Source organism: Diabrotica virgifera, chromosome 9, assembly GCF_917563875.1.
Source record: "Diabrotica virgifera virgifera chromosome 9, PGI_DIABVI_V3a".
NCBI classification, from domain to species: domain Eukaryota; kingdom Metazoa; phylum Arthropoda; class Insecta; order Coleoptera; family Chrysomelidae; genus Diabrotica; species Diabrotica virgifera.
The window spans coordinates 116,031,977-116,097,603 of NC_065451.1; the positions used below are offsets into that span (position 1 = coordinate 116,031,977).

The following is a 65,627-nucleotide window of genomic DNA, read 5'->3' on the forward strand; positions in this document are numbered from 1 at the left end:
GCCTGGTTTCGAGATTTTTCCTTTAGCAAATCATATATCGTTCCTTACAGATTTCTAAACTTTCTTCGAAGTGTTGATCAGCTGTCTCCAAATCCTTTTTGTTCTTTGTTTTATTCTTCTTGTTTTTTTTCTTGATCCAAATATTTGGTGAGAAATACGTTCCCAATGCACGCGATTGCTTTCCGGACGTGTGTATTGTAGTTTGCTTTACTTGCTACGTCTGTAATAGAATAGTCTATTATTCAACTATATATGTTTATTTGCATTTATTTACGTATAAGTCATTGATAAGCTAGGATCTAGAAATTGGCGCTTTGAACATTTCCTGCAATAACGAGAGTCCATTGTAGAAGCAATATGTTATCTTACTATTACAATCATGATTTCGAGTGTTCTGTTTGACGAAACATGATTACCTCTGCTATTATTTTTATTTGTAGTTATGTGTAGTTGAAATATTTACGGCATTGCCCTTAGCGGTAGTTCTTGTTATCCTCAATAATCTCCCCTTTTCCAAAATTTGCAAAACGGATTGTACTTCGTTTACTTTTATTTCCGTTAGATTTGGGAAATGAATTCCTCTAGTTTTATCCCATCTAATCTCCACTATAGCTTGGTTTCGAGATTTGCCGTTTAGCAAATCATATACTGTTCCTTTCAGATTTCTAAACTTTCTTCGAAGTGTTGATCAGCTGTCTCCAAATCCTTTTTGTTCTTTTTTTGATTCTTCTTGGTTTTTTTTTGTTGATCCAAATATTTGGTAAGAAATACGTGCACAATGCACGCGATTGCTTTCTTGACGTGTGTATGGTAGTTTGCTTTACTTGCTACGTTTGTAATAGAATAGACTATTATTCAATGAGCACGTAATGATGGCTATTACTCACGATGATAAAGTTTGCTAAACGAACCGTCGGCTCGTTTAAGAAGACCGTTTCGGAAGCTGTCGTAAGAAGTAGTTTTATATTTGGTAAATAGCAAGTTTGAGAAATATTTATTCAAATTTTTATTCATAAAATGTATCAAAAGTTCCTGCTTTATGAAGACAACATTATCTATTTATGCTGACCCTGGCTATTTATTATTATTGATTGTGTACCCAGTAAAGGCATTGTTCAACTAACTTTTCTAAAGAAATGTTTGGTTGGAGCGAATTTACCTTTTTTCTATAGAATGTTTCCTTTACTGATAATTTGTTAAATTTTGTGCACAATTCAAGATAGAGTATGTACATCTTTTTGATATTTAGTGTAACGGTTCACGTTACGAAATTAGATCTTTAAATATTTTTATAATTATTTTCTTTTGATAGCTTAATTAATTTCTCTAATTTTCTCGTAAATATCTACTTACGTGACGTCGCAGTTCGGCGTCTACGGAAAACATAAGTACTTGTCGAATCGTTCCGTGACATTTAATTCATGTTCTGTGGTCGTTTGAGGTTCTCCTGTTTGAAGGAGATAGGAATGATCGACACTTGGCTTGTGGCTGTGAGGTGGGTAGTTGGTACCAAAAAATGGCGGTTGATTTCCAGCATAATTATTTTATTCAACATCAAGCAATTTTAAAGTGAAAAGTTACCAATGGTTGTCTGGAGTGAGGAGACATGTGTGTAACACAACTCCTCTTGGAATCTGAATAAAAATCACCGGTAATAAAATCTTTTTTTATAGTAATTTTTTTTGTTAACCATAAGATGTTTTGTTATGAATATTTGAAATATTAGTTTCATTGTTAAATTTCCTTAGTGAACCCATTAAGTGAAGGATGTAGATTATTTCGATCTTTATTGAATATTCAATAAGGGAAATTATAGGTATATTAACGGGGTTTTTGGTTTTACATAACCAAACATTTTTGAAATCCTCAAATTAATATTGGAAATAATTATCATTACTTCTCTGTACGTTTTAAACTGATTGAGCATCCAATATATCTATAAATTGTCAAGTAACTATCTTTGCCTGGTTCCATATAATTTCATTAAGGTATATAATATGTGTGTAGATGGCTATTATTATATGAATATCATATTCTCTCAGATAAATCATATTCTATGTTCCAATTTCCCAATTTCAAATTCAATGTCAATATTTGTTCATGTCTTCACACCCAAAATAGTTCAAGGTTACCTGAGATTAGGTTTTGTTCCATTTAAAGGGTCACTTTTTCAGTATCATTTCTTCTTAAAAAAAGTTTTCTCATTTATTTCTTCTCTTTACTTTTTGCTCATGTTTATATGGGAAATAAAACTGGGAATGTTTTTTTAGCCATTTGGGAGAAACAATCCTGTGAAGTCGTAGCCCCTTTGACCACCTAGGGAAACCATTACAGCCACAGTCAAGTCATCATGAGAGTATGTCATTTGGGAAACACACTTTGGGACACCAACATTTAAGTTTGTGTGCTTTGAGTAACTATTGGTTTTTATATTTCGGACTCTCGGTTTAATGCAGTATGTTAATTAATTTTTTTTTCGGATTTAGCTTACCTCTGTTTTTTGATATGACATATTTGTATACTAATGTATTAGGTTCCCAAACTTATTTACGGTAATTTATTGTGCACAGGAATTAGCCTAAAAAAATGAGGTTTTATACTTTTTTATTGGTTTAATATGTATCGTGTAATATTACTTGCTTGTTTCCCAAATATTTTATTATTTATTCGCTTTACTTCATTTGTTCGGTTAATTCGTCGTTTCGGTATTTATCTTAACTTCCTTTCTATAACTTTTATTCATTAATTTTGCTTAATTCATTATTGTATTTTCTCTTCGCCAGGCTTATGCCTATTTATTTATATTATTTTCATCTTTGTCGGTTTCAATTTAGTGGTAAGTAGCAAGCGTACTATAACCATTTGGTAGAAATCTCATGTGAGTTGTGCCCTATGTATAAGTAAGAGGTATATCTTTTTGTACATACATATAACAGGACTCTTGTTATATGATTCATGTTAGAGTCACATTATATACATCGTTTCTCAGAGATTGTCAAAAATCTAGTAGTTATCTTTAATAAATGTTTATTTATTTTGCATATCATTTCTTCTTATTCCTTTATATTTACATTTATTTATATATTTAATATTTGACAGCAGTGTAAGATACCTGGGAGAATTATAGATCATTTTCTTGGCGCCCATGATTTGTTAGTTTTATTTAATTGGTTCTTCCTTAGCACTTAATCATCTTTATACATTTTCAGTACATTATTTTTATCTTACAATTTACCTTTTCTAGTCATCATCATTACCTACTTTGAGCTACTGTTCTTCGACAGGCATGCAAACGAGCCGTATCCATCCTTGAGTGTCAAGTTGTTCTTTTGCATCTCTTGCTAGCCAACTCTATTCAGTTTGCCTCTGTCGCTTCATACTTCTACTTCTATCTCTTTTAATTCCCATTTCCTCAATTTCATCATCATTATCATTATTCCACCTACATAATACTACTGCACAAGTAGTATTTCATTACTTCAGCTTATTCTTAGTATTTTCCTACATTAGATCAGTGGCTAGATCTGAATAATGGGTCTTATATCTCGAAAACATTTTGATGTGTGATATGACGTCATCACGTCCCTCTTTATTTATTTTGTTTCATCGTGGATGTTTCCCAAGTTGATCGGCTTGCAGAAATCTTTCCTTGGACAGTTTATTACACACTCTATTTAATCTGCGATTAGTTATTCCTAACAGTTTCAAAAAGAACGTCTTACAGACTAAAGTCCATCAGAAGAATGTGGGTGACGAGTTAATTGTGATAGGGTGTCTCAGCTTTTCCTCTCTTGGGAGGCACCTTCTAAATGCAGGAATAAATGTTATGTGTTTGTAGGTCATGTAAGTAAGTTATATATCTGAAGTTCATAAAACTTCGTAAAAATACTTATTGTATCATTTTTTGATATTTTCTGCAAACGTGCTCCCAACATTCCATTTCCCTTTTTTTTTGAGAGTCTTACCTTTTTTCATTTTATATTTTTTCCCACTTGTTCTTGCTTTCTTTGCCTTGATTTTGCTCTATTCCGTTCTTTTTGTATATGCCTTTTTCGTGTTCTCTTGGGCGTAATTAAAAATCTGTTATTTTGTGCACCTTATACAATATAAAAACTTTACCATGATGCGGAGCTGACGTCACCTCAAAGCCACTATTTGATACCAGTATGTTAGGATTGGCATTATAGCCACCTTCCTCGGGAGAGAGTCCAAAGTTGGTTGAAAATATTCACTGTTCTCATCAGTTGCATATTGATCCGAATCTCCTGCAAAACATAAAAACATTTGTATGGGTTAATGTTTGTAAATGAACTGAAAATTTATTGTAATAAATAAGTAAAATACATGCAAAATAAATTGGTACTGTCTTACTTTGAACACATCTACATTTATCACTACTATTGGTTTCACTCATTAGTTGACAAAATAAAATTTACACGAAAACCGGTATTGGCAATATAAAACTAAACAGAAGTAGGGTAAGGTGAGGCACGTTGTATCGAAAAATACTATTTTTAATGTTGTTCTGAAGCTATTTCATTGTATCATTTTTACAATCAACTATTTTTAATGGGAAATAAGCCACAATTTTACAAAAAAAATGATTTTATTAACTTTTCGAAGCCCAAATCGGGTTTCATTGTCAAAATATGATTGAGTAGTATTTTGTATTTTGACAACGAAACCAGATTTGGGCTTCGAATCGTTAATAAAATCATTTTTTTGGTAAAATTGTGGCTTATTTCCCATTAAAAATAGTTGATACTATTTTTAGACTAAAAACATGTATTACAAGTTATAATATTTTTTAGAAAGATTGTATATTACTGATTTGAAATCAAGAAAGAAGTAAGATCCTGATTTTTGATTTTTTAATCGAATATTTTGATTCAGTGTGTCCCATTCGTGGGGTAGTATGAAACAAAGCAATAGGCACTGTGAATCATTAGGAATTTTGTTATAACAAAGTGAATGAAGTGATTACAAAATAAAGATATGGGAGAATGTTCCACAGTGGATCATTTGTTTTAAATGTTCAATATTTTCCCAACAAAGTAAATCAAATTCTTGGTTGTAAACTGTACCAAAACGAACTTATTTTTAGTTGGCGATTTGGTTAATGCCTCAGTAAGATCTGGGATTGAGTCTTCAGGTGTACAATCGCTTTCACTTGATGATTCCTGCCATTCATGTTTTTCCTCATCATCATCTGTGATTTTTCTTGTCACCTTTTTAATAGCTGATTGGTTTACTTTTTTTCTACTCACTTCCATTTTAGCTAGTTCTTCCTTTTCAGGCGTTTCAGTCACAATAATTGTTTTTCATTGCCTTTTAGATTTCTGAATCTTTTTCTGTTGTGCCTTTGGAAATCCTCGAAAGAAAGAAATCCTGTGGAGAAACAAAATATTTGGTTTTATTTTCTGCTGACGTTTCATCAGTTCCCTCGACACCTTGTTGTTTTTATGTTTCTTGCTCAGTCTACTGAATAACTGTTGATCCAGAATTGTTGCTACACAAAATTTTTACAAACACCACTCAAACAGTCATGCAAAATTTCTTTACGAAATATTTATTTACAGAGTTATCTTGAAAATTAATACGAGCAAAAAATTTTACTTGTCGTGAATCTACTAGCAGGTTTAACATGAAGTGTCGTTTATTTTTTTGGGTTTTTAGAATTTAAAGCAAATTCGATCCGAGAAACCTAATAGCAGATGATTAAAAAGAGGAAGCGTTTGGCTACCGGGGGTATAAAGTCACATTATTAAAGATTAAAAAAAGGCTTTAGTTCAGCTTTAGTTTTAATTTTAAATTAGTGAAGTTAATAATTCATCATGTAACAAAATAATATTTAGCTAAGTGATAATCTATATTTATAAATAATGAATTATTAACTATGTTAACATATAATCAAAATATTGCACATTATATTCAAGACACAGTCGTTTACGGCTGATAAAGGACTGATGAACCTCTTCTAGCATTAGAGATACTACGTTGGCAAAGGCATTTTGTAAATGAATTTTCATATTATCCCGTGTTGTGGGTTCATAGTTCTATACTATATCCTTGATGTATCCCCAAAAAAGAATAGTCCAGTGGAGTTCGTCCTGGAGATTTTGGGGGCTGTTTTACAGTACCACCTTATCTGATCCACCTACCGCTGTAGTTATTATTTAGCACATTATAACATTGTTTGTTAAATGCGGTGATGCATGTAAATATCTCGTCTAATTCTCAAGGACACATTCCGTTACAAGCCAGTCATCTCGTTGGTTAAAAACCTATCGTACTCATTGCCAGTAACCGCTCGGTCGAAGAAGTAAGGTCCCATAAAGTACGAACCAACAATGCCTCTCCGAACGTTCACGACCAGCTCTTCTGGGATGTGATTCGAAATAGGTGAAGATTTCCATCGGAGTAATAATGACAATTATGTATATTAACGTACCCATTGCGATAGAATGTCGTTTCATCAGAAAATAAAATATTTAAAAAAATAAAATTTTGTTTTTATTTATAATTCTTCGGACTGTCGTTGCAGTATTATTACTCTGTATTATTGCTCAATTGGCGGATACTAATTTGTGGATTCTCTAGTGCATGTACCATAACCCGAAATTCATTTTCATTCTCTAAAACCCTTTTTGGTATTATTAGTTTCAAATACTGCACATTGCCTGACGAAACAAATCGGAGCTTTTCGAAGACTTTCTTTGTAGGATGTCTTCTGTGCGGATATCTTTCGCTATACACTTTGGAAACTAGTAATATTATGTGTTTAAGGGTTTCGCTAAAAAAGGAATGTCTTATCCACCTGTTCTTCAGTTAAAAAATTCATATTTAAAATTTAAAAATCTGTTACAAAAATTGTAAATTTCGCGCCGGCTCGCTTCAAATCCGCGCACAAGAAAAAAATGTTGCCGTAATTTGTATTAAATTTTGACAGAAAACAATTTAATATTACCTTATTCAGTGCATTCATAAAGTGTGGAAACGGTCTATTATCTCATGACTTAATTATTTTCAGAGTTAAAGCCCTGACAGGTCAATTTAATTAAAAAAATATTTTTTGGCCACCCTGTATAAGTATTGATGTTAGTGTTTATATTACTGAATAGAGAATTAAATCGTCTTTCAAATGAGCTACCACACGGCCCCTATTCCCATTTAAAACATCATCGATGACGTCACTATTGTGGGCTATAGGTCAAAAATCAAAATTTAAAAATAAAAATCCACGTGTCAGAGTTTTATCTCTGAAAATAATTAAGTCATCAGATAATAGACTGTTTCCACACTTTATGAATGCACTGTATAATATACAGTTTATTTACCTCTGGATTTCTTTTTCTTAATAAACTTTTATACGTGAAATCACATTTCTGAATAATATTACAAATATACATGAAACTTAAAATTAAATTTTTATTTTTTCATTATTATATATTTATATTTTTCAAAAAAAAACCTTTTAAACAAATAGTGGTCTAAGGCGACAATAGATTACATTATGTTACATTATAATACAATACAAAAACAACTTAATCTTAAACTTAACTAATAACTGCTATGCAGTTATATTATGTACAAATTTGACCCATTCCTTCTTATTTCTAGTCAGCGTCCTTGCTTCTATCCACGTTGTTCCCCTTTTCTCGATTATTTTGCCTAGTGTTCTATCCCATGTTTGTCGTGGTCTACCTTTCTTCTTTCTTCTGTGCGTTCTTGCCTGACAAATTTCTTTCACCGGTTTTTCTGATCCTCTGATCCATTCTCTAAAGATTATTATATAAATATACAAATAAACATATACATTGTTGCAGCCAAAGGAAAATTTAAAAAGTTCATTTTCCATGTATTTTTCTTTTTTTAATGCATGTTCAAATTTTCTTCGTCCCCATGAAAAATAACATAATAATAGAGTTTATTTGTAGCAAATAATTGTATATAATAAATAAATCCAGTTTCTCACAGAAGTTGTGTGTCACATGGACTACAACTTGTACGTGAGTGTTAGATTTTGATTGTATTAAAAAGTGCTAATTTATTTTAAAGTTTACAAAAAGGAATCAAACATAGTTAGTCTTTCATCGTCATTTTCACTCTCATTTTAAAGTACATTCAATTCAGTTCATTCTGTGAATTGATAATTTTAGCAACTATGTTCAATTATCGCACATTTTAGTTTAAGCAGTTCCAAAGGAACATTTACAAGATATTCTTGCAAAAATCTTCTGGAGGTATCATCGATTCCTTACAATAAGACTGCGACTGTCCCAAGTAAAAACACTGTAAGCGCCAATTCGAAAAATGTCCACCAGAGTAGAAAACGTAAATGACTTAACTTTTCAAATTTCTGTTTTGTTTGAAATAACAGTGAACACACATTAATTTAGCAAAAAATACTCTTGTTTTTTAGTAAATATTTTTATGTCTGCATTTTATTTCCTGACCTTATTGAACAAATACAGTGTTTCTATTTGGGAAACCTGAAAATATAGCATAAAATATCCCACTTTTTAAAGACATTAAGTACTACAAATGATACTTTATTTAAGTTCCTTTAACAAATATATAACAAATTGCAACAATTTAATGGTCAATGTCTGAGTCATGTAATTGCTGCTTATGAAAAAGCTTGTCCACTAATGTCTCAGAGACTGACCAAGTACGCCAAAACGACCTTTGACACCGTTTTCGTAGATCAAAGAAATATTTTTCTCTATTATTTCTGTATACATATACAAATTATATTAAATTCTCTATATAAACAAATTATATTATGCATTTTTTAATAAAAAATTTGTGTTTATTGTTATAACTTTGTTATACAGGGTGTCCCGAAAAGATTTGTCATAAATTATACCACTGATTCTGGGATCAAAAATATGTTGATTAAACCTTACTTACCTTAGTACAAATGTGCACATAAATAAGTTATACCTAGCCCTTTGAAGTTACAAAATGAAAATCAATTTTTTTCAGAAAATCAAAATGAAAATAGACGTGTGGCATTCTTATGGCAGGAACATCTTAACAAAAAATTATAGTGAAATTTGTGCACCCCATAAAAATTTTTGGGGATTTTGTTCCCTTAAACCCCCCTAAACTTTTGTGTATGTTCATATTAAATTATTGTTTAAAGTATTATTAGTTAAACACAGTGTTTTTAAAACTTTTTGCCTCCTAGTACTTTCTCGAAAAGGCAGTTTTTATCGAGATATTTTGAATATTTGTCAAATCCACCACCTATTTGTATATGGTAAGTACGATTATAGAGACCTGGTAATAATATGAAAAATATATAATTTACATTTTTATAATATGAAAATATACTAAGAGGCAAAAAAGTTTTTAAAACACTGTGTTTAACTAATGGTAGCGCAATAAATGTTTAATTGGAACGTACACAACCTTTGGGGGGTTTAAAGGAACGAACAATTTTTATCTAAACATATAAAAAAGAAGCCGCATCTCGATAAAAACTGGTTTATCAAAAAAAGACTAAGAGGCAAAAAAGTTTTAAAAATACTGTGTCTAACTATTGGTATCACAATAATAATTTAATTGGAACGTACACAAAAGTTTGGGAGGGGTTTAAGGGAACAAAACCCCATAAAATTTTTATGGGGTGCACAAATTTCACTATAGTTTTTCGTTAAGATGCTCCTGCCATAAGAATGACACATGCCTATTTTCAATAAAAAAATCTCTAATAGTTTTCGAAATATTGGAAAAAATTCATTTTCATTTTGTAACTTTAAAGGGCTATAACTTTTTTATGTGCACATTTGTACTAAGGTAATCGGTAGGTTTAATCAACATATTTTTGAACCCAGAATCTATGTATAATTTATGACCAATCTTTTCGGGACACCCTATATATATTTATAATATATATTAGATTAAGCTCTAGTTTTACAGCTTGTAGTTTTTTATTTATTTGGGCTATTATAAAGTTATCTTACTCAAAATTCAGCAGAGTTACAAGTGAAAAATAGACTAAATTCTGTAATTTTGCAATGTTTTGGCACTCATTTTGCAGCATCTGTGGTCTAATTATTGGTCAAGGTTTACCAATCATCATTTTGTAGGTTTTTTTAAAAGAACAAAATGCATTTTGTAAATATAATGTTTATAATAAATTTAATTTCATGTTCTGTGGTCGTTTGAGGTCGTTTGAGGTTCTCCTGTTTGAAGGAGATAGGAATGATCGACACTTGGCTTGTGGCTGTGAGGTGGGTAGTTGGTACCATAAAATGGCGGTTGATTTCCAGCATAATTATTTTATTCAACATCAAGCAATTTTAAAGTGAAAAGTTACCAATGGTTGTCTGGAGTGAGGAGACATGTGGGTAACACAACTCCTCTTGGAATCTGAATAAAAATCACCGGTAATAAAATCTTTTTTTATAGTAATTTTTGTTGTTAACCATAAGATGTTTTGTTATGAATATTTGAAATATTAGTTTCATTGTTAAATTTCCTTAGTGAACCCATTAAGTGAAGGATGTAGATTATTTCGATCTTTATTGAATATTCAATAAGGGAAATTATAGGTATATTAACGGGGTTTTTGGTTTTACATAACCAACCATTTTTGAAATCCTCAAATTAATATTGGAAATAATTATCATTACTTCTCTGTACGTTTTAAACTGATTGAGCATCCAATATATCTATAAATTGTCAAGTAACTATCTTTGCCTGGTTCCATATAATTTCATTAAGGTATATAATATGTGTGTAGATGGCTATTATTATATGAATATCATATTCTCTCAGATAAATCATATTCTATGTTCCAATTTCCCAATTTCAAATTCAATGTCAATATTTGTTCATGTCTTCACACCCAAAATAGTTCAAGGTTACCTGAGATTAGGTTTTGTTCCATTTAAAGGGTCACTTTTTCAGTATCATTTCTTCTTAAAAAAAGTTTTCTCATTTATTTCTTCTCTTTACTTTTTGCTCATGTTTATATGGGAAATAAAACTGGGAATGTTTTTTTAGCCATTTGGGAGAAACAATCCTGTGAAGTCGTAGCCCCTTTGACCACCTAGGGAAACCATTACAGCCACAGTCAAGTCATCATGAGAGTATGTCATTTGGGAAACACACTTTGGGACACCAACATTTAAGTTTGTGTGCTTTGAGTAACTATTGGTTTTTATATTTCGGACTCTCGGTTTAATGCAGTATGTTAATTAATTTTTTTTTCGGATTTAGCTTACCTCTGTTTTTTGATATGACATATTTGTATACTAATGTATTAGGTTCCCAAACTTATTTACGGTAATTTATTGTGCACAGGAATTAGCCTAAAAAAATGAGGTTTTATACTTTTTTATTGGTTTAATATGTATCGTGTAATATTACTTGCTTGTTTCCCAAATATTTTATTATTTATTCGCTTTACTTCATTTGTTCGGTTAATTCGTCGTTTCGGTATTTATCTTAACTTCCTTTCTATAACTTTTATTCATTAATTTTGCTTAATTCATTATTGTATTTTCTCTTCGCCAGGCTTATGCCTATTTATTTATATTATTTTCATCTTTGTCGGTTTCAATTTAGTGGTAAGTAGCAAGCGTACTATAACCATTTGGTAGAAATCTCATGTGAGTTGTGCCCTATGTATAAGTAAGAGGTATATCTTTTTGTACATACATATAACAGGACTCTTGTTATATGATTCATGTTAGAGTCACATTATATACATCGTTTCTCAGAGATTGTCAAAAATCTAGTAGTTATCTTTAATAAATGTTTATTTATTTTGCATATCATTTCTTCTTATTCCTTTATATTTACATTTATTTATATATTTAATATTTGACAGCAGTGTAAGATACCTGGGAGAATTATAGATCATTTTCTTGGCGCCCATGATTTGTTAGTTTTATTTAATTGGTTCTTCCTTAGCACTTAATCATCTTTATACATTTTCAGTACATTATTTTTATCTTACAATTTACCTTTTCTAGTCATCATCATTACCTACTTTGAGCTACTGTTCTTCGACAGGCATGCAAACGAGCCGTATCCATCCTTGAGTGTCAAGTTGTTCTTTTGCATCTCTTGCTAGCCAACTCTATTCAGTTTGCCTCTGTCGCTTCATACTTCTACTTCTATCTCTTTTAATTCCCATTTCCTCAATTTCATCATCATTATCATTATTCCACCTACATAATACTACTGCACAAGTAGTATTTCATTACTTCAGCTTATTCTTAGTATTTTCCTACATTAGATCAGTGGCTAGATCTGAATAATGGGTCTTATATCTCGAAAACATTTTGATGTGTGATATGACGTCATCACGTCCCTCTTTATTTATTTTGTTTCATCGTGGATGTTTCCCAAGTTGATCGGCTTGCAGAAATCTTTCCTTGGACAGTTTATTACACACTCTATTTAATCTGCGATTAGTTATTCCTAACAGTTTCAAAAAGAACGTCTTACAGACTAAAGTCCATCAGAAGAATGTGGGTGACGAGTTAATTGTGATAGGGTGTCTCAGCTTTTCCTCTCTTGGGAGGCACCTTCTAAATGCAGGAATAAATGTTATGTGTTTGTAGGACATGTAAGTAAGTTATATATCTGAAGTTCATAAAACTTCGTAAAAATACTTATTGTATCATTTTTTGATATTTTCTGCAAACGTGCTCCCAACATTCCATTTCCCTTTTTTTTTGAGAGTCTTACCTTTTTTCATTTTATATTTTTTCCCACTTGTTCTTGCTTTCTTTGCCTTGATTTTGCTCTATTCCGTTCTTTTTGTATATGCCTTTTTCGTGTTCTCTTGGGCGTAATTAAAAATCTGTTATTTTGTGCACCTTATACAATATAAAAACTTTACCATGATGCGGAGCTGACGTCACCTCAAAGCCACTATTTGATACCAGTATGTTAGGATTGGCATTATAGCCACCTTCCTCGGGAGAGAGTCCAAAGTTGGTTGAAAATATTCACTGTTCTCATCAGTTGCATATTGATCCGAATCTCCTGCAAAACATAAAAACATTTGTATGGGTTAATGTTTGTAAATGAACTGAAAATTTATTGTAATAAATAAGTAAAATACATGCAAAATAAATTGGTACTGTCTTACTTTGAACACATCTACATTTATCACTACTATTGGTTTCACTCATTAGTTGACAAAATAAAATTTACACGAAAACCGGTATTGGCAATATAAAACTAAACAGAAGTAGGGTAAGGTGAGGCACGTTGTATCGAAAAATACTATTTTTAATGTTGTTCTGAAGCTATTTCATTGTATCATTTTTACAATCAACTATTTTTAATGGGAAATAAGCCACAATTTTACAAAAAAAAAAAATGATTTTATTAACTTTTCGAAGCCCAAATCGGGTTTCATTGTCAAAATATGATTGAGTAGTATTTTGTATTTTGACAACGAAACCAGATTGGGCTTCGAATCGTTAATAAAATCATTTTTTTGGTAAAATTGTGGCTTATTTCCCATTAAAAATAGTTGATACTATTTTTAGACTAAAAACATGTATTACAAGTTATAATATTTTTTAGAAAGATTGTATATTACTGATTTGAAATCAAGAAAGAAGTAAGATCCTGATTTTTGATTTTTTAATCGAATATTTTGATTCAGTGTGTCCCATTCGTGGGGTAGTATGAAACAAAGCAATAGGCACTGTGAATCATTAGGAATTTTGTTATAACAAAGTGAATGAAGTGATTACAAAATAAAGATATGGGAGAATGTTCCACAGTGGATCATTTGTTTTAAATGTTCAATATTTTCCCAACAAAGTAAATCAAATTCTTGGTTGTAAACTGTACCAAAACGAACTTATTTTTAGTTGGCGATTTGGTTAATGCCTCAGTAAGATCTGGGATTGAGTCTTCAGGTGTACAATCGCTTTCACTTGATGATTCCTGCCATTCATGTTTTTCCTCATCATCATCTGTGATTTTTCTTGTCACCTTTTTAATAGCTGATTGGTTTACTTTTTTTCTACTCACTTCCATTTTAGCTAGTTCTTCATTTTCAGGCGTGTCAGTCACAATAATTGTTTTTCATTGCCTTTTAGATTTCTGAATCTTTTTCTGTTGTGCCTTTGGAAATCCTCGAAAGAAATCCTGTGGAGAAACAAAATATTTGGTTTTATTTTCTGCTGACGTTTCATCAGTTCCCTCGACACCTTGTTGTTTTTATGTTTCTTGCTCAGTCTACTGAATAACTGTTGATCCAGAATTGTTGCTACACAAAATTTTTACAAACACCACTCAAACAGTCATGCAAAATTTCTTTACGAAATATTTATTTACAGAGTTATCTTGAAAATTAATACGAGCAAAAAATTTTACTTGTCGTGAATCTACTAGCAGGTTTAACATGAAGTGTCGTTTATTTTTTTGGGTTTTTAGAATTTAAAGCAAATTCGATCCGAGAAACCTAATAGCAGATGATTAAAAAGAGGAAGCGTTTGGCTACCGGGGGTATAAAGTCAAATTATTCTTCTTCTTCAGGTGCCATCTCCGCTACGGAGGTTGGCAATCATCATAGCTATTTTAATTTTTGAGGCAGTAGCTCTAAATAGTTGTTTCGAGCTGCATCCAAACCACTCTCTCAGGTTCTTCAACCATGAAATTCGTCTTCTTCCGATGCTTCTTCTGCCATCTATCTTTCCCTGCATTATGAGTCGTAGGATGCCATACTTCTCGCCCCGCATCACATGTCCGAGATACTGTAGCTTCTTTTCTTTAATTGTAAGTTCAACTTCCTTTCTTTACCTATTCTTCTCAGTACTTCATTGTTTGTAACTCTATCTACCCAGGAAACCCTCATAATTTTTCTATAGGTCCACATTTCAAAGGCGTTAAGTCGTCTCATTGTCTCTACATTTAACGTCCATGATTCCACTCCATAGTATAGAACACTGTAGACGTAACATTTTGTTAGGCGTACTTTAAGAGCTAATGTTAAATCTTTACTACATAGGACCTTTTCATTTTTATAAAATTAGAACGTGCTTTTTCGATTCTGACTTTTATTTCTGCAGTGTAGTCGTTATTTTCTGTTATAAGTGTTCCTAGGTAAGTGTACTTTTTTACTCTTTCGATCTGCTGGCCCTCTACTATCAAGATTTCGTTAGTATTATGGTTGTTTTTACTAATTTTCATAAACTTCGTCTTTTTGATATTGAGAGAGAGTCCGTACTCCCTACTACACCTTACTATTTTACTCATGAGTCTTTGCAGGTGTTGTAAACTATCGGCTATTATTACTGTATCATCTGCATATCTGATGTTGTTAACTAAGACTCCATTTACTCTTATGCCGACTGTTTCATCTTCCAGAGTTTCTCGCATTACCTCTTCAGAATAAGCGTTAAATAATAGAGGTGATAGTATGCAGCCTTGCCTGACTCCTCTCTTTATTTCCATTTCTTTAGATGTTTCTTTTTCAATTCTTACTATTGCTCGCTGATTGTAATAGAGGTGTGTTATTAGTCTTAAATCTCTTTCATCTAGATTTTTATTTTTTAGGATTTCCATGAGTTGATCATGTTTTACTTTATCAAACGCCTTATTGTAGTCTATAAAACAGACGTAAAGAGGATGGTTAACATCCAAACATCTCTGTGTCAGCACGTTGAAGGAGAATAATGCCTCTCTGGTACCCATGCCATTGCGGAACCCATATTGAGTGTCACTAATATCCAGCTCCAGTTTAGAGTGTATTCTGGCGTGGATAATTTTCAATAGAATTTTCAAGGTATGTGACATTAAGCTTATGGTTCGGTAGTCACTGCATTCTTTTGCATTCACCTTCTTTGGCAAACACACAAAGGCTGATGTCAACATTTCTCTAGGGATGATTCCTGTAGTATAGATAGCGTTGAACAGTTCTACTATTATGTCCAGGTTTTTCTCGTTGACCAACTTTATCAGCTCGCTAGGCAATTCATCTGGACCAGCAGATTTATTGGTTTTCATAGAGTTTATTGCCTGACTAACCTCTGCTTTGGTTATCTCTGGGCCTACATCTCCCGTTTGGCTATCTACGGATGTACTAGCTTCTCTCTGGTCATGAAATAGTTCCTCGATATACTCTTTCCATCGTCGTAGTTTTCGTTTTGTCTCCATTATAATATTTCCATTTTTGTCGAGCAATATATTTGAGGTTCTTCTATTTCCTATTCCGGCTAGTTCTTTGACTTTTTTATGTAGGTTGAAGTTGTCATATGTGTTTTGCAGTTCTTCTATTTCTTTACAATTTTCAGAGAAGTAGGTTTCTTTAGCCTCCCTAATTTTTCTTCTTATTTGGTTTTGAAGCTGTTTATAGCGGGTCTTATTAATGGTTTTGTTTTTTCTTCTTTCATTCATCAACTCTAGAATTTCCTCCGTCATCCATTCTTCTTTCTTACATTTGGTTGTAGTAAGTACTTTCTTACTTGGTTCTAATATAGAGGTTTTGAAGAATTGCCACTGCTGTTCTACGTTGCAATTATTTCCTGGGTTTCTGTCTAGATTTGTGTTGATTTCGTGTTTCAGATTTTCTTTTGTTTCTTCTGACTTTAGTTTCTGTATGTTAAGTTTATTGTTGTTGCGGCTTTTTTGCGTCTTTTTTAGTTGAAGTTGAAACCTAGCAATAAGAAGACTGTGATCAGAGGATACGTCTGCTCCTGGATATGCCTTTACTGCCTGAATTGAGTTTCGATATCTGTGCTTTATTAGGATGTAGTCAATTTGATTTCTGACAATTTTGTGCTCTTTGTCAGCTGGTGATTTCCATGTATACAGGCGTCGCTTAGGTAATTTAAAGAATGTATTTGCGGCTATAACATTATGCTCCTGGCAAAATTCTATTAGGCGATTTCCTCTGTCGTTTCGTTCGCCAAGCCCATATGATCCTACATTAGGGTAGCATTTTCCTTCGCCAATTTTTGCGTTGAAATCACCCATGATCACTGTTATGTCTCTAGATGCTGTGAGATGTAATGTTTTCTGGAGTTCGCTATAAAAGTTTTCTATTTCTTCTTCATTTTTGTCCGCAGTTGGCGCATAAATCTGGATTAGGTTCATTTTTCCATGGGTTGTCAATAACTGCAACATTATTATTCTTTCGGACATCGGAACGAAGCCTGTTACTGATCTCGTTACTTTTTCGCTGAGGATCATAGCAACTCCATATCTGTGTTGGGTGTCGCTGCTTCCAGAGTAATAGATTCGTCCATTGTCTGTATTGAGTTCGCCAGAGCTGACCCATCTTGTATCGCTTATTCCTAATATATCGATATCTAGTCGCATCATCTCTTGCTGTATATTCTTCAGTTTCCCAGGTTCATACATACTTCTTACATTCCATGTAGCGATTTTGTAGGTAGATTTGTATATATTTAGTGAACAGGGATTTTGCTGACTAACGGCCTGGGAAGCCCTGTCGTCAAATTATTAAAGATTAAAAAAAGGCTTTAGTTCAGCTTTAGTTTTAATTTTAAATTAGTGAAGTTAATAATTCATCATGTAACAAAATAATATTTAGCTAAGTGATAATCTATATTTATAAATAATGAATTATTAACTATGTTAACATATAATCAAAATATTGCACATTATATTCAAGACACAGTCGTTTACGGCTGATAAAGGACTGATGAACCTCTTCTAGCATTAGAGATACTACGTTGGCAAAGGCATTTTGTAAATGAATTTTCATATTATCCCGTGTTGTGGGTTCATAGTTCTATACTATATCCTTGATGTATCCCCAAAAAAGAATAGTCCAGTGGAGTTCGTCCTGGAGATTTTGGGGGCTGTTCCACAGTACCACCTTATCTGATCCACCTACCGCTGTAGTTATTATTTAGCACATTATAACATTGTTTGTTAAATGCGGTGATGCATGTAAATATCTCGTCTAATTCTCAAGGACACATTCCGTTACAAGCCAGTCATCTCGTTGGTTAAAAACCTATCGTACTCATTGCCAGTAACCGCTCGGTCGAAGAAGTAAGGTCCCATAACGTACGAACCAACAATGCCTCTCCGAACGTTCACGACCAGCTCTTCTGGGACGTGATTCGAAATAGGTGAAGATTTCCATCGGAGTAATAATGACAATTATGTATATTAACGTACCCATTGCGATAGAATGTCGTTTCATCAGAAAATAAAATATTAAAAAAAAATAAAATTTTGTTTTTATTTATAATTCTTCGGACTGTCGTTGCAGTATTATTACTCTGTATTATTGCTCAATTGGCGGATACTAATTTGTGGATTCTCTAGTGCATGTACCATAACCCGAAATTCATTTTCATTCTCTAAAACCCTTTTTGGTATTATTAGTTTCAAATACTGCACATTGCCTGACGAAACAAATCGGAGCTTTTCGAAGACTTTCTTTGTAGGATGTCTTCTGTGCGGATATCTTTCGCTATACACTTTGGAAACTAGTAATATTATGTGTTTAAGGGTTTCGCTAAAAAAGGAATGTCTTATCCACCTGTTCTTCAGTTAAAAAATTCATATTTAAAATTTAAAAATCTGTTACAAAAATTGTAAATTTCGCGCCGGCTCGCTTCAAATCCGCGCACAAGAAAAAAATGTTGCCGTAATTTGTATTAAATTTTGACAGAAAACAATTTAATATTACCTTATTCAGTGCATTCATAAAGTGTGGAAACGGTCTATTATCTCATGACTTAATTATTTTCAGAGTTAAAGCCCTGACAGGTCAATTTAATTAAAAAAATATTTTTTGGCCACCCTGTATAAGTATTGATGTTAGTGTTTATATTACTGAATAGAGAATTAAATCGTCTTTCAAATGAGCTACCACACGGCCCCTATTCCCATTTAAAACATCATCGATGACGTCACTATTGTGGGCTATAGGTCAAAAATCAAAATTTAAAAATAAAAATCCACGTGTCAGAGTTTTATCTCTGAAAATAATTAAGTCATCAGATAATAGACTGTTTCCACACTTTATGAATGCACTGTATAATATACAGTTTATTTACCTCTGGATTTCTTTTTCTTAATAAACTTTTATACGTGAAATCACATTTCGGAATAATATTACAAATATACATGAAACTTAAAATTAAATTTTTATTTTTTCATTATTATATATTTATATTTTTCAAAAAAAAACCTTTTAACCAAATAGTGGTCTAAGGCGACAATAGATTACATTATGTTACATTATAATACAATACAAAAACAACTTAATCTTAAACTTAACTAATAACTGCTATGCACTTATATTATGTACAAATTTGACCCATTCCTTCTTATTTCTAGTCAGCGTCCTTGCTTCTATCCACGTTGTTCCCCTTTTCTCGATTATTTTGCCTAGTGTTCTATCCCATGTTTGTCGTGGTCTACCTTTCTTCTTTCTTCTGTGCGTTCTTGCCTGACAAATTTCTTTCACCGGTTTTTTCTGATCCTCTGATCCATTCTCTAAAGATTATTATATAAATATACAAATAAACATATACATTGTTGCAGCCAAAGGAAAATTTAAAAAGTTCATTTTCCATGTATTTTTCTTTTTTTAATGCATGTTCAAATTTTCTTCGTCCCCATGAAAAATAACATAATAATAGAGTTTATTTGTAGCAAATAATTGTATATAATAAATAAATCCAGTTTCTCACAGAAGTTGTGTGTCACATGGACTACAACTTGTACGTGAGTGTTAGATTTTGATTGTATTAAAAAGTACTAATTTATTTTAAAGTTTACAAAAAGGAATCAAACATAGTTAGTCTTTCATCGTCATTTTCACTCTCATTTTAAAGTACATTCAATTCAGTTCATTCTGTGAATTGAGAATTTTAGCCAACTATGTTACAATTTTCGCACATTTTAGTTTAAGCAGTTTCAAAGGAACATTTACAAGATATTCTTGCAAAAATCTTCTGGAGGTATCATCGATTCCTTACAATAAGACTGCGGCTGTCCCAAGTAAAAACACTGTAAGCGCCAATTCGAAAAATGTCCACCAGAGTAGAAAACGTAAATGACTTAACTTTTCAAATTTCTGTTTTGTTTGAAATAACAGTGAACACACATTAATTTAGCAAAAAATACTCTTGTTTTTTAGTAAATATTTTTATGTCTGCATTTTATTTCCTGACCTTATTGAACAAATACAGTGTTTCTATTTGGGAAACCTGAAAATATAGCATAAAATATCCCACTTTTTAAAGACATTAAGTACTACAAATGATACTTTATTTAAGTTCCTTTAACAAATATATAACAAATTGCAACAATTTAATGGTCAATGTCTGAGTCATGTAATTGCTGCTTATGAAAAAGCTTGTCCACTAATGTCTCAGAGACTGACCAAGTACGCCAAAACGACCTTTGACACCGTTTTCGTAGATCAAAGAAATATTTTTCTCTATTATTTCTGTATACATATACAAATTATATTAAATTCTCTATATAAACAAATTATATTATGCATTTTTTAATAAAAAATTTGTGTTTATTGTTATAACTTTGTTATACAGGGTGTCCCGAAAAGATTTGTCATAAATTATACCACTGATTCTGGGATCAAAAATATGTTGATTAAACCTTACTTAACTTAGTACAAATGTGCACATAAAAAAGTTATACCTAGCCCTTTGAAGTTACAAAATGAAAATCAATTTTTTTCAGAAAATCAAAATGAAAATAGACGTGTGGCATTCTTATGGCAGGAACATCTTAACAAAAAATTATAGTGAAATTTGTGCACCCCATAAAAATTTTTGGGGATTTTGTTCCCTTAAACCCCCCTAAACTTTTGTGTATGTTCATATTAAATTATTGTTTAAAGTATTATTAGTTAAACACAGTGTTTTTAAAACTTTTTGCCTCCTAGTACTTTCTCGAAAAGGCAGTTTTTATCGAGATATTTTGAATATTTGTCAAATCCACCACCTATTTGTATATGGTAAGTACGATTATAGAGACCTGGTAATAATATGAAAAATATATAATTTACATTTTTATAATATGAAAATATACTAAGAGGCAAAAAAGTTTTTAAAACACTGTGTTTAACTAATGGTAACGCAATAAATGTTTAATTGGAACGTACACAACCTTTGGGGGGTTTAAAGGAACGAACAATTTTTATCTAAACATATAAAAAAGAAGCCGCATCTCGATAAAAACTGGTTTATCAAAAAAAGACTAAGAGGCAAAAAAGTTTTAAAAATACTGTGTCTAACTATTGGTATCACAATAATAATTTAATTGGAACGTACACAAAAGTTTGGGAGGGGTTTAAGGGAACAAAACCCCATAAAATTTTTATGGGGTGCACAAATTTCACTATAGTTTTTCGTTAAGATGCTCCTGCCATAAGAATGACACATGCCTATTTTCAATAAAAAAATCTCTAATAGTTTTCGAAATATTGGAAAAAATTCATTTTCATTTTGTAACTTTAAAGGGCTATAACTTTTTTATGTGCACATTTGTACTAAGGTAATCGGTAGGTTTAATCAACATATTTTTGAACCCAGAATCTATGTATAATTTATGACCAATCTTTTCGGGACACCCTATATATATTTATAATATATATTAGATTAAGCTCTAGTTTTACAGCTTGTAGTTTTTTATTTATTTGGGCTATTATAAAGTTATCTTACTCAAAATTCAGCAGAGTTACAAGTGAAAAATAGACTAAATTCTGTAATTTTGCAATGTTTTGGCACTCATTTTGCAGCATCTGTGGTCTAATTATTGGTCAAGGTTTACCAATCATCATTTTGTAGGTTTTTTTAAAAGAACAAAATGCATTTTGTAAATATAATGTTTATAATAAATTCTCGTCACTTCCGACGCAAATGCAAGTTTTAAATTCGAACTCAGCAGGTCAAAATATATAAGGATACACGTATAAAAAAAACATAATTTAAAAGTGTAGTTTGATCGGCCACGAAACAGACAAACCATCACGTTCTTAATAAAGTTCTTTACTATCTGTAAACAATATCTTATCTTTGAGTATGGATGATTCTCACGAGTCATTTTTGTTCTGATTTCACATGTTTATTATTAACTGAATTATTCGATTTTAATTCATATTTGATAATTAATAGGTAACACCCAGTTGAATTTTAAAAATATATTTTAAATAATTAATGCAATAAACTTAAATACTTTATACACGACAAATTTCTACTGCATTTATCACAATAACCATCAATAACTAAAAAACAACTAAAAATTGCTTTATCGATACCAATGGTCTTGGCGACTGCAAAATGTAACTCCTGTGATTCCCATGGTAAATCACTATAAATCACAAAAACCAAATAAAAACACCGTTTATCCCGTATTTACACTGTTTATACTTGGCGATATGGATATAATGTATTTTGCATTGGTGAAGTGAAGATGGAATGTGATATAATGTGTTTCATAGCAATGTTAAATTGTGGTTCTACTCATTTTTTATTTTTTTCTTCCTTAGTAAGTGGTAGATAACAACACCTTAATTCCAAAAATGCAATAAAAGCGATTTTGAAACAATTGGATATACAGTGTTTTTACTTGGCTCTAACTTTTACTGCGACTGGCTTTTACTACGACTGGCTCTAAACAATTTCCCCCTTTTGCCAACCATAAATCAATAGGTTCAAGTTACTGGAAAGCCATGATTTAATTGGATGATAAACTCTTAAGCAATATTGTTCTGCTGCGTTTTCTGTAGTATCACCTAATGATAATTATGTATTTACATTGAAATTACTATTTTTACAATTCCAAAAAAGTGGAGGTTTTATATCAACCAGTAAATGTTGTATGTATACAAATGATATAATGGATTGTACTTCTAGGAACTTGAATCTAACTAGTATAAATACGGTTTTGTTTTTTGCTGCTGGCAATTTTATGGACCAATACATTCGATGTGTTTATGCCAAGTTATGTTAAAATAATTAATAAATCGGTATCATTACCAACGACTATAACATTTTCCTAGTATTTGGCAACGTCTAAAGCAGTTTTTATAATTAATAAATCTGCATCATATTCTGCCTGCTTTGTACGCACTGGACGATTAGGTTGTACACATAATAAGATAATTAGATTTGTGTCGTTATCCAAGAATTCATTTGACTTTAGCCGTAACACTGAATTTTCTGTCAAATTGTGCTCTCGACCTTAACCATTTTTTTTGTCGACGCACACGCTCAGCAGTTTTTGTTCCTATTTTTTGATAGCCATCAAAACTTATGCTATTTACAGCAAAATGTCTACTTAAAGTTGTTTCTATATATTAATTTGCCTGCGAAGATATTTGGTGCAATAGAAAGCCAAGATCAATTATATGCAAAACAGGTTGTTGCACAGTACAATCGCTAAAATCATTGAAGTGTTGCTAAAACACACTTTTATCTGTTCTTCTCATCCCTGTTTCATCAAATAAAGCCAAAGGATATGGCGCCAGTTCATATTTTAGATAGTATTTTACTTTAGTATTTTCTCTAATATGTATTCCCACAAATACGTTGAAAGATAAAAATAGTCGGGGTACAGTGACAATTTTGTTGTTAATTTTAATTTTATTGTTCATTGTACTCAAGAAAATTTCACACTTTACTTTTTTTTAGGAAATTTAACTGAATAAAAAATTTTATCATATTGTGATTCATGACATCAACACCTATTTCGATAGCCTTGTGCAATTGACGGTGTCATTTGATAGAGACGATTATAATATGCTTATTATAAACAAATTATGTCATAAAATAAATAGTATCATGTCATAAAAACCTAAAAAACAGTATTTTCAGACACGTTGTCAAACTATTTTACGTTACGAGTAAATTCCTGTACCTACTATATACAAGCCTATGTTGCTAAGAGCAATCGACACAATAAATCACAATCGTAAATGATAGACCTGGATCCCGCGTACCAAAAAAAAGTTTATTAATAGCAAGCTAGAAATCTGTTCATAGCTTAACGGTGTCAAGTCGGACAAACTTTGATTTATGGGAACACTGGAACAGGGGAAGTTTTAATTGTGGAACATGATAAACGTGTCGTCCTGACAAGTTTATGATTGTGAAAAATAGTAAGTTGTTTTTAAGTTTATTCAATAGCCAATGTTATATAATTAGTCCAGGGTAGAAAAAGAAACACGAGAAAAAAAGTCAATACAGGTATTTGAAGGTGCTAACTCGTAGGGGGATATAGTTAATTAAAAATACATACAGAGGTACTCGTAAAGCAACCTCATTTTTTTATAAACAAAGGCTAAAGTCAGAAAATATTGTTTTTTGCCTATAGCATTTTTAGTATCATGTTTACAGCAAAAGTTGTTTTATGAAATTTGTGTATCATGAAAAAACGAATAAGTTTAATTTTTATAAGGTAAAATCCATAAATAATTAACTGAGATAATTGCAAAAAACCACATTTTTGCACTATTTTGTAAATGTTAATAACTTTTATTAAATATGCCCTAAGGAACCTATTGCACCTTGATCATGATGTCATTATGTGCCTTTATTAGAGTGCACAATTTCAAAAAGATCGTTTTGTTAGTTTACGAGTTACGTTAATTGTTTATCCCAAACATTGAATGCTTAAACATCTATTGTTGCCCAAGGAGTGTTTTCGGAGCTTTTTAGCAAAGTGAAATGTGTTGTTAAAGAGTCAAAGCACTGAGGAAGTTAAAAAAACAATATATTGTTATGCTCTACTTTAACTATTTATTTAGATTGATTAGCAAATTCTTAATTTAATTAATTATTCAATTACTTTAATCACTTCCTATGTAAAACAAAACTAAATTCGATTTAAATATTAACAGGGAAATTAAAAACATTCAATATCATATAATTGTAATATATTATTCATTTACCAAATAAGCCGTGTACATATGATTCAAAAAATACTATATTTAACTTTGTTGCAACAATTTCTTACTTAATAAATCAAACTTTAATTCTGATATCTCTTTGTTTTAACAAAAAAATTATTTAAATAAATTATTATTTTCTCATACTAAATTTTATAAAATTTACTTTTATTCATTTGAATTGAATTCTTAAATTTGAAATGACTAACTGCGTTATAGTAATGTTCAATAAACAAATAGTAAATATGGTTTTGATATAAACAAATTCTCTCCATTCCCACAAATGATTTGACTAACCTTTTTGTTTCTTCACTTCCTCTTTTTCTGGATTGCGTGGTTCTCGATTCTCCCAACGTACTCTCTGGATGTTGCGAAAAGGTTCCTCTCGCCCCAACTGCTTCCAAAACAGCACACAGGAACTAGCTCGAATTCTCTTACTCAATTTTCTCCTTGATCGATATATTGTGCAAATAGATATCAATCAGCTACTCGTTCTAAACAAAACAAAGGAATCTCCCTCGAACCAGGAATATTAACTTTTCAACCGGTCGACGATTTGGTTTCAACTTGATTCTGCTCCCAAAGGCCGATCACACCACTTTACACTGATTTCTCACTTTTGAAAACTCGACTGCTCTTTTTAGATATCCATTATACAGTGACCCTCTCTTCTCTCGCAAATTCAGACTCCAACTTTGTTATCCCTTCTACCGATCTTTTCCACCCAATCAAAAATAAGCCTCTCTCAAAACCTTTCATACCCATTTCTTAAGAAACAAATATTTTTCTATATAACTTTCCAATTTGTAAAATTTTAAGAAATATCATAATTAGTTTTTTCCTACATACTACTTTTACTTCTAAAAACTAAAACAATGTGTTTACCATCATTAAACCTTCCCGGAAACATTTTAAAAACATTATTGTTCTCGCCAAACGATATGTCCACTTTCTAATCCCGAATTGTTTGTTAGAGTAAAAATTCATTTCGTCGAATCATTATCACTAATCGTTTTCACTTTCCCGAAACACTGTTTAATAACTAAATTAGATTGGGATGAGAATCTATGATCTCATGGTCTTGATATAAATTTAATTTTTTTTGTTAAATGCTGAACTATAATTTTTTTGAATTTCTTTAAAAGAACAATTCTCCGCCTTTTGAAATCGATAAAATTCTTTCGATTTTCTCGAGGCACAACAATTTTCCGGTCTACCTATTTCATTATCCTAATTTATTTCCTATTTCCTACCTTAGCTATTTCCTATGTGTCCTTCCTTCTTTAACTCATGATATTTGTACACATTCTGAATATTATAAATTCTTCTGATCTTTTCCGAATCAACATGTCTCAAAACATAGCTATTTGCCCCATTTTCGTTATCTTTTATGTATCGAAAACAGGCATTAACTTCGCACAAATATCGCTAGTGAGATTTGACACTCTTAAGGCCTTTACAAGCACTTTTTCGCCCCTCTGAAACGTCACTGGTCTTCTTCTATTTTGATTCTGTCTTTGAACATATTTCTCATTACTTCGTCGCAGCCTCCTCTGTACCGTTTCCACCACCTGTTGGTATATTCTTGGCTCTGGATCTTCACATGGTCTTCTCGGCATGTCACCTTTCATTATGTATTCCGGTGTCGTTGGTTACTGTACTTGGGATGGTGTTTAGATACCTTTCAATTTCCGCTATTTTCCTATCCCATCGTCGATGTTGTCCATTCGTCGCAATACGGAGAAATTTTGTCACTTCCTGTATAAAACGTTCAGAAGGATTGCTCTGAGGGTGTCTGATGCTAACAAAATTTGTCTCAATTCTTCTTTCTCGCAGCTGCCCTTTGAAACGATCATTTCGGAAATACGTTGCATTGTCCAGGAGAATTTTTCTTGGTGTTCCTACTGTATCGATAAAATTGCGATCTTTCTCAATATTTCTTCTCCTTTTGTGGTGCGGCAACTGTATAATTTTACAAATTTTGAAAAGACATCCACCATCACCAAAACATGTTTATTCCTTTGGGTCGTCATGATCAGATCACTTAACATATGTATTGCTACAATTTCCAATTTTCCATGGGATATAATATTTTTTGTGATATTTTCATTCTTGAAGTTCCGACTTTTGTATCTTCGACACGTCTCGCATCTTTGCGTAACCTCCTTGGCAATGCGGTAGTCCTGTCGGCAGATATAGTTTTCTCGAAAAACCAGCCAAACTTTCCTGCTGCCGATATGTCCATTGTCCTCATGTAATTTTTTTATAATTTTCTCTGCCAATGTTTGCGTCAACAAATAAAGTTCCTTCAAGTCAATTCTCTTGAAAAATAGGTCGTTTTCCCTCTCTGATCTTCGTTTTTCTCTCTCGTCCGGTTCTTCTTGATCCATTCGTATTTCATTTAAAGAAAACACACCTTCTTGTGTTAAGATGTTTAATCCTACATGCAACGTGATTGCTTCCTTTTTTTCTGTGTATTCATCTCGTGTGAGAGCGTCGTCGATAATATTATCTTTCCACTTGATATATCGGAACTCAAAATCGTATTCCTGTAATACCAAGATGTCTCGGTGTATTCGGTTATTCACTAATCGATTCTTCATGATGTGGACCAACGCTGCATGATCCGTCTCGATTGTGAATTTAGCCCCTAGCAGAGAAAATATTAAGTAGTTTACACAAAATAGTACGCTGGCAAACTCTAGTTCTGTCACACTTTATTTTCGTTCATGTGTTTTTGTCACCCGAGAGATAAAACATATCGGCACTTCTTGGCCGTATTTTATTTGTGACAAAACTCCTGCAAATTTTTGTATGGACGCATCAGTTCGGGTGATATATTTTCGTGCCTTTTGCGAATTCTTGTTTTAATATTTTGAAAGCTTCCTGTTCTTCTTTCCAATTCCATTTTATACCTTTCTTTAACAATTTTATTAGAGGAATTTTCTTTTGGCTCAAATCGGGAATCAGTTTTTTAAAATAATTGATCGTGCCAAGAAAACCTCTCAATATTTTTAAATTTGTTGGCCTTGGGTATTCATCTATTAGCTTGACTCTGTCTTCGGCTAAGCTTACTGTTTTGGTGTCCAATTTAAATCCTAAATAAATTACTTCTTTTTGAAAAAATTGACATTTTTCAATGTTTAATTTTAATCCCTGTGTCTAATTCTTCCAGAATTATTTTTATGTGTTCCAAATGACTGTATATCTTGTGAAAAAATTAATAAATCATCGATGTAATGAACTATGAAATCTTCATGGCGATTTAAAATGGTATGTAGAGCTCGTTCGAGTGCTGCACAAGCGCTTTGCAATCCAAATGGTACTACCTTAAACTGGTAGACAATATCATCAATTGAGAAAGCGGTATAGTTTCTACACTTTTCAGCTAAAGGTATCAACCAAAAACTGTGCTTTAAATCAATTTTAGAAAATATGTGTGACCCCGTAATTCTTCTAAAAATGGCCTCGATGTTTAGAGGTGATTCATATTGTGATACAGTGTGCTGGTTGATATTCCTGGCATCTAAACATAATCTCAATTCGCCATTGCTTTTCTTTACTATCACAATTGGGTTAATGTACGGTGAGTCATATCTTTCGATGACTTGATCTTCACTTGATCAACATTTTATTAATTTCTTCTTTCACCTCTTGTCGATATTTATATGGAATTGGATAAGTCTTCGATCGAAAGTTTCCCAGGTTTTTAACCTCAAATGAATGTTCGTACTTTCTAGCCACTCTGTTTTCCTCATTTATCAAAGTTTCATAGTCACTTAACATCAAACGCAATTCATTTTCTTTTCCTTCTCCACATATCAATTTTCTGTCTTTTTCCTCAGATTCTTCACACATGTTTATCGTGCATTCTGCATCATCTTCAAATACCACTGTTTCAATTATATCCGTTTCGTTTTCATTTGTTAACTTTATTTCTTCTTCTTTTGGGCTCATCTCTTCTTTAGAGGAATCCCAAATTTCACTTTCTTTTGTTGTCAATATTCTTTCTTCTTCTTTCCCTGAGCTCATCTCTTCTTTTGAGGAACCCCAGGTTTTAACTTTTTTTTTATCTTTTTCTGACCCTTTCTCATTTTTCTTCTTTGCCCTTGCTTCGTTGCCAAATTCATTTCCACTGTTTGCTCTCTATCTGATTCGTCCGTATTTTGTTTCTCATGTTCTTTGTCCTGTTCTTCTTCTTTTTCCTCTGTGATTTTCATTTTGTTATTTTTGAAATCAATTACTACATGTTTTTCTGTCAATTCGTCTACTCCGACGATCATGTCATCTGACATATTTGGCATTATTACACATTGTAGTGCATAAAATCTCTTACCCAATCGTACCTTTATTCGTATGCCTTCATTTATTGTTGCCAATGTCCGTTTATTTGCGCCCACTAAGTTTACCCTAGGTATTTTATAAATTAAATTTGTTAAATTAACTTCTTCTATTAATTTTCTGTTGACCAGTGTTATTTCCGAGCCAGTATCTATCAAAATTTTAATTGGTTTCTCGTTGATAAAACCATTCACAAATTTTAAATTTATTCCATTTCTTTTTTCATTGTTTCCTGCCAGTTTTATAAATTCCTTTGGGTGACAAAAAATTCATGTTTGGGTTTTTGTTTCTAGTGATCGCCTTCATGAAAAAACGCCGGTTCCTCTTCGTTGCTTATATTTTCGTCGTAATGTCTCTCTTCGTCATATTCTTCTGTCTGGGTATTATTTACCTCTCTTCTATTTTCTCTTGGTCTGTCGGATCTGTTTCGGTTTTCTCGATATCCCTGTTCATTTTGCCTACCATTATGTTTTCTTGATTTGTGCGTGTGGTGTTTATATTCTGGTTTTCTTGATTTCTGTCTTCATTTCATTGCCTATTTCTTTGTTCATAATTTCCTCTTCCGTTATCTCTGTTTTCGTTTTCCCTGCTGGGTTTAAATTCTCGTCTTGTATAGTCCCTCCTATTGTTTTGTCTTCTATCACTGTAATCCTGTGTTTTTCGGGGTCTGTAATCTTCCTGCGATCTTCTTGATTTTCTTTCTCTTAGACGTGATTCTCTTATTTGTAGGAATTGGCACAAACTATCTATGTCTTTGTAATTTTCCAACGTGATATGATCTTCTAGCGTTTCTTCGAAATGTCTTGCAATCAGTTTGACTAATTGTTCTGACGAATAATTATATTGTAAATGTTTTGCATTATTGTATATTTGTAATGCGTATGTTTTTTCTGAGATACCCATCCGATCATTATATTTCCCATTTTGTAATTCTTTGTTGATTTCCATTTGTTGGACTTTTCCCCGGAAATAGTTTAAAAATTTTTGTTCAAACTGTTGCCACGTAGATAGACAAAGCGGTTTCTGGCACATCCCCTAAATCGCAACCCTTAAATATTAATAAATGCCTAACGGCTTAACGTAGGATGACGTGTGACGTATCGTTGAAAAGGGGATGAAAAAGGGGGTTGAACGCAGTATGTGACGTGCGCATCAAAGTATACCAAAAGGGAATTACGTCATATCTTCGTTTCTGTTGGTCCGATCGTGGCGTAAGAGGCCGCGTTGGAACGGGGAGGGGGTAACGAATACGTTGAGACAAAAACAAAGAGGCGACAGTGCCAAAACGGCATTACAGCATATCTTCGTTGCTATTGCCGATTTTGACGTATGGGGTGTCAAATGAAAGCGGTGGCGACACAGAAGCCAACTGTCAATTCTTCTTCTGTCAACGTTCAATATTAACTGTCAATTCTTCTTCTTTTCCGTATAGTGCCTAACAGAACGTGACATTCGACATCTTCGTTGTCATTGGTCCGATTTTGACGTATGGGGTGTCAAATTAAAGCGGTGATGACACAGAAGCCAACTGTCAATTCTTCTTCTTTTCCGTATAGTGCCTAACAGAACGTGACATTTATGTGACATTGTTCAGTTTTCCGTCCGACATTTGACGCGAAAGTGGAATTCGGCGTGATATTCGACGCAAAACGTGACATTTTACGTAGACATGTGACATTCGACGCAGAACGTGACATTTGACGTAGGACGTGACATTCGACGTAGGACGTGACATTTACGTGACATTCGACTTGATATCCTCTGCTGCGCTCTGCTACCCTCTGCTCCGCTCTGATACACTCTGCTGACCTCTGATACCCTCTGTTACACTCTCTAAAGTCAAAAATAAAAGACAACATATTTTATTAATATTATATATTAAAAATTATCCAAATCATTTACAACTTTATTGCTATAATACCATACATATTCATTCAAAGCTTGACTTAACAAAGTATGTGGAAAAATTTCACAAAACGCAGTTAAAGCGTGAAGTCGACTATATAAACTGTTACTCTTATAACAGTTTTGCTGAATAAAGTATACAACATTTTTATAATACGAAATAAACTGTAAATTGTTCAATAACGACACTCGTTGAGACACTAAATCAATGTTTGCTCTCAGGATCTGGCTTACATCATCCTCACATAAATAATATTCGATTCCATGTTTCTCGATAGTCAGGAACTTTACATTTTCCATTACCAATTGTCTTAGTTTGCAGAAATCACCACACTCAAATTCGATTGTATCATACTCATCCGAACAGGTCGGCAAAGGTGGTATGAAAAATTCTTCCATAATTTGTATAAACATCTCAATTAGGGTAGTCCACTCGAATGTGTTTAAACTGATTCTTGTACATTTACCATGTTGGTACAGAATAATGTATGGAGAAAAGTGTCCAGCTGAAGATAGGCCAATTTTTATGTGAAAACATCCTACTGGATAGGTAGTTTCCAATAAATAATATGGTTCATTTTTGGCAGCTCCTTCATATTTTTCCAGTACTCGATCTAATTCAGCGTCGTAGATAATTGTCTCTTCACTTTCGTATCCGCTATCTTGTGAAGCCATAATACTGCTGTTGCAACTGAATACACAAGTCGATTGGAGAAACTCAAACTGAATGTGACCGATGGTTGCTGAGAGAATTTATACTTTTTCAATCCCCCACTCTTTGCGGTTAATTGTCAGCATTTTCCAAAAAATGTATGTCTACGCGGCGTATCGAAATATAGATCCTTAAACTACATCTGAACTAGTAATCCAACTGTTGTTTTTCGTCCTTCCGTCTGTTCTCTTCTCCCCCTTTTTCTCTTCCAATTCTCTTTCTTTCTTCTTCTCTCTTGGTTTGCAGTTTCTCTCTTACTTCCCTTGTTTCCCTCTTATCTTCTGTTTCTTTTCCCTTGCTTCTCTTTGCGCTGGTTCTAGATCCGGGGTCTTCCTTTTCTCCCACTTCTCTTCTCCATCTTTTCTCCCCTTGAGTCTCGTCCCTTTCTTTTTCCCCGCCTCTTCTGTTGTCTTTTTCGCCCCCGCTGCTCTCTCTTCCGCCTTTTTTGTTTTTCTTTTTTTGTCCCATGTTCCTTCCCACGAGTTGGGTCGTGTTGATCGGTCCAGTGGGGCAGTGCGCCCTTGACCCGCCAAGGCTGTTTTCCCCTCGGGTTTGCCATCTCCCTTAGGCATCGCTTGTAGCTCACTATGTTACCCCTGGGCCATGCACCCCTTCGGCACGATGGTGTTACACCTTGAGGTTGGGGTGGCGGTATACTAGGATGGTGCATAGCCGCAAGCCCTATGCATATCCGTTTGTTTTCAGTGGTTTCCTCCACTGGTTTTTTAAATTCGTGGAGGTTTTCTCCTCGAGTATAGGTTTGGGTATCAGGACATGTTTGATGGTAGGGGTGGGTGTCATATGATAGTTGGGGGGTAATAACTATCACACAGGGACAGGTTAGGAGCTAGGTTGAAGGAAAGCGGTCAGCTGCTCCAATTTGTCGCCTTTTTCGATGAGCAGGAGAAGCTGTGGAGGTATTCTACTTAAGCGGCCCGCCTCCACACGGGGGAGTAAGTAGACTAAACGGCCCGCCTCCACTGTAAGTAAGTAGACTAAACAAAGCCAAGGTTGCAACCGTTTTACCAGTCCCCGCAAGAGCACTGGATATCCGGGATTCTGATGTATGATAACTAAACGACTGAACTATTGACTTGTCGAGACTTGAAGTAGGCTTTACGTTGAGCGCCAGATGTAGGTTTCGTATTATATAAATTGGTAAATTAACGAGCCGAGGAAGGAACGCTAAATACTTTATTTATTTTCTACCTAAGATTCACACGTCACAGCATAACTGAAATTCAAACGTCTATTGCATAGCAGAGCAGTTTCTCGCGCCTCACAGTGTGTCGTTGTGCTTAGCTAGCTGGACAAAAGTCATGTTCAAAGCTAAAAGAATTATTATTTTAATATTGTAAAGAATACATCAAAACATCCTATTCTAATATTTATTTGTGTCTGACACATCCACCGTGTGAGTAATAACGTCCAAAAGTAAGTATTTTGATTGTAATAGAATAAATCAGTTGAATTCCGGACATCATTTAAATCACACGAAATTAACGTTTCCCCTAATTTATAAAGATTCATTGTTGAATATGGATAATACTTATATTGGTAAGTGCTAATTTTTATTAATTTAACAAAACTATCTGATAACCAAACACTATTAAAAAAAGTTTTTATGATGAATGAAGGAAATTTTCTTCGTTTTGAAACTTTGGAAGGGTGGGAAATACTTGTACCCTTTTGTACCCGGGCTAAATTTTTTATATGTCATAGATGCACCTATCCCATTGATAATAAGGCCTATTATAAACTGCACACGCTTGCACATCATTTTGTTTTTTGAGTAATAGCGTCCAAAGGTACGTATCTTTATTGTAATAGAAAAAATAAGTTGAATTCCGTAGATCATATAAATCACATGAAATTTAAGTTTTCCTTAATTTATAAATATTAATTGTTGAAGGTGGATAATATTTATGCTAGTAACTCATAATTTTTTCTAATTTAACAAATCGATTTGATAATCAGAATATTAAAAAAAGTTTGTATGATGAACGAAGGAAATTTTCTTCGTTTTCAAAGTGTGGAAGGGTGGTAATGACTTGTACCTTTTTTATCCGGGTTAACTTTGCTATTTGTCATAGCTGCACCTTTCCCATTAATAATAAGACTTATTATAACCTGCATACTCGAGCACATCATTTTTTTTAGAGCACTGTCTTCCCAGGAGGGAATTTTTTGAAGAATGGGTAAAATGTTCAACAAAAGGAGAAAAAAATTGTGTTCTATTTGAGTTCCTTTCTAGAAAATTTAATTTTAGAGACCTAACAGAGGACTCTGACAGGAAAATCAGAATGAGGATAGCAAATTATGCCTCCAAAATTTCTGATAAATGGGTTGCTGCGGGAAGATCACAACATCGTTTTTGGCAACTAATGAAAGTTGGTTGAATGAGCACATCAAATTTGAAGCTCAATGTACTGTGCCGCGATCGTCCATATTATTTCAAGGTTCCGGTAATATAGGAAGACCACGGCAAAATTTTGACGAGGCATCGTTTAAAACAAAAAAACGTATAGTTGAGGACCTCGTTGAATCACGCAGTGTGGGGGAGTTGGTAACTGCTTCAGAAGTAGCAGCTCGTGCAGTAGGGAATAGAAACGTTGCTAATTCAATTAGGAGCGTAAGTGAATGCTCAGTAGGTGCTACATCTTCTAATTATAAAAAATCGAATAGCTTGCAGAATGGTAGGCAATTAAGTGGAGATGAAGCATTAGCCTATTACATAGACTCCAAATCTACAACGCATTCATACAAGCAAACTAGGAAGTGTCCACCATAAAATATGCATTAAATATAGAAAATCTTTTAATTTTTTTATTTATTTCGCTGACGAACGCCTCTGATTTAGTCTTTGACTAATAAAAATGATTTATTTTATTATCAAATTACTTAACTGGTCGATACAAATGTAAGTAAGATGAAAAATAATTTTGTCCACCTAGCTTGTTAGAAGTGACACACTGTGCGCCTGGTGGAGATTTTAAGTCTCTGGATGAGGAATCACGAATTCGCCGCTGAATCTCGCTTTTATAGCACCGGTCTCCGGGTGGCTCGGCAGTGGGGAAGCTCGACTGTAGTCGCCCCATCTCGCTGGAACTCGGGGACTCCGCGCGTTGAGTGCACATGAAGGCAATACAGGGGCGGCCTGCTACAGCATCCATTTTATTTTTCAACCATACTTGTACCGTAGAATGGGGATACATTGATCATTTTTAAATTTTAATGTTAAACAAAACTTTTATCTAAGAGTTAAAATCGACTAAAAAAATCAGTAATAATCGGGTTTCGTTTATCAAGACACACAATAAATATTAACACTAAATGTTTGATACTTTTCAAGAAAAACAATTTAAAGGACCTGATCAAAGATATACTCTAGATGGGGATATTTTGATCACACATGTAATTTTAGTTTAATATGAAAGTATCCCCAATGTTATTCCCTTTGAAAACATATTTTGACAAATCTTATTTTATTATGACTTTTTAGGGTAAAAAAAAAAAATATGAAACTTACAGAAAATAATGTATTTGATGATAATGAAATGAAACTGCACTTCAACAACTTAAAAACTACGAATTTTACAGAAAAATAAGGTATGTTAACGTGTTTCAAATTAAACTAAACTTCAACTACTTTAATGTCTTTTTTAAAAATGCATTTGGTGCTTCCATCTAAACACTCTATATATGCGGGATTTGGTAAAAATTCAACTATATCCTCCTTACTAATTTGGGATATGTCGGCATCAATCATCTTAAATTCTGTCTTGCTGGGTTTTATGGATTTATAGCCTATGACTATTACTTCCGGCTCTACCTCCAAAATTTTACAGACATAGATATAAGTTTTTTTCCTCTCTGAGATAAGAATTTTGCTAAAATATATCTACCTGCTTGAACCTTATCTACTTCAGACTGCACTTCGTAGTTTTCTTCATTTTCTAACAAGTCTGATTCATTTTCGGACTCGGATTCATCTGACTGTGATACGTGGCTTTCTTTATCTGAACTATCTTCTGATTGCTTCTCAATTATTGCTGTTGACACACTAGCTCCGGGAGCTACATCTAGTTTCTTTTTTCTTGTTTTTGGTCTCTCTGGTCCTCCAAATCTTTGCTCCTTTAGAAGTGCAGTTAATGCATTTTCAACGGCGTCCGTGGGATCTTGTGGAGCGTCATCTGTTGGCAATTTCTTATAAACTTCACCCGGGCAGAACGGATAAATACCAGTAGAACGAAAGGAGCTAATTAAGTTTCGCTTTACTGCTGACGCAATTTTATCCGTTTGTTGGGATGGACCACCTTTCGAAACTCGAGGAGTGACTTCGTCAAGAGTTTTTAATGTTTTCCTTAAAAGAGATGAAAACATATCTTTTGGAACTGTACTTAGTCACAAATTTTGTAATTTCCAATCCGTTAACGTCGTCCTCCAAGCCTGTTTCATTGGCCTGAAAAAGCCCACGTCCAGTGGTTGGCACAAATGGGTAGAATTTGGAACTAAGCATATGAAGTCAATTTCATGTTCAGCACACATCTTAAGAACTTCATCATCCAGGTGTGACGACAAATTATCTCCTATCAAAGCTTTTCTTCCTTCTAAACGTCGTGCATGGGATAAAAAGCAAGTTGTGAACCAGTTTCTAAAAGTTACGCCATCTATCCATCCACTTTGAGTACGATTATACCTCGTCCCTTGGTTGCAGCATGGTTTATCGCAGCAAGGTAAACCACGCGGTCCATTTTCCTTCCACGTATCATACAGGTGAATGCTTTTATAAATGACGTAGGGAGGGAGAAGAGTTCCATCTGCAGCAGCACATACCATAATAGTGGTACAACTTTTGGAGTGATTCATCACTTTTTCGGGGTACTTAATGCCTCTTTTGTATATGCAACGTTTTTTCCCTGGATCGTCTGACAAATTAGATTCGTCATAGTTGAAAATGTTGGAACTGGGTAAATCTTTAATTACTGGCTCCAAGTTATTATAAAACTCTTCTAGTGTAACTCTTGAAACAGCAGCTCTAGCATGTTTAATATTTGTTGCTAGTCGTTGCCCAAACGAATCCTTATGCCTATTAAGTAGGCTGTATGCCCAGTCAATACCAGGCAGATTATTTTGAAATATAGCCACGTTTTTTCCTTGTTGATCCAAATACCATTTTGCCATCATTCGTAGGTCCTGAATAGATAAAGGAAAGCCCCAGTCAGCACATTTAGCGGCTGCTTTTAAAATTGCTACCTCCTCTCCTTTGGTGAAAATAGTAGGACGTCCGGGGGTGCCAATATGTTTTCCTTTATATCTGTTATACAGGGTACCAAAGGGAATTTTATATTGTCTTGATGCTTCTCTAATAGATAGTGTACCTTCAACTACCCGTTCAATGGCTCTTTCTAAATTTGCTGGAGGGTAATCAGCGTAACTTCTGCTGCCAAGTAATCTTTTATGCTTACGGGGCATTTTCCTGCAAGAAAGAATACGTTTAAATAATATTTATTTGATTAATATTTTCATCTGTTCGAAAAAACGATTATACGGATCGTCTGGGGTAACATTGATCACACGATCAATGTTGCCCATGGTATTGATTAATGTTTCCCCCAGTAATTTCACGCCGTACTCTTAATCACTCCCATAACCTGCTTACGTTATTTTCAGTGAGATTCATTATCAAAGTACTTCTAATCACTACATGAAAGAATACGTTGTATAAACAATATACTTACCGTGATATGTACGAAGTTTTTCACTTAACAAAATTGATGTTAAACTCAATACTCCAAAAAAATGCTTGTACTTCTAGCACACGCGTGTGTATCGGTATCGAATGGTCATAAATACTAAATAACAGTAACATTGCTGCCGACTAGGCAAAATTCGGTTATCGGCAGTGGCTAAGCGCACACGCCTGAGGCATATAATTAATTTTTAAAGTTTTGATCAAAATAACCCTCGAGTTCAAAGTATCCCCAATCTACGGTACTTGATAATATACTCGCAAAACGTGTTGTTTATCAGCACCCTCCGTCGGTGGCAAATGTTCTAATTTAAATGTTTTCCTCGTGTTTCTAATAAATTGTAAGTACCTTAAATCATTCAATGATAAAATATCGTTGTGTGTTTTTTGTAAACAATATCAGTTGTTGTAAAATACGTTTCAACAATGAGTTTAAATCCATTTGTAGGAATAGCATCTTGAGTTGCTTTCGGCTTATAAAGAACTTCAATTAAACGTTAAATTTCGGGTGCTGCATTAATTAATTTAAATTTTCCTTGATTGAAAAAGCTAGATGTTGTGTCACAGCCAGTAAAAGTATATAAAAAGCCAACGTACTTTCTGAGAATTGCATGTTTAAGACTATTGCAGCTATACAGTGCAGACTTTGGATAACTGAGTTAATATGTCTTTAACGAAATGTCTTTTTACGTACGGTATGCTTGGACAGTATTAGATAACTTATTAACAGAACCCCAAATAAAATTCTGTAAAAGTATCCTCCATCGGCTACGTGCAAAATGTTATTTTGATCTGGAAGGGCTGGAACCTCATCAAATAAAGAGCAAAATACTGATTTTTGTGATTTACGCATGCCCTCTTCATTAAATAGAGCCAGTGGAAAAGCAGCAAGTTCAAAATACAATTTTTTTTTGTCAGTCTCATTTTATATACTGGCACATATTCTCTGGAATATCAGTAAAGGATTTATAGATACTGTCTGATTATTAATGTTTATTTTAGAGTGCATGGAAAAAATATTGTTAACTTTATCTTTTCTCTTGGCCTTTATGTTTTCAAAATTTAGACCAATTAATTTATTCATTATGTTGGTTCCTATATCAAAAGCTTGGTGGCAATTGATGATTTTGTTTCCAACCACTCCTGAAACGATAGCTGTTATAAACTCACTTTCTTGGAAAATATTATGATGAGAAAAAATCATTAATTTTTATCAAATCTTCAGCATCTCTTTTGATTCGTGATGGTCTGCATTCAACATCTCTCAACCATGGTTTTTCAGTATGCAACAGATGACTTATTTCGGGACAGAGGGCCTCTCTTGATGCATCTACCTGTCTCTGCATGGTCCGAATTGTCTGATACTGAACTTCTGAATCTTTTATTATCGAGAAGGGAGCCTCATTTATGTATATATTGAAAGTAGACCCCTCCTCTATTTTGTTCTTGTGTCTTTCTAGGTGTTGAAAACTCACCACCCTGGATTCTTCCTCCATCAAAGAACTTATCTTGAATCCCTCCAAATACCCAGTGTACAACATCCCGATGTCCACCTTTCTTGTGTGAATTGTCACTTCTTTGTTAAACAAAAAGTAAGTTCTGTTATCTGGGTTAAATACAAAAATGCCGCCATTGGCGGACAAATTAACTTTGTAGTTGGGCTTCACTGTGAAAGTTGTTGACGAGATTGTTGCCGCCTAGGTTCGGCATTCTCGAAGATCTATAGGAAACATCCAAATGTAGGTTCCCACTGGTCGTCATCAATCATTTTGTCCATAAGCAACCTACAAACTCTAGAAATTCCCCTTTGCGATTGATATAACTCACAATGTCAGAAGTTTGAAAATTTGCCATACAACATCTCTATTTCACTGCATATTTCAAAGGAAATGATAGACTCAGCAATCCACTTAGCAACGACGCTTTCAGTAATACCTTGACCATGCGTAAAACTGCCAACCAGCTTAATTGAAATCTAAAATCATCAAAACTTACTCTTTAATCATATCACTCCACACTCCGCACCAGAATTTGCAAGATCTTCTTATAGTAAACCAACCTTTTTGACAGAAATGATCATACTCAGTCATTATTTCTGGAAATTAATCCATATCTTGCAAGTATAAGTGACACGATTTTCCATACAAGAAATGCCCACTTGCATGAAAATAACATTCGTTGCATGGAATTTAAATGAAGCTGCCAATTTCCAGATCTTTCTGCATCATAAAATTGTTTTACGATAGTCACCATTTCAAAGTATTGTAGCCATAATTGAGCTTTTGGGCCTTTTTCTTTCAAAATGCTGATGGTATCTTTGAATTTCTTGTTTATGTTTAAAAAAGTTTCTGTTTCTAAAGTATCATACCTAGAATTTTTGATTTGTTTCAGCATATCATGTAAGAAATTTTTTTCTGAATCAGTCAAATTACAATTTCGTAGAATGAGACTTCCTAACATACTTTGAATTAAAAGTTGCCCTCTTATCGATCTTGCAAATGTATGCCCAGTCAATGCTTTTTTGCAGATAGTTCTGAATAAATCATCGTGAAAACTTTTGAGGCCACTACCTTCCATTATATATCCGATACTTCCCAAAAAAGACATTAAAGCATGGAAGCCACCAAGTCTCACAACTATTGAGCATAAATTATGAGGGTCATAATTTTTTTCAGCTTTAACGATAATACCACGAGCTTTCCAATAAAGAGGTTGGTCAAAAGCTATAAAGCTGTAGTTTAATTGTTAGCCCTACTACGTGCTGCAGATTCTACTAGAGCAGTCAAAATGGCATTTTCTTTAATTGCTGGCGCATTAATAAATGGCAGAGGAATAATTTTCGATACAGAAAATTCGAAATAATTTGATCGAGAATCCATAAAACCCAGCCAGCCTTCCGTAGTTTTAGGATTCGTTGATTCACTGAACAGCCATAAACAGTCCAAATCAGCAATTTCTATTTTTTTGTAAGTCAGGTAATATGTTTACGATTATTTTGTTCAGCCCTTTAGCGCCATCTTTATCAGAAGGAATCAGTGGCAGAAAACCAAAATCACCTGTATCGGTGACTGTAGGAATATTTGGCAGTCATAAAAGTCTTGTTTGGTTGTTGCAGCTTTAACTGGGGTCTCACAAGTAAGCCGCCCATAGTGTGGAATGTCCCATGTCCATAGATTGTTCTGGTATTATGATTGGCGTTATCCTAAATAAACTGTATGAATGAATTAGTATTTATAGTGAAATTTTGAGGGTCTTTCACGATTGAAGCCTCAAAACGTACAGTTCCTTTGTAATTTTCAAAGACCAATGTTTGACAAAAGATTGATAAGATCTTTGGATGCAAATTTCCTATGTATTAATACGGACAATAGTAAAAGTATTTTTGATACAAATGCTCGTGGTCTAGCGGCTGACATCAAAATATTACCTATAGTAGCAGCTCGGTTATACCATTTTTGTAGTCCATTTTATTTTGTTGGCTGCTTGTGTGTAACAAGGACTATTTTTACAAATTCTTTCAATGTGAGTGACAAATCAGAAAAAAAATATCTGATGTAATAGAAGTTGGTACATCATATTGATTAAGGTCATGTCGTTGCAAACGAATATCTTCCAAAACTATATTAGCAGCTTCTTGAACTAAACGTAAACGCTCTTCTTCAAGATTAGCTTTTCTTTTACTGTACCATTCGTCATCAATAATCCTACCTTTACTGTCTCTGAAACATATGAAATAATCTTTTTTAGTGGAATAAATTTTTATTTCATCGCCAAAATGATCTTCCAATGATTTTTTCAAATATTTTAATTGCGGTACGTAATTTCCTTTAAGTTCGCTCAAAATTTCTTTCAATGAGAACTGGCATACTTCTTTCTTATTTAAAATATGACTTATAACGAATGTCAATGCTTCGGACTTTTTTCAGATATTGGACGACCTCGACTAGTAAATGGTTCATACATTATCAACCAGTAGTGTTTATCAAGCAGTATTAAACAACGCCTCATAAAACATAAGAAGTATTGGCAAGTTTCGTTTGCCTTCTCCCCAAATATTATCAACAAAAATTATCTAAATCAACGACACTAAAGCGCGAGGTTGATAAAGAACAAGAAATCGCAATGCAGAAACTGACCACGATGTACGCTACTGATATTAGTTAAAACTTTAAAAGGGTAAAGCCTGTAGTTGGCTGTATACCTTCGTTAAAACTCTGGGTTGGTTGTAAACCTCTCACCTGATCACAACAACCTTGTACAATTTCCGAGCAAGGATGACATACATCCACATGTGATATTTATAATCTTAAGACATCGACTTAATGTCGACTACTATATAACATATATGTAATGTAGCAATAATGTTATTTAGAGGTTTTTACACCTATTGAAGTGGCTAGTTTCAATTACTTGTACACTGGACGTTTAGACTGATGATGGTCAGTTTGACCGAAAACGTTTTGTACTTCCACTCCCTTTTGGATAAATTTTAAGAATTTTAATAAATAAATTCATATACCTACATACAACAGAAGTGTTTACTTCATTCCACGTTGATATTAGATCGTGCAATATCAACATTAGTCCGTTCTTTACCGGTAAAATATTGCAAAACCTCTAAATTTTAAAGAACCGCTTGGATTGACATGAAATCTGGCATACACATAGCTAGCAAGTCAAAGAAAAAAAGTGATATTGTGCCGATATGTGCTTTTGCCCTGGAGGTGGTTTTCACCCCCTCTTGGGGGAGAAAAAATATTCGTCCAAAGAAAGTCAGGAAATGAATAAACTGGCTAATTTTAAGTAACTTTTGTTCTATAGTGTTTTTTCACTAAGTCAATACTTTTCGAGTTATTTGGCAGTGAATACGTTCATTTTTTCAACAAAACAACCACGCTTTTAGACGGTTTTTCTCAAATAACTCAAATAGTATTTTGTCGAAAAAACATTCTTAGCAAAAAATATAGCCTGTAAAAATTTTTAAAACATGGTGTATATATCACGTCTCTACATCTAGTAGAAGCAGAGTTATAGCTAATGAAAAATAGGTTCATATTCGTCAAATTCCAAATGGAATACTTTAACGTGAAATAACCAAAAATGAAGCACATTTCGGGGAAAACTCATTACAACTTATTTAAAGTGTTTAAAAGAAGCTTCATTTTTGTTTTATAAAAAAATTCTAGCATCAAAATTAAACAAGTTACGCAAAATAAAGTTAGTCCCTTTTGGTTTTGGTAAAAAAATCGAGAAAATCACCCCCTAATTAGTATATTAAATGAACTTAATCGTTACGACTTCACAAGTTTCTTGACTCGTGTATATATTGTTTATATGATCTGTAAGTTTTATCGGTTCAAAGTCCTTATTATTGAAAGGGCTGTAATTAAAAGGGGTTGAACGAGTCACTGATCACCAATGTATGCAAATTTAGAAACACCAAATCTCAATAAATTTTTGTCTAACAGAAAAACAAAAAATACATGATATTCAGAAAAGCAAATCCGACTTTTTTTGTTTTTCGAGATTTTTGGTATCTCTAACAATTTTTAAGTTATTTTGAAAAAAAGGATATTTTTCAAAATTTAAATTTTTAAAAATTTTACTTTGAAACCAAATTTTTTAAAAAATAAGCACTTTTTTTTTCTTTGGAGTTGTATGACTACGGGCCCTTCAAAGCTCATTCGCCGATTCACCAATTTTGCTCATTTATTTTACAATAATATTTTCCTATACTTATCTACTCAACATTTTCTATCCTACTTATTCTACATACTTTATAAGGAATGACCACTGATCAGTGGGAATACCACATCAGGCAAAAACACAGTTTTACTTATATATTGTAATAGATTTTAATTTCGGTCTTTACGTTAGTTAGTTTATAATTTGATTTTTATATTTTTAATATGTTCTATAAATAATTGCATTAATTCTGTATTATTAATTTGTGATAATATATATGTTAAATTTATTGGGTGTGTTATATCTTTACAACTGTATAATTTACTTATAAACATATTTATTTTTATTTGTATTAGAGGGCAATTTAAAATCATATGTTCAGCATCACCTATTTCTCCACATTGACAATATGGATTGTCTCTTAAATGAATTTTATGTAGATATGTTGGAATCAATGCATGGTTAAATCTTAACCGGCATATTTGTCTCACTGCGTATTTTGGAAGAGTTGTCATTGCAAACCGTGGTCTTGATGGTATTGTACATTGGATTTCTTTATAGTACATACCTTTTTTAATTTCCTCAAATTCTTTGCTCCAGATTGTTTTATATATATTAGTGCTAATATTTTTAATTTCTTCAGGTGTACATTTGTAGTCAATATATATCCCTTCTTTTAGAGCCTGCTTAGCTAAGGAATCCACCAGTTCATTACCCATAATTCCGCTGTGTCCTTTGACCCACACTAACCGTATTTTTTTTAAATCTGTATTTAATTTGTTAATATTTTTGATTATTTCCAAAATAATATAATTTACTTTGGAAGTTATCTTCAGGTGCTTTATTTTTGACAAAGCGCTTTTACTGTCACTTATTATAACAATTTCTGAATTTGTGACAATATGTTGACAATACTTCAAGGCTTCTAGTATACCTATTAACTCCGCCGAATATATGTTTGTGTTTATATTTAATTTTACCATTTTTTTATACTTAACTTGTGGATCATATATTGCACAGGCTGTTCCCTCCTTGTTTTTTGATGCGTCTGTATAAATTTGATATGAATTTGGTACTAATTCTTTTACATCTGTTTCAAACATTAGATTTCTTATTGGATTTGGATATTTCGAATAATCTCGAAGGAAATTTATATCTATTTTCATCGTTTCTTCGAATTTATAGGTATAGCTTAGGTTTATTGATGTAGTGTGAATATTTTCCTTGTACTTAGCCAATTGTTTATAGCATTCTGCAATACAAGGTGATTTCTTTTTTTGCCAGTATTTATTCATTAAATCTTGTATTGACAATCGATGAATTTTTTCAATTATATTGGATTCTTTATGAAGTAATTTAATTAAAAATTGACTGCCTAGTTTGCATCTTCTTATTGTCATAGGCATTTCAGAACACTCTATAAATAAATTATTTATTGGAGTAGACTTTAGAGCGCCTAAACACAGTCTTAAACATTTGTTCACAACGACTTCAATTTTTTGTAGATAACAGTTGGCTGCGTCCGCATAAAATACTGATCCATAATCTATTATTGCTCTTATATAAGCTCTATAGACCAAAAGAGAGAGATTGGGATCTGCTCCCCATGTGGAATGTGAAGCTGCTCGTAAGATATTTACTCCTTTTTCTGTTTTCCTAATTATATTTTCTATTTGTTCTTTCCATAGAAGTTTTTGATCCAAAATGACACCGAGGTGTTTTACAGATTTTTGTACCGGAAAATTTATATTATTTAATTTTATTTCTACTGGGACATTTTTCCTTTGTCTAGTAAATAGACAGGCTTGAGTTTTATCTTTAGATAATGTAAGTCCATTTTTAAATGCCCAGTTACTAATTGTTATGTAGTTATCATTGATATTTTTGATTCCTTGATTATTTTCAGTTTGATCTTGATAAATTACCACATCGTCTGCAAATTGTATAATTTTTGAAAATTTTGCTGTTTTTTCTAAATCATGTGTATATATAAGGTACAATACTGGACTTAATATGCCTCCTTGTGGTAATCCATCTCTAGCAATTTGAGGTCCTAACAGGTTATTGTTGATGTTTAGGAATATTTTTCTGTTGGAATACATCTTAATTATTTTTTTATTAAAACTTTCCGGAAGACCAATTAGTGACATTTTGTTATATAGAATACTAAGATTGACATTATCGTATGCTCCTTCTATGTCCATAAATAAACCTGTAACAGACTTATTTTCAGTAAAACTAAGATTAATATCTGTTACTAGATGACCTATGTTTTCTGTGGTAGAATATCCTCTTCTAAATCCGAATTGTGAAGCCGGTATCTTTTCATTAGATTCTAACCATTTCTCCAATCTCCACTTTACCATTCTTTCAAATGTTTTACTAATACAAGATCCTAACGAGATTCCTCGATATGATTCTTGCAATTCTGGATTTTTGTATGGTTTTAGAAAGGGTAAAACTATAAACTCTCTCCAACTTGATGGATAACATTCGGTATTCCATATTTTATTGTAAATTGCCAGTAGCATATTCTTAGCCCCTTCTCCCAATTTACTTATCATGATATATTGAAGGTTTAGGAAATTTGAGACATCAAAAATGACCCATTTTGTGGTTGTCCCGTTTTCTCTGACACGCAGATGACTCGTATGCGCGCCAATGGAGAATATAAAATTCTTAATTGCATGTCAAAGAATGAGCAATAACTATCTCTTAAAACCTGCCAAATTTCATTTGCCTATCTTTACCAGTTTTAGGGCAATAAATAAATCGTCAATTTGTAAGAAAAATTCAACGTCCTGTATGTCGGAAAGGAAGCATTTGCGGACATATGTTTATAAAGCAAACGGTCATTATTTTTTCATGCAGAATTACCCCTTAAAGTTGGTCGTACTTCTTTAGAAACACCCTGTAACTACTCATAAAGAGCATGCCTACAGAATGTTAAGAAAACCTGACGCTATGGTTGGGTTGTAATTTCAGTATTTTATAAATGCTAGAATATTCCACAGGGTGTTGCGAACTTTGAGAGAGAAAAACACAGTTTTATTTGTACACCTGGTATACATTGAAAATTTACCTGTTAGCAAAAATATTATTACAGAGATATTGACAAAGAATAAGGCTATAACATATTCAAAAAATCACTTAAATCGAACAGGTTTAGGAAATACGCGACATCAAAAATGACCCATTTTTTAGGGTGCCCGTATTCTATGACGCGCAGTGTATATAATAGTGTACACGTTAACTTTATCATTTTAGAGTCACTAAATATTCACTTTGTTTAACTCAGAGATTGTGAAAATCTAGTAGTTTTAATAAATATTTATTTATTTTGTATAACATTTCTTATTATTCCTTTATATTTACATTTCTTTAGTGATTTAATATATTATACAGCAGTGTAAGATACCGGGGAGAGTGATCGAAGATCCTTTCCTGGCGCCCGTGATTGATTTTGTTTTATTTAATCTGTTCTTCTTTAGCAATTATTCTTCTTTTTCTATTTTCAATATATTGTTCTTATTTTAGTATTTCCTTTTCTAGTCATCATCCCTATCTATTGTGATCTACTGTTTTTGACAGGCATGCAAATTGGCCGTATCAATCCTTGAGTGTCAAGTTGTCGTTATCTTGCATATCTTGCTAGTCTAACTACATTCAGTTTGCATCTGTCATTTCATACTTCTGTTATTAGCTCGTTCCGCTTTCTTACTCTTTTCAATTCCCAGTCCCCAGACAAGTACTATTGTAAAATTGGTATTTTTGTTACATCGGCTTCTCAACGCAGTAGCCACCCTTAATAAATTGTTGTCACATTATTTTGCTATATTAGCTATTTTCTTTTCCTAATTCTGTTGTAGTTTATTTTGCAAACTACGTTGACTCCAACAGAAGTTTTCTTTTTTGTTACATACTTGTATTAGTTTATCTCACTCACTTCATCCTTTCTTTTCCCTCTTTTTTCTATTCTTTTCGTTACTTCTTTTGGTGGTTATTTATCAATCATCTTTTCAGTTCTCATTTCTTTATAAATACTCCAACAGAAGTTTTCTTTTTTGTTACTGTTTTGTTTTTTGATAAAAAATTTTTTCCGGGTAAAAGGGGATTGTAATGGTCCGTCACGTTACTAAAGTTATTTCCTTTCTAGTTATAGGCAACTCCCTTTACATGCATAAGTATACCTAAAGAATTGTTAGTTTTTGCAAAGAATTCGAATATATTTTTATTATAGTCACAATTTTATTATATCTTTATTGAACAATAAACATGATTAGTTAAAGTATTGTTTTGTTTGCTTCCATTGTGAATTTTCATGGTTCATATTTAAGATTAGGGCAAGCCGAAACACACACCCTGGGAGACTGAGCTAGGCCCGGGTGGACGATAGCTGTCTTGGTTAGTGAAGCATTTTTTTCGAATGGTATTTCGATTAGCTGGGGTAGTTCGTCGTTTTCGGTTCATTAATAAATGCCTGTACAATGCCTGTGGTTTTTTAATATTATAAGAAAATAATTTTGACAATAATTAACTAAGGCGTTCCTATTAATAATTAATTAAATAAGTGATGGAACGTCACAACAGGGGTAAATGTCTGGTTGTATTTTCTGGGGCGTCGTGCAAAGATGATTTACTTGAACATTTCAAGTCGAGGTGGCATAAATATCTTGTCTAAATCTGCACTAAATATAACTGCAAATTCTTCGTATAATGCCCTGCTCTCTTTCACTAGTTTGTCATTGATTTTCCAAGTATTACAAATATCACAGTATTCAACATTATCCTTATTATGATTGTCAAATTAAAGTTTTCACAAACCTTATACTCATTGTCTAGTCTTGTAAATGAAATGATCCGTTCTTTCAGGATATGTCTGTACAGTTCATCTGAAACACCTGGCTTAAATTGTGGGTGTTTGAAAATGAAGTCTCCGTGTATAAGTTTAATATTCAAATCATTCGGTAAATATATCTAGTTTTGGGAATTTTTGTTTTACAAACCTTCCATTGGTAGGTTACTTTTGTTTTTTTGGATTTAGGTTTGGAAGAATCGTCCACCTCATCAGATGTATCCTCAGAAACAATGTGATCATCCTCGTTAATGTTTTCTTTAAAAAATGGTGATATTAGAAATGTCACTCATGAGATGAGTCTAAAATATTTACTTACAGATGCATCAATATTGCCACAATGTCACTCATGAGATGAGTCTAAAAGATTTCCTCACAGATGCATCAATATTGTCATAAGGTAAATACAGTCGGAAAAATTAAAGAATACCCATGAACGATCACATCAATCACTTATTTGGTATTTGCTATCTTTTTTTAGAACAAACGTTTGTTATTTATAGAAAGACAGCAAATACAAAATAAGTGATTTATGTGATCGTTCATGGGTATTCTTTCATTTTTTTGACTGTAACAGGGATCATTTTCAGCGTCATGATCCTCTAATTCGCTGTCATCAGAATCATCTGGCACTGGTCTTCTAACAACATTTGCATTTCTTTGCAAACTTCAGTTCCATGATTAAATTTCATAAATTTGCCTCAAAGCAACACCTGTTTACGACTTGATTTGTGATTCTTATTTTATATTTACAATTATAAAATTACTAGGAAATACTTCCCTCACAAAAGCTTGTTACATCTTACGTTAGGCAATCCTACGTTCAAAAATAGTGAACAACAAGAAAACAAGATGAAAGATGTTCTACCTCTCGCTTATAACACACGACTGGCAACGCTCGCGAATTTTTGGCACGAAAACTTGGCTTGACGTAATGACGGAAGTTAATTTCGTCGTTGCCTTAAAGCACGGTGTACAATAATATAGACTTAATAGCTTTTTGAGAGTAAGTGTTTTGTATAAAAACTAATATTCAGCCAATTCTTGTTGCTAAGTAGCTATGGATGTTTTTTTAGTTGTTCCACTTCTATCCTTTTGGGTGGTCTTTTTTTTATTAATATGATCATTAAAAAATGAAATACCAACCTGTTTTTGTTCCTCCGCCCATTTTATTAAAACTCTTTTTTGTTTTTGTTGCGTCGATTTAGATTCTCCTTTTTTAGGTACGTCAGCAGAAACTACCACCTCCATTATTATCTTCGTGATCTTCTACATTTTCTGCTGTTAGGAGATAGAACCCCTATGTGTTTTGGGTCCGGGAGTGTGTTACATTGAATCTGACAATTGTTCTACATCTTGATCAGTCATAGAAAAAATTTGACACAATGTAGCCAAATGTTGTCTTAGTCGGGTTGCCGATAGTGCATTACTATTTTTAGCCCCACAATCCCTGGAAAATTGTTTTAAAACTTTATAGCCTATTATTGGTTCGATTGTTCATGGATTACCGAACAGTACTGGTACACCTTTACCCCATTTTCCTTGTATTACAATTCTTTTAAATAGCTGCATTAAAATTTTCTCAAAAGGTGAGAAACAACTAAATCAAAGTGTTCATATTTATTAGTAGGCGCTTCTGCTTTTTCATATAAATACAATGCCTTTGCAATTCTCTAGGTCTTCGTCTATTTAAAAGCAAAATTTTACAATGCACACGTCTTAGGAGAGTTATATAGTAACTTTTATTTTTATTTTCTTTTAATAAATCTTCCGATGCATTTTTGCTTTACGAGTTAGATATTCCTTTAATAATTTAAGGTCACTTGCAAGACGAACTATAGTTACCTTGTTCCATTTTTTCACAGATAAATCATTATTAGTAATTCTACATACTGGACAATTTGTTCTAATGAAACCTGGTTTACCACAACCGTAACAAGCTAAAGGTTTGTTTAAGCTCTTGTGTTGCAAAAAAATTTGATTAAAATGGTCTGATAATTCGCGAGCTGAAGGATCAGTACCAGGAGGAATGATATTTCAGATGAAGACTAAGTTTTCAATCTAATGGCATATAAAACATGTTACTCTACATCCCACCAGACTGAAAACAATGGGAACTTCTCTGGTTACACCTCCGAGGCTTCTACAATTTGCAAGCCATAATAGACCTGGATATCTCGTACCAAAAAAAAAGTTGATTAATAGCAAGCTGAAAATTTGTTAATAGCTTAACGGTATCTGTTACAGAAAATAGGATCGAGAGATGATACTGAATAAATATAATGAAAACAAAATGCAAAATATTCAGTTAATCTCTCTATCTCATCAGGGATTTATTATGAATTAGTAGAAGGTGGCCCGGTTATTTCTGAGCATTAAAACAACCTATAACTACAAATATTTATTGAACCTAAGAAAAAAACGTAACATGAAACAAAATAGGGGAATTGCAACAAAATATAAGAAAATTTATAATGACTATTGTAACTATTAACTATAGAATAAATATACAGTACTGTTGAGGCTTAAAAGACCTAACTTATCACATTTATATACCCTAATAAGTACCTCTCACTCTCTTCAATCCTGACCCCCCGAAGGGAGTGTAGTGGTCGACGTGATGTCGTGTATTGTCCGTCTCCAAAGATCTCTGTCTCTGGTAATTTCTTTTAATTCATGCATAGGTCTTTTGCATATTCCTGTAATCTGATCGATCCATCTTGTTGGGGATCTTCCTCGTGATCTTCGGCCTTCCACCTTTCCTTGTATAATGAGTATTTCCATGTTTTCTGTGTCGGCTCTCATAACATGTCCAAAGTATTTTAATTGTTGGAGATGGACTTTACTGGAGAGCCGTTGGCTAACTTTTAGCTCTCTTAAAATCGAATTATTTGTTCTATGGTCGGTCCAAGGAATTCGTAGCATTCGTCTCCAACAGAACATTTCAGTGGCGTCTATCTTTCTTCTTTCCGAATTTCTCAGGGTCCAAGATTCACATCCGTAAGTCAGTATTGGGAATATTAAGCAGTTGATCAACCTCATCTTTAACGCTCTTGAAATTTGACAGTCCTTCCATATTGTGGTCATTTTTGCTGTGGCGACTTTTGCTAGATCACATCTACGTTTTATTTCCTCCTGTAGTGACCCTGTGTTTGTGATTAATGATCCCAGATATAAGTATGAGTTCACAACCTCAAACCGATCAATTGTGGTTATATGTGGATGATTGTTATATAGTCTATCCACTATCATGATCTTTGTCTTTGATATGTTTAATTGCAGACCAAATATTTGATTTTCGTTTTCAACCAGTCGTATAAGATCAATAAACTCTGCTTGACTATTTGCAAGAAGGGCTGTGTCATCTGCGAAACGTAGGTTGTTTATTTTATGACCATTTATTGAGATGCCTTTTTCCCATCCATCAAGTGCTCTTCTCATAATATGCTCTCCATATATATTGAATAATTGTGGCGACAGTATACATCCCTGTCTGACACCCCGTTCTGAATGAAATTCGTTTGAAAGTGTGTCAAGCACTTTAACCGATCCAGTAGTGTGTTCGTATAGTTCAGTTATAAGCGAAATAAGGTGTTGGGGTACGCCCATTTCTTTTAGTATTTGCCATAAGTGTCTCCACTTGACCCTGTCGAACGCCTTACGATAATCTATAAAGCATATGTACAGTGGATTATTGAATTCCCTAGATTTTTCGATTATCTGTCTTACATTTAACAGGTGTTCTCTAGTACCCCTACCTGGGTCTAGGACGTTTCATCGCCGCCGTTTCGATGCCGTCAGTTCGATGCCGATGCCGGCCGATTCATCGCCAGTCAATTAATCGCTGTCTGATATATTTCCGAATTTTCGACAGTTACAATTATTAGTTATTTTTAGTATTAATTAGGAATTCTAGGAAATGCGAGATATGACGGCGATGAAATGGACTGGCGATGAACCGGCGGCATCGAAACGGCCGGCGATGAACCGGCGGCATCGAAACGTCCCATTCCGCCCTATCTTTGGTAAATCCAGTTTGCTCTTGTGGTATTTCTCTTTGAAGAAATGTTTTTAGTCTCTCGTTGATTATATGTAGCATTATTTTACTGGCATGTGATATAAGAGAAATAGTTCTATAATTGTCGCATTTATGGAAGCTGCCTTTTTTATGAATTGTGGTTATTGTAGATTTTGTCCAGTCTTCAGGCCATTGTTTTGAATGCCATGTTTAGTTACAGAGTAGATGAAGTATTTTACGCCAGTTTCTTCTGTGGCTTTGAGCGTTTCTGCTGTTATCATATCTGCACCTGGTGCTTTATTATATTTGAGCTTACTGATCGCGAGTCTTACTTCATTTTCAAGTATATCAGGTTCTTCTTCCACCTCGTCAGAGATTTGGTTAACAGGTTCTTGGCGTTGAGCATCTTTATAAAAGTCCCTGCAATACGATCTTCATGTCTCTGCTATATCTTCTCTGTTTGTTCTCAGAGTTCCAGTGTTGTCTTCAATGGCCCAAGTTCTAGCTTTAAAGTCTCTTGTTAAGTAGCGTATTTTTCTAAATAGATCTCTCGGCTGATTATTATGATCATGTCTCTCAATTTCTTTGCATATATCCTGGTAGTACTGGTTTTTGTCTGTCTTGCATCTTCGTTTTATTTCTCTATTGAGGTCTCTTAAACTAGCTTTTTCCCTTTTACTATGCACGCCACTTTGACAAAGATTTCTTCTATTTTAAATTATTTGAAAGGTTTCATCTGTTATGCAGTGTTTCCGTTTCACAGGATTATTTATCTTTGTATGATCAATTGGTGTTGTTACACAATGTTTAAAAGTCTCCCATATTTCTTGTGATGTTCCGTTACGAACAGAGGGCATTAATTTCTGTACTTCCTGGAGAAGGTCGTCCTTCTTTCTGAGTTCTATCCTATTTGTCTCTTTTCGTTTGTTGGGCGCTTTAAGTTTAAGCTTTACTTTAGCTACGAGTAGACTATGATCGGATCCGCATATCGCCCCTGGATATGATCTGACTGTTTGAATTGACGATCTCCAGCGAATATTGGTAAGGATGTAATCTATTTGATTTCTAGACCTATCTCCAGGACTTTTCCAAGTATAAAGTCGACGTACATGGTGTTTAAATCGAGTATTCATGATAGAATAATTGTTTGTGATAGCAAACTCGATTAAACGGTCACCTCTTTCGTTTCTCTGGCCTATACCGAACTTCCCCAGTACATTCTTTATGTCGTCATTCTGTGTAGTGTTGCCAACTTTTGCATTGAAGTCGCCACATATTAAAGTAAGCTCTTTATTTGGTATGTTGGCGATTGTCATTTCCAGTTTTTCGTAGAACTCCTCGATCTTTATGTCATCTGATGTGCTGGTTGGCGCATAAACTTGTATGATATTAAGTTTATGTGGTTTGCCTTCCAGTTTAAGGAGAACTATCCTATCGCTCACAGCTTTAAATTCGACGACAGACTTTTGTAATCTTGGTGAGATCAGAATGGCAACACCTGTATAGTTCTGGGTCTCAGCACCAGAGAAGTAAATATAATTGCCATTATGTGTTCTGAAATGGCCCTCTCCTAATCAATGAGTTTCAGCTAGTCCAGAGATTTCTATATTGTATCTTGCTAGCTCGTTTTCAATAATTGCTAGCTTACCTGTGATCGTCTTTAGCCCTTGTACGTTCCATGTACCGAACTTCAATATCTGTCTGAGTTTCAGTTTTTCTTTTTGCAGACCAGTAGCTGAATTTCCACACGATGCCTGGTCATTAACATTTGCGTGGCCGGTGGCCAATTTTGCACTACTTGACCCGGACTCAAGGTAGCGCCGGTCGTCAACCGGGCTGCGTGACAACATCCGAGGCATTTCATTTGATGACATCACGCATAACTTTCTTGGGAATGATTATGCAATGGTTTCCCCTGCCCTATTGCATCGCAGTATCACAACCTTTCTGCTGGTACAGCTCCGCTTGTGAAAATCCAATGATAAGCCGGTTCAGGATAATTTCCTATACGCCTTAACTTGGTACTGACGGTCGCTGTTGCCCTCCGTCAGGAACGTTTATCGACTTTCCCGTCAAAGTTTGAGGAATTTAGGAGTTTGTGAATGGGGAGAGGCGTAAGTTACGCAGTTTGTGTGTAGGGTGCGCGACATGTATATGCCACACACCCCCCGCGCAAAATGGACCCCATCCACTCAAACACGGTCAAAAGGACTCATCCAACACTCGGGGTGTGGTTGAGATAGGTTTTAGGTAAATAGGTAGGTAAAGGACGAGATGGAATTTTAATTAAGGACAACGGTCAGTTGCTCCTGCAGTCGCTTCTTACGACAAGGAGGAGATCCTGTGGGTGTATTCTACTTAGTGGCCCGCATCCCACACGGAGAATCTACACTATACACTTATTGACTAAGCTAGTATTTGAATGTATGTAATTTCTAACTTTTCACATTATTTATTAAAATATAATATATGGCAAATGCACATTAACATCACAAAAATCACAAGCTACGAAGAAAATACTAAACAACAACTACGGAACTACCGGCTTTTTTTGGTTTTGGCTCATGTCCCGGAATCTCGCGAGCTCAAGCGATGGTGCTACCGCTTATTTGGAACTAGAGGAATTGGGATGAAAATATGAACAAATCATCCGTTAAACTATGTATGGACGTCGTTTGAAAGATTGTCAGATGTGTCCATTTAATAAATAATTTATTTATATTAATTAATTACATCAATAACAATATTAATTAAAGAAAAATACGATATCCCAATTACATCGGCCATTTTCATGCAACTGCACTGCCACCTATAGTCGATTGAGTTCGCGATTGGCGAACTCAAGCGAGGGTGCTGCCGTTTAAAAAGTACCTAGCAATATGGTAAATATGAATATAGGATACACCCGGATCAGTAAAATGTACCTATCTTAAGCAAGACTCAGATATGTACAGTAAATATACTATATTAGTATTATTATCAGATATTGTTAATAATTAACACCATGAAGTGTCAAATACCTACCTCTTGCAAGTCTACCTGTGGAATTAACAAGTACAATAAATATATACTACCCTGTAATTACTCTGTTAAAGTTAATATCCTCGTATAGCGCTAAATTCAGGGTCTAGGACGTTTCATCGCCGCCGGTTCATCGCCGCCGTTTCGATGCCGCCAGTTCATCGCCGGCCGATTCATCGCCAGCCGGTTCATAAGATAGTCGGTTAATTGTTAACTGATATATTTCCGAATTTTCTACCAATTTTCGACAGTTACATTTATTATTTATTTTTAGTATTAATTAGGAATTCTAGGAAATGCGAGATATGACCCTTCCCGTTGCCATACTTAATATTTTAAAAGACTTTTAAAATTTTATAATATAAAATATAATTTAACACTACAAATTTAATATTATTTAGTATCAAATTTAGGGGAAGTAGAAATATAACAGTAAATTAATATAATAATATTTTTTATCATTTAATTTGTCATAAGTTTTGAACTGAATTTAACGTATTGTCGTGTCATCTCCTATAATACAAAATCAACTGACTAACTGGCGATGAAACAGCCGGTGATGGAACGGACGGCGATGAACCGGCGGCATCGAAACGGCGGCGATGAAACGTCCCATTCTGCTAAATTCAGGTGTACAATGAGGGTAACAGGAAGGACTTAGATCTGTACAAAATGGTAGGTACAGACACAGTATAGGGTATATGGAATATATAAAAATAGAGGTGATACGGTTAATACTGACTTCCTCTTCTTGCTTACGGGTCTTGTAGGTGGGTGTTCCAGTGGTGGTGATTCTGGTTAACTAGGCGTTGGACAACGGACAGCCACGAGCCCCAAGTGGTGTCCTCAGGAAATTGGCCTACCAAGGAGAGAAAAGACACTGTCAGTAGGGACAAGATAGGAGAAACACAAGAGACTATACGCTTAGTAATGGCTTTAAAGATATTTACCTGTGATGGTATGTGGCCAACGAATAGGGGTTGTTACCAGGACCTTCCCTTAGCGTCGAGTGATGAAAGACAGCCTAGGAAAGACACAGGGCATTAGTCCAAGCATACCACAACAACCAACACTATTGATTATAGTATAATCTTTTAAGATACTCACGTATCTCAAGCTGAGGTTATGTCACAGTAACTAAACCGAAATTATTCATCCGCACACAAAAATTATAGGTTCAAATCCGTCTTAGACGATGGTTTTTCGTAAAACCAACCTATTTTATGGCGGATGTATCTGGATCAGCAAAACACAACTTAAAATTTGGATGGACAGACCGGATGTCATCCGTCTTTGCTTAATGTCATTCCATCTGAGTTCCAACTCAGACGAACCATTCAAGCACGGAACCACTGATTGATTCAGTTACGTGACAAGAACGTATGCAGACTCGTGAGTCAGAAAAAGATACCGATACACACATTTATATTTTCTCAGACATTCCTAAAACAACTCAACATACCAACTTTGCGAACGAACCAACTATTTCATAGGAACTACCACAGGCTTAACCAGGGAGTTTTAAAGTATTTAAATATCTCTCAATTTAATATATAACAATGAATGAAGAATGAAGGTTTAAAAAGAAACCGTAACATATCTAGCCGGACAAACTTTGATGTACGGGAACACTGGAACAAGGTAAGTTTTAATTGTGGAACAGTTTAAAAATTTGGAACGTCAGATTACGAAAACATCCGATGTATTTTGTCGGACAGAACATCCAATTTATTTGTTACCCTTTCATTAAACTCTCATGCAAAAATCAGACTGCTATTACTAACCAACATGATTCCTGTCATTTGACATGTCTTCGTGTTCCACTCATTAAAATGCCCAGTTGGTGATAAACTCCAGTCTGATTTTTGTATGAGAGTTTAATGAAATGGTAACAAATCAATTGGAAGTTCTGTCCGACAAAATACATGGAACGTTTTCGTAATCTGACGTTCCAAATTTTTAAACTGTTCCACGATTAAAACTTCCCCTGTTCCAGTGTTCCTATACATCAAAGTTTGTCCGACTAGACACCGTTAAGCTATTAACAAATTTTCAGCTTGCTATTAGTAAACTTTTTTTGGTACGCGGGATCCAGGTCTCATCTGCTCATCGCGGTAAAGTTCCAACGAGAATGGTTCCCTCCGTACTCCAATCAGAGTAAACATGCAAATCAAAAATGAATAACCATTTTCAATTTCGTTGCAAAACGAAAATACAGCCGCATTATATTCTAGTCCAATCAGAGAATGCAGCAAGCTCCTCTACCGGTTTCGAAACTTATTAGTCTCTCATCAGGAGGCACATATGCTGCTCTCTCTGATCCAACCAAAACAAACCCCGGCGTGCAGTCACGGATTGCAAGGAATAAAATGGCATAGATGCCCTAGCGGCAACTGCTGGCAAAAATCTATTATTTCAGTATTATATTAGTTATGTACATAAATAGCTGTCCCTCCACTAGCATGGTTTGCATTTATTTTTAATATATGGTGTATAGTTTTTTAGTTTGTAAAATTTCTGTTATTTTAAGTATGTCTCTTGTAGACAAATGATGGACGGTGTGAATTTGGACATTAGTAATTTAAATTCTTCTAGACGGGTGTAAAAGCCGTTCAGATTCTACTGAATTATGGAGTTAATGTTTTTAATTAGTGGGTGTGTCGTTACAATCTGTAAAAGAATAGTCATCCTGTAGTTTGCTAAGCTTCTTCCTTAATCTTGTACATCGAGATTTCAAGTATCTATGCGATAGCACTGGATGAAGCTTTTTTAAGAGATCTATTAACCCTTCGATATCTTCCGCGTATATTTTGGCAATACTAAGCGGATCTGAAGATCCGTGAGCATTTTCAAATAAATCTATTAGCTCTTCTTGACTTAAACAGCTACTGTTCGACTGATCTTGGAAAAAATCAACTGAGGTAGTGAGATCTTCAGCTACGTTGATGGGTTTGGAGATCTGTTTTTGTTCTTTTGTGTTTTGTAATGGGTTCTCTAAAAGGATTTCCACCCTCTGGTTTTAGGTGTTTGCGCTTCTGTTCGAGTTTCTGTTATAATAGTTTCATTTGTTTTAACCGGTTCCGTCACCATTGTTTGGGAGTTATCGAAAGATGTAGAGTTTCGTGGTGCGGGTGAAGTGATTGTTTCAGTAGAGTTTTGTAGTGTGAGTGAAGTGATTGTTTCAGTAGAGTTTTGTGGTGCGGGTGAAGTGATTGTTTCAGTAGGTTCTGAATTACTGATATGTTTAGTAAGTATGGGAGAATTTACTGTTGTTTGAGTTTTATTTTGTTGTGAACTAACAGACTGTTCGCATTATGATTAGGAAATGTGTATTGTATTGTCATCGGTGGATTGATTATTAGAATTCTGGCATCGGTATGCTAAATGATCAGTTTGTGTACAATTAAAGCACTTTTGTTTTTCCAGTGAGAGAAATATTCGGTAGTTCGATTGATCGTGTTTAATTATTATGGAATCAAGAATATTTTCAAGGCTATATAAGCAAATCGTCGAAAACTAATGATATGTCTAAAACTAGGATTTGGCATATATACTGGCTTTATATGATAAGATTCATACATTGTTGAGTTCATTTTCTATTACGTTATGTGGTATGGAAGTCGATATATTAGAAATGATTAGTTTTTAATTTGGAGTAATTAGCTTTATAGCTTGGATGCGATGTTGGTTACTATTATTGTCCCATTGTCTGTTTTCAAAAATGTTTCAACAATATTTTCTGAAGTGAAGTAGATGCATATGAAGAGTACAGGGGAAATCCTTTTTTACTAATTTCGGTTTTTCTCTTCATGTGATAGCAAAAACTGAGTACTATCGACTAGACTATCGATTCTGGACAATACACAGAAAGATCAGTCTATATAAATTTTCTAAGAATTTGTATCCAGGCGAAGGACCAGGATTTTCCGCACGCCACTGAACAAAAATAAGGAATGTTAATATAGATTCATATTATATTAAAATTATAGAATAAGAATCGCTAGAATTCTGCCAAGAATATCCTAAGTAGTTTTTAGATATAAGAATTAAACCTTTATTCGCGTTTATCTCAATATGTATAAAATGTGACATTCCTTCATATTTCCCCTGTACTCTTCATATACGATCATTAACAATTCGGGATATTGCAAGTATATTCTTTTGGTCAACTGAGTTGGCTACAGCATTCAGGTAATCCTAGATTTTTGAATTTGGAACTGAATTTATTACAACTGCTTGTTTTATGGAAGGAAATAATATATTGGTAGGTTCATTTAAAACTGCTGAATATAACGTTGGTGAAGTAGTATCATTTTTGGGAATTTCTTGTTGAGGAAAAACATTTGATGATGAAGCTTCGTTCATATTGATCTACGGAACCTGAGTACGGTCTTTACAGCAACACGAAACCATTGGTAATAACTCGATTTAATTAAATAAATTAAATAACTTACAGTAAATGTCCAAGTGTCGACAATTTTTGTCGATAATTTACACTTTTTCACTTTTAGTATTCAACGTTTATAAACAAACCGCACATACCGTGTGATTAAAGTAATTAAGTGTTGCTCCTTTGAACTCTCGAAGATGAATTTCTTAATACAAAAATTCTTTTAGTTTAACTAATTAGATACATTGATATAACTTAGGTACCTATCACTTAAGATTAGGTTCACCTTGACGATCGACAAGATTAAATAAAATCAATTTTTAATGAGAACTAGAACGATACTATAATGTTAAATTTTTATTTTTATTGAAAAGTAACATGGGTATTGTTTAGAATTAAAAACAAATCTTCCGTCTTCAATTAAAATTTTATACGTCTACTTTTTTAAGGGCAGTCTTTTATTGCACCGTCAATGTCTATCGCATCACACACCTCTTGTTCAGTAGACAAATAACCAAATTAGTTAGTCTTAGAGTACTCATTCTTAATTTTTAATCAATATCAATTTTGAAAAACTTCTCTCACAACTGGCATTGCTTATAGCAACTGAAAAATATTCGGAACATTATTATAATATTGGGCAGAATATCGCAGAATATCTTTCAGTTTGGATTTAACAATAAATTTAAATAATTCATGTGAGTCTGCATTAATCTATTTATTTTCGTTGCCTGTAGCAGCAACGAAAGTCCGCAGTCGAAGTTTTTCCAGCTTGAAATCCTGCTCGTCAATTTCGTCAGATGCGTAGTCTAGATTACATTCAGTGTTGTCTGGATCTAATAATATAGCCGGAGTAAGATAAGCAAACTTATCCGTTAAATTCTGTAACTCTTGAAAACGCTCACGAATTTCTACAATAACTATCTAACGAAGAAAACAGCTTTCGTCTCAACTCATTTTCACAAGAGAAGTTAGCATCTCGAGTTCCGTCTTCAAAAATATGCTTTCTTGTTATGCGCCTGTAACGGGTAGTTCTTTTAGGACGACAGACTCAGTAAAACACAAGTTAAAAATAAAGTAAATATATTAAAGATAATTATATACAGTTTAAAACAAATAAAATAAAATATAATTTTATCTTCTGCAAAGGAAAAACAATATTAAATTTTATTACAGTCATCCGATCATAATAGCAACATTAACATAATACGATAAACCATATTATATACAATAACAACCTCGCTACGTTAAATCAACATAGCCCTATATTCCGATCCGGAGATCATTCCTCGCTACTACCACCTACTGCGATAACGATCGGGGCAAGACCCCACGTCACTACGGTGGTGTCTACCTAGGCATAGTTCCACCTCACAAACGGTGCATCTTTGCCAAGCCAGTTAAAGCTCGTTCAATACACGAGCAGCAGCTGTTGAGTCATGGTTAGTTCAATATGCTACCCACGACTCATCTTCTCATTCTCCTGGTTCGCCTTAAATATGCTCTCGCTACCACTACTCCTTCGATTTCCCCCAGCGGTGCTATGAAGAAGGAATGCGCAAACACTGACACTCCTTCGGCCGCCTATGGTATTGCAGCTCATCGCTTGCCGAGGTATCATATCGTTACACCCCCTTCTCTTTGGAAAACAAAAAAATGTAGCATACATTTTTTTTGTGCCGTGTGTGCAACACGGCTTAGACTCATCAACGGTGTGGTCTTGGTTGGTTCTCCCTTACTTCGTAAACTGGTCCTGGATGTCTGTCAAGATGCTTCTCTCTCTAGATCTTGGGCATGGTCCCCTCATATCCATTGGGCCAGTGTGCCAAGGCTTTTCTACAGCAAATGGTCACATTCTTTCTGCTGGCTGCATCTGCGACGGTTTACTCTTAAGGCATGTACTTTCTGTCGGTTTTCTTGTCACAAACTGGTCTGGGATGATTGTCAAGAAGATGTTTCCTTCTGTAGATCTTGCTCGTGGTCCCCTCAACTCCATTAGGACAGTGTGCCAAGGCTTTTCTACAGCAGATGGTCGCATCCTTCCTGTTGGTTGCATCGGCGACGTTTATTTTCGGATCATTCTCGGTTTGGTTCAATTTCAGTTTCTTAAGAATCTGAAAACAAAGAAGCTTAATCATCTTTGAACGAGTTCTATTTATATATCCACGACGTGGACCTGTTACTGAGTCTGTGTCTTTGAATGGTGACTAATTATTATTCGGGTGCCAATTTGTAACCGGTAGTTACAAACTGCGTAGCCTTTATTTTGCTCGGGCGCCAAATTTGTAACGTGGTAGTTCGTTTAAGGACGACACTCAGTAAAACACAAGTTAAAAATAAATTAAATATATTAAAGATAATTATATACAGTTTAAAACAAATAAAATAAAATATAATTTCATCTTCTGCAAAGGAAAAACAATATTAAATTTTATTACAGTCATCTGATCATAATAGCAACATTAACATAATACGATAAACCATATTATATACAATAACAACCTCGCTACGTTAAATGAACATAGCCCTATATTCCGATCCGGAGATCATTCCTCGCTACTACCGCCTACTGCGATAACGATCGTGGCAAGACCCCACGTCACTACGGTGGTGTCTACCTAGGCATAGTTCCACCTCACAAACGGTGCATCTTTGCCAAGCCAGCTAAAGCTCGTTCAATACGCGAGTCATGATCGTCATGGTTAGTTCAATACGCTACCCACGACTCATCTTCTCATTCTCCTGGTTCGCCTTAAATATGCTCTCGCTGCCACTACTCCTTCGATTTCCCCCAGCGGTGCTATGAAGAAGGAATGCGCAAACACTGACACTCCTTCGGTCGTCTATGGTATTGCAGCTCATCGCTTGCCGAGGTATCATATCGTTACACGCCTTCGAGGGTTTATGAAAATTCCAAGTTCTTCACACATATTTTTTGCATAACCTACAGCGCCATTTGCCTATTCCCCTCTTTTCTCTGTCAATATCATCTGCAAAGCATTTACTTTCTGAGCGCACAATCTTATGTCAAGTCCCCCTGTTTATAAATATTTTTGTGTATCATTCACTTCATGTAGCACCAGTTGCCACAGGCCCAAAAAACAAAGAAAGGAAAATTGTAGCGATCACGCTACTAATTAAATTACTTTAATTAAAATTGGATTAAAATATACCCCTCTACAAAATCCTTGGGTGACGCCCGCGAAGATCCAACAACGACTTTTCGGTGCACAGGCGCGCCAATAGAAAGAAAATCGATTATTGTCGATTGCTAGTTTAGTTGGTCACGAACTCACAAAGAGACAACACATCGTCATTACTTAGGTGACGGAGTTTGGGCAAAATTGGGAAAATATAACTAAAAGGCCTCGAACATCAGCCAATAACCCATACTAATAATAATCAAGCAGTAGTTATATCTGGAGATTTATTTACAAGAAAGGAAAAAGGTTATAATACCGCCGATGTGTTGCTTTGCTCAAGTGAGTATATTGATATATTTCTCTTTATTTCTTCATTATAAAATCAAATTCACCATCCTAGATATCTCGTTCGTTATCTGTAGATATTAATTTCGGTTAAGAAATAATTTAAATTGCACATTATAATTTATATTACGGTAAGGATATTCATTTCCATTTGCAAAGGAACAGTCAAGGCCATATGTTTTTAGTGCTAAAGTTAAATTCCAATTTCTCATTAGGCTTTTTGCTCTAGGTTTTTCTGAGGTAATAATATAAAAAAGTTTTAACGAATATCAGACATGTCATGCGCATGTCCCTGCCATGTCTGATTTGATGAGTTGAATTAGTTTCAGTTTGACATGACATATGTATACCTAACCTGAGTTTTTTTGTTTTGGTTTCCTGTGCTGTCTACACATAGTGTTATAAATAATGTAATTAACCCAGATATTACTGAAACTTTTATTGTTAACATTTTGAATTAATTTCGAATTTTCATGGAAATTATAGCATATGGAACCAAAAAACACAATCATATATTTTTTTATGACGATACCTGTCAAGTTTTGACATGTTCTTTTAAAAGGACGGTAGTAATATACGGTACCAGATATCATATATATTTTATTAATATCAATTTACAAAGAATGAAAGGATTTAAAACAAAATTTTGGATGTAAAGGTATTTTGCACTTTTCACACAAAAACTGGACTTTTTTGTGACAATATCCACATCGCGATTGCTTTTCTTGATAAAGAACCAAGTGGTTAATACCGTCATATCTTAAATTGGCTACCGAATTCGAATTCCGCTTAGAAGGTCCGCGTTTTGTTTCTTTTTTAAAAGTTTCCAAAATATTAGTTGCAATAGATCTTCTAAATTCAAGTTGATCCAGTTTACCGTCTTGAGTTTTGTGAATCTGCCACGCATTTTGAATAGCCATATCAACGCAATGAGCAAAAAGGGGAAAATACCATTTCTTTCCTCTTATGGACACTCGATATAAACTGATGTTCTGGTCACTGCGATCAACGCCGCCCATGAAGTTGTTGTATATTCTAACAATATTTGGTTGAGGAACTTGAATATGTTTTTTCTCTGCTTGTGAAAATCTCTTTACAGAGAAGCAAGGCATTACTGGTACAAAATTGGAAGCAATAGAAACGATATTATTATCATGCCAGCGGCAAACCACTATTACTGTATTTTTATCAAGACGATACTCGTATTTACCACGTTCAGTTTTTTTCATAATAGATGAACAGGGTAAAGGGCATTTCATGGTGCGATTTTCCCTTACAGTGCCTGTACCAAATATGCCTCTTTGTTTTAGCTCATGCAGTAAATGAATAGAAGTAAAATAATTATCAAAAATAAGATGGAATCGCCTTTGAGGCCATACTTCATTCAATCTGTCTGCATAGGATAGAACTACTGATGCACCCAATCCAAGGACTTTATATTGTTCAGGTATTGTAGTGGAATTACCTTGGTAAGGAGAAAACCAAACTATGTATCCCAGACGAAGGGCTCCTACCCACATTTTGTACCCCCAACGGATTGGTTTTCCCCTGATGAATTCTTTTGTGGGATGGCGACCAAAATACGGAACCATTGCCTCATCTATGCTGTGATGTTGTTCTAAAAGGGAAAATTGTATAAATTTTTTGTTTATTACGTCGAACAGGGGTCGCATCTTGGCAAATCTATCAAATTTATCTAATGACAAGTTATTGCAAACATGCAAAACTTTCATTATGTGGGAAAATCTATCCCTAGATATAGCAGCTACCACCATTGCGTTGTGCGAATCGTCACGATTTTTCCAGTACATGTACCTTTTCGGCACAACCACATAACCACTCAATACAAGAACGCCTATAAAACATCGAATCTCATTTTGAGTAATGTCGTTCAAAAGATTTCTTTGTCCTGCGTAGATGTTAGTGTATTCGGTAACCAAATTGATGACTTCATCATCAAAAAAACAAATTGAAAATTTCCATCGGCGACTGAGTCATTTTCGGTCCAAATTGAGTTTTCCAGTAAGTACAATCAGGGTGTTGATACAAGTCTCCTTGAATCCAGTGTGCAGATATTCTCTTCTCTAATTGATGGGGCAGATTTTCCTTGGAATGAAACAAAGCCAATGGTATATTGTCATCATCCGAATCTTCTTCTGGTAGGCTGGAATTCACAGAATCTTGTGGTAATTCAGTCGCGTTGTCAAAAACAAGTTCTACATCGTTTCTCAACTGACTACCCGGTAAATTATTTATTGTAGTTAGTTCTTCATCGCCGGAGTCGCAATCGGTGACATCATCATTGGCATTTTCTGGGGGAAATATGATCAAACCATCTGGAGGGACTGGGATTTCATCAGAATCAAGCTCTTCTAATAGCTCATGCAATTTGAGAGGCCTCCTGAAACAATACGCACGTTGGTAGTACTAATTACTACCGTCCTTTTAAAAGAACAAAATGAAATCCCAAGCGGCGAGCCTTTGAAACAACGTGACAACTATTCGAGCCAAGAATATACGTACATAAGTCCCTATTATACAATAATCCACATGCCAATGCCGTGAAATAAC

At 34.0% G+C, this 65,627-nt stretch overlaps 1 protein-coding gene across 1 annotated transcript; it reads right to left on the reverse strand.

Annotated features, from left to right (window-relative positions):
* Positions 1 to 36,251: 36,251 nt before the first annotated feature.
* Positions 36,252 to 39,689, reverse strand: LOC126891232 (uncharacterized). The gene is made up of 2 exons (XM_050660414.1): positions 39,595 to 39,689; positions 36,252 to 37,326 (listed from the first exon to the last, which is right to left on the reverse strand). Exons 1-2 carry the CDS (start codon positions 39,687 to 39,689, stop codon positions 36,252 to 36,254), a joined length of 1,170 nt encoding a protein of 389 aa, XP_050516371.1.
* Between the last annotated feature and the right edge of the window lie 25,938 nt (positions 39,690 to 65,627).

Excerpts from the sequence above, each read along its gene's own strand:
- LOC126891232 (XM_050660414.1), bottom strand. The coding sequence starts at position 39,689 with ATGACTGAGTATGATCATTTCTGTCAAAAAGGTTGGTTTACTATAAGA. Across the intron at positions 37,327-39,594 it reads TGGAGTGATATGATTAAAGA|GAAAATGCCCCGTAAGCATA; the intron begins GTAAGTTTTGAT and ends TCTTTCTTGCAG.